We start from the raw sequence: 72,089 nt of genomic DNA on the forward strand, positions 1-72,089 counted from the left end.
TGGTACATAAAATAAACCGACATCACTATCAGACGGCATTTCATCGAGTTCTTTGCTAGAATCACGCAACCGCAACTAACGTCAGAGCTAACATAGAGGTCTGTTATATAGTATAGCAGTGGTGTTTTCACGGGAAATCTGTTTAGCTTTCCACCCATACCAACGATATTCTTCAGTTGGTGTTTCCACCCAGTTTCACAAAAAATACAAGAATTAACGACCAGGAGAGACGCGCATCTGAAGCCTGCTGCCTCAATCCAAACGGTGAGTGAATATCTTGTATTTAACGCTGAAAAAAAGAACAGAAATTATCGTTAAAGTTTAGTCTGAGTTAGGTTGCAAGGACTCCTAAGTTTCCGTACCTGCAGTGATTTGAGGGAGAATTCGCTGTATGTTTTATGTACACTTGCATTCATGTAATGAATAACAGGCCCAGTAGAGATGTGTACGTTTGAGAGGAAATCCACAGTTGTGTGTTGGTGCCGTTCCTATTCTAGGTCATCCTAGTCTAGATTTATTTGGAAATAGCTACTATTTTAACCGTAGGGGTAATTGTGGCCGCTTCACAAAGCGTGGTATTTTCAATTAGCTGGCTGAAAAAGCAGAATTGGAAATGCAATAAGCAAGCTACCATACTGGTTTAGGTATTCTTATGACCGCTCCACAGAAGCGTGGCATTTTCAATTGGCTGGTTGAAAAGCAGAAATTGATTATGAAATAATAAGTTGCCGTACGTAGGCTGTTTGTTTTGGTGCTTGAAGGCTTGGTAATAATTTAGCTGATGCTTGGTTGTCCTGTGAAATCGAATCGCATGATTTTAAATAGCCGATGAGCTAATTTTGCGTTGATGTGGGCATCTTGTTTAGCTTAGAGATTATTGATCAAAAACCAGACGTTTTAATTTAAGATTTAAAACTGATATCGCAAGCGACCGTTCGTTGGCACAGTGAAGCTCATCGGGAGTATTCGACCTCGAGATAACGTAGTAGGCGAGGCCTAAGTGGGAAGTCGTGTACATACGATTTAAGTTTTAACTTTGTGGAAGATAATGTATGTTTTGTAACATTATAAGTTATAAGTTTATTTTTGTCTATCTGTAAACAATTAAAGATGTTCAGGAGAAGTTTGAGCCAGACCAAAAACATCCCTACTATTGAGATGGGTGATTTGGCAGTGCGTGAGTTTGACGAGAATACCATGATTAAGACAATCAGAGGTTTTTTGAATAGTCATCTGAAGTTGAATGAGACCGAGAGGAAAATTGAGCTGCAGTCCAACATTCCGCCCGACAATGACTTTTGGCCACTTGATGACATCAGGCGCAGTTTTGAAAAGCTTTTGCACGAAAAAGATAAAATCAAACTTTCTCTCGTTACCTTAGATCAGATAATGCGCCGTCAGAGGGCACAAGAAAAAATGGAATCAGACAGAATTCTGAAGATTGAGAGAGATAAGGTATCGTCACTTGAAGGTGAATTGGTTAAAGTAAGACATGAAAAGACTGAGCTAGAATGGCGCCTGAATGTTGAGAACAGCACAGTTCGAGCAATTGCAGATGATGTGAAAACATTAAAAGCAGGACAGGCCAAGAACGAGGCAGAAATAGCAAGCCTGAAAGAACCCAGGGAGGGGGAGAGACGAGCGGCTTTTCAAACAATGCCGATGCTAATTGCTAATTGTGGGTCAAAGAACATGAATGTAGACTCAGGTGTTAATGATGGCCTGGTCCGTTTGAGAGCTTTGACATCTAGGTATACTGGTAGAAATGTAGTGCATTCTTATAAATCTGCAAAGCCGCAAGATATTGACCAGTGGTCAAAGGACCTGCAGCATCCGCGTAAAGCAGGGATGAATATCTGGTCTAAGATTACTCGTTTGCGAAAGATTTATCAGTTGCACCCATATGATGGCGTTTCACTGTTGTGCACTGTGCTAAACAACACGGAGGCTGACAAGGTGAAACTGGATGTTGATATTGGGTTAGGAGAGGATCAACAGAACCTAGATCATGGCTGGAAGGCAGTCCGTGAGTGGATTCAGGAGGCTACCAATGCAAGTACAGATTGGGGAAAAATATCTGGTTGTAGACAGAAGGCTAATGAAGCGGTGGATGAATTTGCCCAAAGATTTGCTGAAGCGTTCTTAAGACATTCAGGCATGAGCGGGATGACAGAGGAGAATGTTATGACCAATAACAACGGTGCCTTGAAGGCAAATTTCTTGCATAATACTGTCCCTGAGCTCAGAAGTATTGTTAAGTTGACTACACCCGGTTGGGAAGACACAACGTTCACCTTTGAGATGCTAATTAATGTAGCAAGGAGGATAGAACGCAATACAGAACAAAGGGTCAGAAATGTCAGCACACATGGCCTACACACAGATCCAGAGTTCATGCTTAGAAATGTGAAAGTGGGAAATCAAGGTGATCCTAGAAGCATCAGAACTAGGAAAATAGAGACATCTAGGAATGCATGTCATAAATGTGGAAAACAAGGACACTGGGCTGACAAATGTCGTCTCCTTGGTAAGAGGAAGCACAACCCTCACTCCAGATATGACAATGAAAGTATGTTCTGTAGGTTTATTAAATTAAACGATTATCAGAGACAGGCCCTTATGTCTGCGGTTCCGGGAAACTGAATCTGCCCTCCTTACATTCTCTTACGGCAGCTGAGAGTCAGCACCTTGACAAAGGTGATATGTGTGTAACCATTGAGAAAGATGGTCTACGTTCGGTGCCAGATGGAAAATCCCCAGTTGAGAGTGGGCTGTGCCATGTTGAGTGGGCAGTGCCAGGTTACTGTGATGGGATGATAGAGAAGGCACAGGAAACTGTGGCGCCGTTGGGGTCAGAGGTCAAAACACACATAGAACCAGAGTCAGTGGAAGCTATAGGCGATGCTTTAGCTGAGAAAGTTGTAAAGAGAATTGTAGGTTTGGAGGGCCGAGAGCATGACCTCCTGGAGCATGAACATAAGGTGAATGCTAGACCAGTTGAGAGTCACGTGATGGGGAACATACTTTGTGTAAGTGTAAGAGACCACACACAGTATTGTCACTTGCTTCTGCTACAGTCATGGTACAGGGAGAACTGACGTCACCCACAGCACACAATGCATGGCCCCAGAACAACCATCTCTGGTGGAGCGCAAGAGGGAAGCAACTTGACTACGGCTGAAATCAAGTCATGCTCTTTTGTGTTAATCATATCATTACTTTTAGCAATGATATGATGATTGGATGGGAATTTAGATGATGGACTTGATTAAAGACATGATTATGAGATATGGGTTGATGATATAGGCCAGAGCCCTAGTATTAAGGCAGTTTTAATGTTCAGTGTTATGTTTTTTTTTTTTTCAAAATAGTTTGTTCTGGTCCTATGAGTGAAATGCCTCATTCTTGGAATATGTGATACTGCCGCAGTTTTCTCTGTTTGTTTTTCAGAACAACAGTCTAAGGAGCAGCATGAGGGGAACTGGAACGCAGGAACCATTGACCCGCTGCATTGACCAAGCCATCACCGTTGTCCAGATTCACCTCACCCGCTGGACAGCAGTGACGACACAACATTCAAAGACTTGACCAACAGAAACTGATGAACCAGAAATGCATGGTCGCCATTCACAGCTCGCGGAAGGCGGGGGTTGCTGTGCAAAAAGGGCCGTGAAATAATTTTACCCAAGCAAATAATGGGATTTTCGATTTCACCTGTGAAGATAAAGGACATGGCATATTGGTTTCAAGAGACACCAGATCTTGAAGATTGATACACTATAGGAACATGTGTTCTGTTCTAAACCTTTTTACCACTACACTATGGGAACACATGGTGTTTGTTGAAATTTTGTAACAATGTTGGATTGTTTGATCACTATGTCTGATTATGTCCATTATGGTTTTGTTAGGTTTTATTGTGATCATGATGTATTTTGATTTATGATCAGATGGGGAGATTGTTAGATTTGGGCATTTTTCATATACTTTCAACTCATATGAGTTCCTCCCCCACAAGAATGTGTCACATTCTCGCTACCTTCATTAACACACAAATGGTCAGAAAGACCCTTCCTGTCTGCTGACATTCACACCTTTTCATATATAGGTAGCCCAGCATGCACACAACCAGACCACAGACACACCCATTATGCTAAGTTGTGTATTCTATTGACTATAACTGAAATGTAATTTGTATACTGAGGGTTTGTGTTGAAGAAAGAATGCCGTAGAGACACCAACCGCTACGACCGGTGAGAGAACGGAGCAAGGAGAATTGAGGAGACATCGCGGCCTGTGGAGTCAAAGGCCAACCAGAAGACAAACTACACTATGGACCATACCTCCTAATATCTCCTTCTCTCTCTCCATCGTAGCGTGTTGTGTGTGCTCGAGGTCTGGTACATAAAATAAACCGACATCACTATCAGACGGCATTTCATCGAGTTCTTTGCTAGAATCACGCAACCGCAACTAACGTCAGAGCTAACATAGAGGTCTGTTATATAGTATAGCAGTGGTGTTTTCACGGGAAATCTGTTTAGCTTTCCACCCATACCAACGATATTCTTCACTATATTCTGATCTTTATTCAGATGTATTTTATAACCGTATCTGAATACAGTTAATCATACTGTACTAAAAACACTATTTATTTATTACAGTTTTCCATCATTTTTAGTTAGCAAATACAACAGGTATTGGGTAAACAAATAAACCTACTACGTTGTGGCTTCGTGTGTAGGCTACTTGCACGATGTGTTTACGACCAACCGTTTGGCTGCTTCATCGATAGCCTATGAAACTAACCTAGTTCTGCAAAGTAGCCCGACAATGCGATAAACAATGCCATCTCGCGGCGAAAACGTGTCGCTGATCAATTTACCTGATTACCTGTCTACCTGTTTTTTCATTGATTTACGAGTCGCGCCTGAGACTTGCATCCCACGCAGGCAGTGTGCATGCTGTAACATGTGAACCTGGGCGCCGAAATGAAAGGAATACTAGCCTACTACGACTACAACAACGTCTCCTCCTCCTACTACTTCTACTACTACTACTAATAATAATAATAATAAATGTATTCACAGATCATCTCAAAGTTCTACACAGAAATATTTTTAATATTTAAATTTCATTAACATTTAAAGATCAATCTTGTAGATTAAACAAACCCATCATGTCCTTTGCTAATTGTATAGGTTGTGTTTTGAATTGCATATACATATACACACAGACACAGAGATTCATTTACCTGCCTGTCTATTTTTCCTGTCTTTCAGGGATTGCAGTGAACTGCACATAGTATATACCTGATGGCAAAAGTGTTACCTGCACTGTTAAGTACTCAGGCATAGAGGAACCTGAGAAATGTCGGGTTAGCGCAAGTTACCTGTGTGATATTCATGATAACATGACGAAGAACTACATCAATGGAACTGGAAGAGAAATACTCAGTTTTGATGTCAGAAATGTTCAAGAAGGAAAGTATAAAGTCTCTGTTCAGACAACATGTGGTGAAGCATGCGCCAATGTGACACTACAGGACCCAGGTACCATAAATGTGTCTTAGAGACTTAACACATGAAATATTTGACATTAATGCTTTTACATGAAGTACCAATATATGCATACATGGTTGTTTTATATTTTCATGAACAACATTAATAATTCAACTTTTTCATGATATAGGTAAAATAGGGGGTCTTTACAGTTCATGCTGTTCATTTACATTTACATTTACATTTAGTCATTTAATGTGTTTAGTAATTTTTATCCAAAGCGACTTACATATGTGCGACTTACAATGTATACACATTTTACATTTACACTGATGGCACACTGCACATCAGGAGCAATTAGGGGTTCAGTGCCTTGCTCAAGGACACTTCGACAGGGAATCGAACTAGCAACCTTCTGATTACTAAACGACTAAACGACTTCTTTACCTCCTGTACCACTGCCGCCCCGTGTTCATACACAAAGCATTCTATTTCCAAGCGTATGTACTGAAGAATGAAGTATGTACTGGGCCACCAACTCTGCATCACTGGCGAAGAAAGCCCAGCGGCGCCTCTACTTCCTCCGCAAGCTCAAGCGAGTGAAAGCTCCCATACCCATCCTGAACGCATTCTACCGGGGCACCATTGAAAGCATCCTGTCCAGCTGCATCACTGTGTGGGGCATTAGCTGTACTGAACACAGCAGGAAAGCACTGCAACGCATAGTGAACACAGCTGGTAAGATCATTGGTGCCCCAATCCCACTCCCTTCCTTGCAAGACATATACACCACCCGCCTCACCCGGAAAGCTACCTCGATTGCGAGTGACACCAGCCACCCCGCACACAGTCTGTTCAGCCTCTTACCCTCTGGAAGAAGGTATAGGAGCCTCCGTTGCCGCACCACCAGACTCAGAAATAGCTTCATACACCAAGCTGTCAGGAAGCTAAATTCTCTCCCCTCACTCCCCCCAGCCAATTCCGTCAATCTGACATGAGGCTGGAATCCCCCCCCCCCCCCCTAAAATCACTCAGGACTCTGCAACAAAGCTGTCTCTTGCACTTTTATCACTTACGTTTACCATAACCACTTACTGTTATACTTGCACTACTAATGTAACAAATACATCTTACAGGATGTCTTTTTTGCTGCCATTACCTAATTGCCTTTTTTGCACTACCATAACCTCACTTTAAAGAAAACGTATGCTGCTGTACGTGTATCTGTATGTTTATATCAATATGTATATCTATATATCAATATGTATATCTATATGTAGGACATATCTTGTCTTATCTGTTGTTGTGCCTGTGCACTTTATATGTTTCACCGTGGGAGAGTGGGAAACGTTTTATGGATTCCTTTGTATGTCTTGACATGCAAAGTAATTGACAATAAAGCTACTTTGACTTTGACTTTGACTTTGACTTTGACTTATGATTTTGTTGATGTTCTCTCGTTTCAGCTGATTCACCTAAAGAATCCTTGAGTCTTTGCAGTTGCAGTAGCAGCATTAATTATTTTTGGCATTTTAAAACCCAAGAGGCTTTGTTCAAGATTATTGAAGCTACCAGCGAGAGACACTGATGTAGAGAGTAATTGCAGTAGCGGTCATGAGGAACCAGTAATACTTCTGGACACCAACACTGATGGAGATAATTTCCAAACACTGTTAATGACTTAAGAATATAATAATCAAGTGCCTTGTATTATTAATTACCTTATATGAATCATGTACTTATGTAAGCAGGAACATGGCTTTTCTGTGTTTCTGCATGTGTGTAACTTAGAATATTAGGTGCCACTTAGTCTGCATATGTACAAGAGCATGTTTAGATCAGAAGTGATAAGAAGGGTCGAACTGTGCTTCTTCCGACCTTGCAAAACTTCCATCCTTGCCTCGGACATCAGAAATCCACCACGTGGTTATCTCTGCTGAACGCTAAACTTCTGTCTATATAAACCTTGTGCAATGTGTTTATCATTGCTTCACTTTCAGCCTTGTGCTGGGAGTGAGCCCGATTGCAATTGTTGTTTGTCTAATAAATATACTTATATGCAGCTCCGGAGTCCTGAGGTAACTAGGCTGAATTTTCACCTATCAAACACAGACGAAGCATCAAGCTGATTCTAGCTCCAGACTCTTCACTCCAGATCGATCGAAACACACCCATCTCAGCTTAAGTGCAACCATAACAAAGGCAGACAAGGCCTTGGATAGGTGTGTGTGTGGGAGGCCACTGGCAGCCTGCTATCTGCTGGAAGGAAGAGGATCAACACTTTCTGTAGTTTAAATTGTACAAACAATAAATGGCTGTTTCTGTAGTCTCTGTAGTTTAAGTTTCCATTTCTGTTTTATAGAAAATAACTGTTGAAATTCTACTGTTTCTCTACAGTTATTGAGGTACAACAGACTCAGGTTTGTCTCTGTAGGGTTCCTTTCCATGTAGCCAAAAATGTGGTGTGACTGCAGATCTGTGTGTGACATGCGGTAATCATTGAAAACCTACGTGTGACGTTCTTAGTACTGTCACCTGCAGAATTAACTGTGATGTGTATTCGGGTTGCATACGACCTGTAATGGCAAAGTAGTCAAACATCATTCCACTGTCACATTTCGGTTTGAAATGGAACTTTCCACTCAGTATTCTAATCGGCAGTAAACGTTTTGCTCCACGCACATGAGCCCAGGGCCTGAACCACTTTAGGGCACAATGGCGACAAGGGCACATAAGGGGGGCGGTTCAGTGGACATCTATGGTGTACTTTTGTGTCTGTAGCTGGATATCAGCTGCCTCCCCTGTGATTAGCTGGAGAAGACCAAGCTGTAGCAAGGTACATATAGACATCTATAGTTATGAAGTCACTGCATTACATCATAAAGACACTGAATCCAACCGGTCATACTTGTCCCCTGTGAGAACACTGTCGAATCAAACATGATATTTTTTTTATACACACATAGGAACATAAGGTAGATCATGCAAAATTTGTAACCACTTTTTTATTTGAAATTTGCCCCAAAACACCACAAACGCCATGAAAGGATGTATTTCAATCAGTAATACACCATGCTCAGCAAGAAAATAGTATACCTCTATAGTTTGTTTGGAAAATGGTTAATATTAAAGAAATATATTTGCAAGTGCAGATCATTTCAGATGTAGCTGGTATGGCTAGACGTTTTATCTGATATGAACACAGTTAATGTCTGTCTTTCCCAGACCCAGGTGATTGTCTAGGTATGTTCTCACAGCAATGAATATCAATCAGCAGGACACCCGGCTCTCCTGTATGTTACCACAGAAGGGAAATGGTGCAGCACTGTCAGATCATCTCAGAGATGACCGTCATTGAGGCAAATGGTTAATATTTAAAGAAATAGGCCATATTTGTAAGTATAGGTTCAGATGTAACCAGTATAGCTTGAAGTTTTTTTTTGCAGTGATTGTCTGGCTGTGTTCTTTGCTATGAATGCTTTGAATGTGGGTTTGTCAAAGCCAGGTGATTGTGTAGCTGTGTTCTATGAATGCTGTGAATGTTGGTTTGTCAGAGCCAGGTGATTGTGTAGCTGTGTTCTGTTCTAGATGAGAGGCGTGAGAGTGAGAGCAGAGAGGATGACTATCAGAGATGCAGTCAGACCGGAGGCTTCACAGGGTTCGGGCCAATCATGTCTCTCCCATCTGGAAAAAAAAAACACAAATGAGATGACAGAATTCATTTGGATTCAAGGGAACAATTTCAGACCACAATACGTGAATGTGGGATGGGCAGATCTCTAATCTAGGGTTAAATAGGTTATAACCGCAACAGCACTAAATATATACAAAGGATCAAAAAGCCTGCACACACACACACACACACACACACACACACACACACACACACACACACATTGACATTTGCTAACTAGCTGGGTGTAGTCAGTGTTGAATTATCCATGTTTACCTGCTCTGCCACTGGCCCAAACCAGAGGCCCCAGTGAGATGGAGGCGCTGTCATGGAAATCAACAGAGCGGCGCTGCCTCTCGGGGTAACCTGGGTAACAGTGCTGTAAACAGGAAGAGAAAAGGAACAAGATAGTTTTCTTTTTAACATTTGCTCCTAATCTGACAAACATTCAGCAAAGCCATATTTTATTAAAACATCTGTGACGAACATATTTGGCTAGAATTATAGCCAAACCTTGACATTACTCTGCTAGTCAGATTTCCTCCTGATGTGCTCTAGATGTGGTGAACTTACGGCTGTGCAGTCGTTGTTCGCCACCAAGCACAAGTGGATGCTGCAGTGCAGGTAAACCTTGGAGGTGTGTGCAGTGAAGTAGAACATCTTGAAGGAGAAGCCACCTGATGTGCTGTTGCTATTCTGAAGCAGCTCCACTGTGTTTTCATTGGGGTTGGGACACCTAGAGGGGGAATAACATATGGCAAAAGAGACAGTGAGGACAATAGGGACTTATGAAGAAGGGTATAAACCTAGCCTGGATGCCAGACGAACTTAGCCCCGGCCACAACATTTTCGGTCGGGAAGTTCGGTCTGGTGTCGCTCCGTTGGGGAGAAACTATCTCCTCACAAAAATCTGTGAGGAGATAGATAGACCAATCAAATTGTCAGGGCGGGCTTTATAGGATGATGGACAGATGATCAACCGTAACGTAATCAACCACGTCACCAAAAAGCTTTTGGGGTAAATTAGTTTTCAACAAACATGGCTGCCGTTGGAGAGCTGAAATGTGGAGATTCGAGTCTGTTTTAGAAGACATTGACAGCACATTCATTTTGAAAGAGGAACAGAGAAACGCGATCAAGGCATTTGTCGATCGAAAAGATGTTTTTGCCGTCCTTCCTACGGGATCCGGTAAAAGTTTAATGTATCAGCTGGCCCCATGGTCTACGTTATGGTCATACTACGTTGCTCTGATTGGTTCTAGATATATCCAATTGAGCGAAGAGGCATTTTTTTCCTGGTTCGGTTGAAACACGCCCCATAATCACAGCCCATTAGAGCGGTATCAGACTCATATTCTGAGTAGAATTATGAGTATGACATTGTCAGGCTAGTATAAACCCACATGATGAACAAAAGAAAAAAGGTTGGACAAATATGGACTCAAATTATGAGGATGATAAGCATCTGTGATAGTCTGGTAGTAAGGTATGTAAGAGGGAAGAGTGGGTGTATTGGTGCGTTGGTACAAATTACCCGTTTCTGATGAGGTCCCAACGGATGTGGTAGTCTGGCTGATTGACAGGAGTGGCCCAGCAGGAGTCCATCACCATGGCAATCTGGCGGCTGTCCACTCCGTCCAGGCGGACAGCCACGTACATCCGCTGGTTCACCGCCACAGTCACATTCCCAGAGAACGCATTAGAGAATCCTGCATCTTCATAGGGAATCATTCGGACACGGTAGGTTCCTTGACCTCCTGGTAACTTCTTAGTCACAACACTGTAGAAATAAACCCAAAATGTTTTTTCCAGTTCATTTTCAGACAGGCAGAAAGCTTAGGCTTTGATGATAGTGATAGTTCCTCTATAATGGGGTTTCATTTGTGGGAAGTAGTTGATGCACTGTGCTTGTGTTTTGTTTTTAATATTGTGAAAGACTACTATCTGGATGGGGGCACTGTGTTTTATGAGTGAGAAAAAGGAGCATACTATCTGGATGGGGGCACTGTGCTTTATGAGTGAGGAAAATGAGCCTACTATCTGGATGCAGGGGCGGAGATCCCATTTCGTTGTAGGGGGGGACAATACACGGTAACATTTCAGAGAGTAATTCCTGGGGGGGACACAGAAAAATTGCTGTCTGGCCCTATCGCCCTCTCTCTCTCTCTATGCTGTCCTCGTACTGCGTTTGCTACCTTGCAGGACTAGACAGCTAGCTAACACTTTTCTTTGCAAAATAAAGATGATGAATTTCCCCGCACCCTCCCCTGCGACGAAGTTTTGACATCTTTTTCACATGCAGATGACCCCTCCCCCCACAACAACGTTTTGACAACTTTTTCACATGCAGATGACCCCTCCCCCCGCAACAAATTTTTGCCATCTTTTTCACATGCGGGGGCCTAATAAATAGTTTGTGAAAGACCCAGGGAAACACAAATATCCGACGAGGCAAAATCCCGGACGATTTTTGAATCCCTGCCGGACGCATTTTTTAGGTCTCGAAAAGATGAGATGTCCGGGTAAAAGAGAACGTCTGGTCACCCTAATTACTGTATTATTCAAAATTATTTATTTGTGTTTACAATGACTGTTGGGAGGGACAACTTTATGGTAGGGGGGGACACGTCCCCCCTGTCCCCCCGGGATCTCCACCTATGTCTGTATGGGGGCACTGTGTTTTATGAGTAATGCACTGTGTTTGTGTTTTGTTTTTAATATTGTGAAAGACTCCTATCTGGATGGGGGCACTGTGTTTTATGAGTAGTTCATGGAGACTGAATTCTCCTATTCCTCAATCACTGGTTCTTTATGAAAACAATGTATTGTGTTTGGTCACTGGAGAAAGGCACTGCAAACTAACCAAGAAAAAGTGAGACAAAAGTGTGAACATAATGGCAAAGCCAACCTGTCCAGGGGGTTGATGTCCATGTCCATGGAGAGTGCCTGAGTGAGGGGGTAGACACAGCAGAAGAGCAGTTGTATCCGTCTCTCTCTGCTGATGGGGCCACCGGCTGAGTTGGCCTCCCCCTGGATTAAGTTCTCATAGATGAAGTGGGTGCTGTTGCTCTGTTGGGCAACAGACAGCACATACAGGGGTCAATGTCTTTGGTAGAAACCAACAATGGTTTCATCCATATTCTGCTGTGAATTCTGAGTAAACATATTTAAACTGTTGGGGGTTTTGCCATTTGGGCTTTGCTCAAAGATTAACACTTCAAGACAATACTTCTCTAAAGAATAGCTTATTTTGTAAATCTTTGGTGTAGAAGCAGTTGTACCCTCAGAGTGGTTCCACAAGTGTGATTCTCATTGTCGAAGAGGAACTCCACTCTGCCATCTTGGAGTGTGCCGTTGCAGCTGGGGTCGTTGAGGTGGAGGGTGTCAGCCGAGAAGCCTGCTTCAAACAGCTGGCAGCGAGACAGAGACATGGTGCCTGTGCTGCTGGAACAGAACTCCACAGAGTCTGAGAAACAGGGAATGAGAGAGAAAGGTGGAAAGAGTTGAATAAGGTGAGGGGAAGAGTGATATGGGAAAATAAAGGAGGGATATAATACACTTCTATCCAACATCTAGTAATAGTAATAGCAGTAGTACCATTAGTAGTAACAATGTCGGTAGTCATATTAGACCTTACCATAGGACTCAGCATGAGGTCTTGGGTGATCCTCATTGCAGAGGCAGCCGTAGACTCCATCTTTCTGGCCACACCACTCGTCCTCAGTACAGTTCAGCTCTTCACAGGGGTCAACAACAGCTGCTCAAAAACATGGCAAATCCAGATGTATTAGTAGAATTAATTCAAATAGGCATAGGCAGAAACAAACAGGGTAAAATATGATTGGTGAACAAACCTGGATGTATCAGTAGACCACTAATTGTAACACTAAAGTAGGAAAGTCATTCCAATAGGCAGAATAGGCCTAATGTGCACTAAGTACTGTACTGCAGGTCAAGTGTGTCACATGACTTCATCTGGGGAAACTTAATTTGACTATTTTGGAATTTGGTCATCAGTCAGGTTGTTATTCAGAGAGAGAGCCTTCATTATTTTAGCATACAGTATGTGGAATGGTAGAGGTACAAGTAGGTGAAAAGACCTGTCCCTGTAGCTGAGTGATTGGTGTATGGCCTGATTCATCAGTTTGTTTTTGTTTTTGTTTTTATGTTTATGTTATTTTCTTTGATCAGTTTTTTGGTGGATTGACAACTTTAGATGTATGAGATGAACAAAAAATATTTTAATAAGAAGACCAGTTAAGCAGTTGATGAAAAGTAGTTATTTCAACACTTATTAAAAGGACATGGAGCAGGGTTAGTTAAATCACTTACCTGGAGTGGTTGGAGCAGGGCTAGTTACAGCAGCAGTTGTTGGATCTGTGTGGCGTATGGAGATATGTTTTAGATAATAGATATGAGAGATGAATATCTACAATATGACATATGTTTACCATTTGTACGTAGCAGTGTATGGGCCAAGGGCCCCAAAATAGGGTTGTCACTACCACTGAGGGGGATGCTCACTATTTTTCTGAATGTATCCCTGGAGTACACAAATCACATGAAATGTGCCAAACTGACCAGAGCCTTGTAGACCACATACTGTATGTTACCCCCTAAGCAAAATGATAGGTATACAACATTTCTATGTAGCTTTATGTGTCTTTCCCTCTTGCTCTCTGGTAAAATACACCTGGAGGAGTTGGAAACTTAGAGATCCATAGTCCTACAGCACTACAGCAGTACAGACATACTCCAGAGATAAAGTACATCAACAAAATACAGTTAGCATTGCACCCCCTACTGTTGGTAGTGGTGACTCCTTCTGGATCATACACTATATCTTTATATAGGAAACCATTATTTCATCTTCAGATTGTATAATTAATTTTGATATTTTAAATTCATTCATTGACAGGGATCACTCTCATGAGCTGATGTGTCTTGAGGGGTGTGTAGAACTAATGTGGGATTCAGATAAGTACACACACACACACACAAATACACTACCAGTGGTGAGTTTGACAAAAACGCACTCCAATAGCAAAAAGAGGACAGTATTGCATTCCTAAGACCACATAAAGGATATTAAGCATCTCAGAAATGAATAACATCACAAAAACATCTGCACATGCACACACGCGCACACACACACACACACACACACACAAGGTATGAAGGAAAATCAAACAATACACAGCAATGTGATCTGACAAACTGGCCATAGACTGGTTGGAGCAGGGTTAGTTAAATCACTTACCTGGAGTTGTTGGAGCAGGGGTAGTTACAGCAGCAGGAGTTGTTGCAGGTGTTCCATCTGCGTGCCGTATGGAGATATGTTTTAGATAATAGATATGAGCGATGAAAATATTTTCCCAGGGGAAACTATGGTGAATGCAACATGGACACAAACACACTATAGTAAAAATATCAGAAAAGAGCATTTTACCTGTACAATATGCCAGCCAGCAGTTAATAGGTTTCACTAGTTTGTAAACAGTGTAGTTTCCTGGACACGCTTTCACCTGGATGGATGGTGGTGTGAAATAGCAGCAGTGACCCGAAAAGGATCCACACACCTGTCTGGTCACGATGCCATCTTCCAGGCGAGGGTGTGGACCGTTCAGCCAGAGAGGTGCATGGGTACCACAGCGATAGTCAGGCACACACACGTTAGGCATCAGAACACTCGTCCCCTGGTGGAACATGCGGTACCAACCCTGCCACTGGACGTTACGGTCGCACCTTATCACTGACTGGTTCAGGTTGGTGGTGGCCCTCCAGACGTCATTTAGCACAGTGTAGCTGTGACAAGGGTCAAACGCAGGGCTGGTAGTCACAGAATCTGTGTTTGAAATATTCATATCCAGTAATCAGATTAGTTGTATAAGCAAAAGAAATATTTGTTTGTAATATAAGGATAAAGCAGCAGTAAGAAGTAAACTAGCAAGCTAACATAAAAGGCATGCAAAACCCTTTAAAACACAAACAACACCACTGATGGCACTGAGAAGATCTTGCTAGCGCGCTAATTGGTGTCTTTTTACAATATAATTGGACATGTCGTGCTGTGAAAGCTTTTCTTACATTTTTGCAGGGTGGTCCATCCTGGACCGAAAAACTACAAAGAGTACAGCCTAGGTGACTAGTGGGAACGACAGGTGTGTCTCTGTCCCTCACTTGATCATAAACCAACAAAATGAAATCAAAGGTGATACCAAAATAAAGTGGCAAAATGTTGCATACCATTGCTTTCAAATGATAATTCTTTATCATATCTAAACAAATTTACACAATTTTAGTGTTTTATGAGCTTGGTGTGCTTCTGTACCGTAATATCGCAGTAGCCTACACTTCAACATGTGTCACCATTTTATGGCCATACACCTAACAGGTGTAATTTTATCTTCCATAACTTTGATCAAATGTATAATTATTCTAATTAATTGTTTGAATACATAAAAAAAAATTGAGGTATTAGTTGAAAGGCAGGAAAATGTCAGCTATGTTGAGTACAGAAATTCCTATGAAATGTGCCAAACTGACCAGAGCCATGTCTTGAAAAAGGCCCCCTCCCCCTCTGTAAAAGCGTCTGAAACTTCATAAATAATTCCCCCATAACATTTGGGATTTCTCCTTCATAGTGATTAATCTTCCACCAGAAAAAAAGGAAATCCACTTAATAGGAGGTCTACTTAAGAGGCTGTCAAATCTTCATCCATTAGATCCACGTTGCCCTCATAAGGAGACATACTCCAGAGATAAAGAACATAAAAAAAATATAGTTAGCATTGCACCCCCTACTGGTGGTAGTGGTGACTCTATCTTGCACATACACTATATCTTTATATAGGAAACCATTATTTCATCTTCAGATCGTAAAATTCATTTTGATGGCGTATGGCAGGGATGGAATTTAGCTCCTGCCAAATGCTGGTGAATTTGATCAATCTGCCAGCCAAGGTGGCAGGTAAACAAAGGGGGCATTTAAAGGTACAGTGTGTAGTTTTTTTGTTGTATCTATTAGTAGAAATGAAATCTAGTGTTCATAATTATGTTTTCATTAATGTATAAATACCTGTAACTATGAATCGTTGTGTTTTTGTTAGCTTAGAATGAGCCTATTGTGTATCCACATAGGGACCGGGTCCTCTTCCACAGAGTCTGCCATATTTCTACAGTAGCCCAGAACGGACAAACCAAAACACGGGCTCAAGATAGGGCTTTGTTCTGGCATTTGACGGCCATCGTAGGTACTCGCACATGCTTGTAAAGGATATTCAGCTAGTTGCAATTGAGCAACCTCACCACTAGATGCCACTTTAACAAACATAATTGAAGCGATTGAATCATCAACTCAGTCTTCAGGCAGCCTACCTAAATAGTGTTGTTGCTTACTATCTGTGAGGTAAAAGTAAGCTACATCTCCTCCTGCATCTCAATGAATCAGCGTAAGGTTCGGCCACTAACCACCAATTTGATTGGATATGAAATTCAAAGCCAGAGTGCACTTCCTTGTCAGTCAATCGTTCATTCATTTCCAAAGGTTAATAGCCTAATCGAACAGGCTATTTTAAAATCAATGTGGCTTTATCGTAGGTGTAAAGACAGAGGCTGATGTCAGTTGGCCTACGCAAGAGGAGACAACTCAAGTTCATGAACCAAAAGTTTAAAGGTGATTTTTCAATGAGAAGTGGGGAAGAGCGGAGGCTTCGCCAGCAGCAAGACAAACAGCTTTATTGTGGGCACTAAAAACTTAAACTTGGAGGCTATCAAGGACCACAAAGCCTCCAAATGCCAAAGGAGGTGATCTGGATCATACAAGGAGGCAATCTGCATCATACAAGGAAAGGAGGTCTTACCCAACCTTTAGGAGGTCTTACCCATCATCAGCATCGCTGCGGATAGCGCACACACAAAGATGACAAAGCCCATGGTGACTGGTGTACCTGGTCTCTCTCACAAGCAGGACAGGATCCACTCCTTTCAGCTGCTGATTTCTAAACAGCATGCAGCATCACATCCACAAACACAAAAGCATGCTTAGAGTAGCCATACACTACTTTAGGCTAGGAACGCTAACAAGGACCCACTCTTAGCTTGGAGGCATGTACATTAACATGTGGAATTGTCTAACAAACAAAGCATTTATCAAGGTGTTAAAATACACATGAACTACTCTACGGTTTGCTCACTAAAGGCTATATTGCCTTGTTTTATTTGCGTGTCATAGTTATGTTATTGTTATTTCATCTTTTAGGCAGTTGCCAATATAAAATGCTTTGCAAGTAAACAAGTGTCTTTTGAGATAATTCCACTTAACCAGGTAAGTATAAAGACTTTATTATAATTGTAAGCATCAATTATGTCTGCATTTCTGCTCTTTTTCAGTCTATATCTCTACTTTTATCTCCTCTGACTCCTATAAAAAGTCTTTATGAACCATTTGTTAAGTACTCGATGCTGACTTGCTACGGCATTCTTATCTATTCATAGTATTATTACCGTTGAATTAAAAAATGCACATTCAAATTGTGATATATTGTCACCAACAATTTCACCTCTATAGTTATCAGATGTATAATTAAAGAATTTGCTCAAATACACCTTACCAGTATTCAGGCTGAGGTTGTGCAGAATGTGACTGTAGCGCTCTGAGTTTCCTCTGGATCTCTGAGGTCCGATTCTCCCCGTCTCTTTTATAGATGGCTTGGTATCGAAAACAGGCTGGAGGTGGGGAATCGTTCAGGTATGTAATCTCCAAACCTGTTTACAAAAAAACATTGTATTGTATTATATTGGTTGTATCTTCCTTGATGCTTTGACCGGTGTTAAGAGTTGAGAATAACCATATTAAGCCCTGGAACCAGTGCACAGACAATAATAAAGGCCAGTTCAGCTATTACACTGCTGATTGATTAAACGGTTGATTATGCCATGGCATGCGGAAAGATGCAGACATATTGACACTTTGTCTTGCCTTCATAGGACAGATAAATTAATTTCATTATGATTAACCTCCATTATGCCAATGGCAGTGAGCATTGCAGAAATCTGTTAATGAGGGGTGCCATGAATTATGAAATCATAAAATCAGAAATCTGTTGATGAGGAGCATAATGAATTCTGAAATCATGAAATCAGAAATCTGTTGATGAGGAGGGCCATGAGGTGAAGCCTCACTGACGCAGGCACAAGTCTCTCCACTCAGAGAAAGACTGCTGCAGGGAGTGCTTAAGAGTTCATGTGTCACTGAAACTTACACGCGTTTCTCTAACTCATGTGCACTGTGCACCATGTAAACATAAGCTCTTAAGTAGTACTTAACTAACACTGTCCATGTACACACTGCTCTTAAGTAGTACTTAACTAATGCCGTCCATGTACACACTGCTCTTAAGTAGTACTTAACTAACGCTGTCCATGTACACACTGCTCTTAAGTAGTACTTAACTAACACTGTCCATGTACACACTGCTCTTAAGTAGTACTTAACTAACACTGTCCATGTACACACTGCTCTTAAGTAGTACTTAACTAACACTGTCCATGTACACACTGCTGAAACATCCCTTAATTTGGTGACATCAGGTGACATCACTGCTGCCTTTTAAACTTTATAGGACCTGCAATGTTAATTCACTTAAGAGCAAAAAAAACACACAAAATAACGATAAAAAAAAATCATAATATTACACCGCATTCAGATTTGTTTGTTTCACGATGTGTCAACATATTTAACCTGCTCTTCGCCACTTGTAAGTGTCCTACAGTGAGTGGCATGCTGCCCGAGCAAGAGAAGGACTTTGAGGGAGATGGTGAGGAAATAAGTTACAGTTTTTCTCCATTGCTTTGGCTCATTTCACGAAACAGAAATGACATTCTCAAAACAACACGTGCACACCTCCAAACCACTGTGCACTTGTTCACAACAGATTTGAATTTCTCATTCCTTTAATCAAATTGCAATTGTATTAGCACATCCTTGTAAATGACAAGTACAATTGCCTACATTTTGCACAAATTTCAAATGATTGAGCTCATCTTTGGAAATGGTTAGGTTCAATTGCCTTCAGTTAGCCCAATTACCAATTGAATATGTCTTGCTGGTCTAAACTGACTGTTGCTTCTCAGTCAAGTCATTGTTCTCTGCAAAACATGTTGGCATAATTTCCTTGTATACATCATCACCTGCACAATAGTTCACTCCACTGTCAAAATCTTTCAGGCACATAATACCATGAAAAACATCATGGTATATACTGTAATATGGATCTCTTGGATCATCGGCTTAATTTTCAGGTGCAACTAACTTTACTAATCAAGGGGGGGATTCACACATTCGATCACCAATCACACAGTAAGTTTAGTTAGCTGACAGGTCCTATCCAGGAGTATAAATGCTTCCATCAAGTATCTATACACTCTAAAAACAAAAGGTTCTATATTGAACCTTTTAGGGTTCTATAGCTTGGTACATATATGGCACCCTCAAAGGGTTCAATATAGAACCATTTCAGAGGGTTCAATTAAAAGAACCCTTGGGGGTTCTTTTCTTTTTTTTTAAAGGGTTCTAAACAGCACCTTTTAAAAGGTTTATTCATTCTCCCAAAACCTTTGATCGATTTCTTTTTTTGTATCATATTTTAACACTTAATCATCAATAATAATAATGAATGATAGTGAATAATACTGCAATAGTGCCTCTCAATAATTCTTGTATAACCATTTGGGAAAGAGCTGTAGGCTAAATGCAACTATTGGTTTAAATAAAATAACCAATAACTTGATAGCAAACCTTTGTTTACATGCTGTTGTTACTATAAAAGAAAGAGAGGAGAGGTGGATTCAAAAATGGACTGTATTTTTTTATTTATAAACTCAACAGTAACAGTGATGAACTAATCTGGTTATATAATTTCAGAACAGGGATGGACACTTTTTTTTAACTTTGTATTTTGAAAAGATAATGCTCTGAAAAGCTAAGGGTATGCTTGATCTGCCGGGGGTACTCCACACCAATGACGAAGTACATCTCCAGCAGACATTGAATGGCATGTGCCACATCCATCTCGCCGCTTATGATGGTGATGCCATCCATCATAATGGATGCTCTCCAGGCAAGGAGGCGAGTCTGCATCGTGGAGGCTGATGACCGGAAATTAGTTGGGTGGTTCCTATGTAAATGAGAAGTGTGTAAGGGAAAAAAATGTCAATTTGCACTGTTAAAAACCAACACATACCTTGTTTAAACAATAGAGAATATAATTCCGTATCTCATTCACAAAAATATTGCAAACCTCTTGTGTTGGATAATTCCCAGAAAGCATCTGGACTGCGTTTTCCAATCTGCACTTATTTTCTCTCTGAAATTAGCCATAAGAAATGTGTAAAATTAAGAATTAAGACCGGCAATCAATGACAACTGTGACTAGCAAGCAGATAGACATACAGACATAGGCACACAGTTGGGCTAAAGACAAGCAAGAATAAAAAAGGGTCTCCTGTGGGTATAGACATAAATTATGAGGCTGGCACAAAATCAAAGTAGTATAGAAATTGAACTGAGGAATAATGTTTTGCATAACAGTTGGGAAAGAACATACCAGAGGAGCTGTGTTCTCCAAGAAACGGAAATCTGGTGATGAGATCCCAGAACATCTGTATATTTTTTATGGTTTGGGTACCTGAAAGATCATTCATTGTAATTAGAACTTGCCTACTCAAATGGTTTTATTTTTAGTCTTTACACTGTAATTCACTTACTTTTTATGGGGGGAAGGTGGGCAGACTGAATACTGTTGGACATGGTTGGGTCAAAGAAGACGAGCATGGTCTTTGTCGAAGCATCATTCTCAACACTGGCACAGGACAGTCTAGACAGGACAGTCTTTTGCCTATGCCTATGGTAACATAATCTGAACATCACACACTTAAAACTTCACACACATAATAGTAATGAACATGAGTTAATGAAGACATGCTATACTTACTGTCAGCATGGTCCAGGGGCAATCCAACTTCATGTCTGGGTGAGAAGAGGAAAAGTTTTTAGTTTAATTAAATGCTTACTCACTTCCAAAATGCCTATTTACTACCATGTCTACTGAATGATTAACACATCTCACTTACTGTTCTAGGAGCTAGTTCAGTTCCTTCACAAACATCACCTGCAATTTCATAGACGGGGATAGTTCTTCAACCATCCGTTCAGTGAGGCCCAGTAGTCTCCATCAATTTCCTGTTCTTTAAAACGAAAAATAAAACAAAAAACTTGTGTTGACAATGATACAACTCAATTATATGTACTTGATGGCTGGTTTCCTGTAATTTAACTAGATAGCCTGGTAATGAAGTAGTTACTGCCATATCATTCTGATTTTGCATTGCTGGCTGACGTTTGTAGCTAGCTAGTTAATGGCAACTCGCCATGCTAGCTAGCACGCTAAATTTAGTTAGCTTAACTTATCGGGAGCCGGGAGGACAGTGAATATCATTGAACAACAATAGTGGATACAAACTCAAAATCATATATTCTATAGTTGATTTTATTGTCAGCCTGACAAGGATGTAGAAAACTAATCTTAATGATGGATCCAGTAGGGTGACAGGATAGGATAGCTAGCTGCTGCTAAAATCATTCAGAGACAACGAATTTACAGATTCTAGCTAACAGCTGACCGGTTAACGCCCACTGACGTTTACGAAGAACGCCCCTTGTTTTTTACTTAAGGGGCATAATTTCTGGCTTTGATTTGCAGAAAACACGGGTAATGATTATGATTGAAATGAAAGGGATTAGGGTTGTGTGTCACTTACCGTTAAATCCAGTGAAGAATGAACGCCTTCAGAAAGATTCCATAAACGGTCGTTGAAGTTCAAATAACCCTCAGGTGCATGAAATAGCACCCTTTTTAGGCAAAAGGTTCTATCTCCTTGGCTAAGACCCCCATGGTTCTATATAGCACCCCCATGAACCCTTTTTTCTAAGAGTGTAGCTTGACCAAGTTCAGTACAATGTATGAACATGGAAGCACCTGGCCAGGGAAACAACCAAGGGCAACTGTCTGATCAAGGAAGAGGAGGAAGAAGAAGAGGAGCAAGGGTGGGTGTCCCAGGCCAGCGCGGGGGCAACATCACCATGTGTGCTGCCATTTCAGAGAATGGTTTAGTCACCCACATTCCCAGTCTTGGCCCAGAAGCTCCTGGTGTTCTTGGACCGCCTGCACTCCGATCTTATTCCTCTACATGAGAGGGGTTTGGTAGGGCTTCACTTGCCTACATTTGTCATTGTGTGGGACAATGTAAGCTTCCACCGTGGCCCGCTCATCAGGGCGTGGTTCACTGCCCATCAAAGAATGCTGATGGTGCTCTTATCACCTTACTCCCCATTCCTCAATCCTATCGAGTAGTTTTTTTCTGCATGGAGGTGGAGGGTCTATGAGCATCGGGCTCAAAACCAGAGGTCCCTACTCCAGGCAATGGATGCTGCTTGTGATGATGTCACAGCAGATCAGTGTAGGGGATGGTTGCAGCATGCACGCCGATTTCCCCCCCGTTGCATAGCAAGGGAGAACATCAGATGTGATGTCGATGAAAATCTGTGGCCAGACAGACAGGAGCGCGAGGATGAGCAGGAGAGTGAGGACGACAACTAGTGAAACTCCAGCTTTGCTTTACTTTCTTACTGTACGTGTTGTTAGTGTAAGCTATACATCATTTTAGTTTTGATGTGCTTATTGTATGACAGTATATTGTACTGTATACATTTTCTGTTACTGTAACCACAATGTATGGCAATTACTGTAACAATTTCCATGGCAGTATGCGTGCAATATGTGATGTGAAACCTTGTAGGCTTCTCTTGAATTACAGTAATCTTTTTTCTGTTTGATACACATAGTATTCTGGAAAGAAAACATCTACTGCAGTAACCATTGAGTGTCAAAGGACTGAGCCAAGATTGAAATGTGCACATGAGGGATATTTCTATGGTCCACTGAGATACTGACAAAACATCTAAACATTTTGACCTGCAGTGTTTAAACAATGCCAAAGGGACTTTTCATTTTGGGGGCACTGACTATTTGTATGAGAAAAGGATTTAGTTTTGACTGATGAGTTGTCTGTTTTGGGAGAGATATGACCTTTTGCAGGTGTGCCATGGTGTTTTGCTCAACCATCTAGGTTATTTTGGCAAATGTATTTAAAGCTTTGAGAATGTCCTTTTTTTTCGAGAGATGAGCCACAGCAATCGAGAAGGAACTTTTCATTTTGGGGGCACTGACTATTTATATGAGAAAATGATTAGGTTTTGAAGCTTGAGTTAACTGTTTTGGGTGAGATATGACCTTTTGAAGGTGATCTATGTAGTTGTGCTGAACCATATAGGCTATTTTGCCAAACGACTTAGAGCTTTGAGAATGTAATTTCTGTTTCAAGAATTGAGCCAAAGCAATGGAGAAAAACTGTAATAGGCTAAATATAGGCCTATGGTTTATTTTGACAAAGCACAAATCTTGTGGGCTATATATTCCTTACTCCACTTTTATCGTTAATGTATTTAATATTTTTCTTTCTATTTAACATGATTTTTCTCTCTCTAATGGTACTGTGTTCCCCAATCTCTTCCACTTTCTGCACCAACTTGTGAGCTAGGCCTAGGCCCTCCTAAATGAGGGCCACGATACACGCCTCCACCCACCCCCTTCAAGGAAGAGAGGAAAAACAGGGAAGCTTAGATAAATTGAATTAGAAACGACTGCCATGGTAAAACGCTCCAATGATTCTAACTACTTAGGCTTACATGACGGGGCCCTGGTCTGCTTTAGTCCTTTAAAGGAAACAGTCACACTGATCACCTGCCATTGGTTTATACTAGGGGTTTTCAACCGGGGGTTCGCGACGGCATTGCAGGGGGTCCGCACCATGAGCCTATGTTGATCAGTTCGTCATTGACTTTTTTTATTTTCATAAATATAACTGGGCCTGTAGACATATTTATGTTAATCTAAATAGTCTGAATAGCCAAGTCGCATTCCCAAAAATACTGATGTAGACCCATATTCAGCAAAGAAATGACAGCCTCTGTCTTTACACCTACGATAAAGCCACATTGATTTTAAAATAGCCTGTTCGATTAGGCTATTAACCTTTGTAAATGAATGAAATCTGGAATCCTAATCTAGTTCATCATAATGAACTTTGGTTCATTGACAAAAGTAAAAGTGTAATTTTGGTTAATATACAACAATCCTGCTGCTTGAAATATCCCTTAGGACACCATTCTAGAGAAGGTTACAAGAAGAACAATAACAACATTAACAACAATAATAGTAATAATGAATGAAATTAAATGGTCTACATTTATTGTACCTTGCTTTGGGTTTAAGACTGGGAGTGTCACAGAGGTAAAGCTGTTATTGCATCATGAAAAAATGTGGTGTGACTGCAGATCTGTGTGTGACATGCGGTAATGATTGAAAACCTACGTGTGAAGTTCTTAGTACTGTCACCTGCAGAATGAACTGTATGTGTATCAGGTTGCATACGACCTGTAGTGGCAAAGTAGTCAAACATCATTTCACTGTCACATTTCTGTTTGAAATGGAACTCTCCACTCCGTATTCTAATCTGCACTAAACATTCTGTTCCACGCACATGAGCCCAGGGCCTGAACCCCCTTAGGGCACAATTGTGACAAGGGCACATAAGGCGGGCGGATTAGGCATTCAAACCGTAGTACCCGGTATGATTGTCCCCCCCCTCACATTTAAAACACAAATCCCCATGCTTGTCTGTAGATGTGTAATGTATGTCAGGCCTGTAAATCCAGGAAAATCCAATTGCCCAAAGTTAGTGACACGTGGAAATGAGATAAGGAATGGCCACAAGTTAATAAGGCGTGGCAGCTCCCTTCCTCATAGATCCCATTGGCGAAGGAGCGATATTAGTTAGATTCGCATTTCATAGGGAGATAGTTCTTAGCGCTCGCCAAGATCCGTTATTCCATCATGATGAGTTCTTGTATGAGAGCTAACGATTCAGCCGACAAGGAATAATGTATTTACAAGACCTTCTCGAGCCATTTATTGCAAACACCACAGCCGAGCATTGACTGTCTCACAGACTCTATGCATAACTTTCCGTATTTTTGCGAGTGGTACATTTTTGAAGTGTCGGCGATGTGGAGAACAAAGCACTCATAATTATATGACAGTGTTATTAGTACACCATAGCATATAATTATTGTAGAAAATAATTAAGGTGGACTCATGATAAGAATCGAGAGAAATACACACAATTTCTTTTCACTGCTTAAATGTATTGAATTTCTTATTAATACATTTACATTTAATCATTTAGCAGACGCTTTTATTCAAAGCGACTTACAAGGAAATGTAAAAGTACACTTGGTAAGGAGAATCGAACTAGCAACCTTGCTATTACTAAACAACTCAGCGGTGGCGGTGTTGGATTTTGCCATGATTATGGTCTTGTATTCTTCATAAGCTTTCATGATCATCTCCTGCTCGCCAGCGGGAAAAAAAAGAGGCTCTTACTTTGAGTTAAGTAGCCATTGTACCGTTAGAATCATGGTTTTGCCCCAAACCAGAGGCCCCTGTGAGATGGAGGCGCTGTCATGGAAATCAACAGAGCGGCGCTGCCTCTGGGGGTAACCTGGGTAACAGTGCTGTAAATAGGAAGAGAAAAGGATCAGTTGGTGGAGCAGCTCAGAATAGTTTTAATTTTAACTTTTGCTCCTATTGAAGCAATCTGATGTGTGAACAATCTGACAAACATTTTATTAAAACATCTGTGACAAACATATTAGGCTACAACTACAGCCAAACCTTGCCATTACTTCCATTCCAGACTATCTCAAATCTAGGGTTAGGTAGGTTACAACCCCTGACAGCACTAAATATATACAAAGGACTAAAAAGCCTGCACACACACACACACAGACACACGGACACACACATACACACACACATACACACACACATACACACACACATACAAACTGGAAGTCATGATATTATATTGTTATGTGCTCCTTAAATGTACTGCATATGTACAATTTGACCTTGACCCTTGGTCATTTTGTAATTACCTCAAAGTAGAAGCCGTCATAAAGACAGCCACACTGTTCCACAGGGACACAGCGCCCCCCGCTCCTCACAAATCCATCATCACAGAAACAGCCCTCAGCACAGGTCCTGTCACAGCTGGCATCAATGCTGCTGGCACAGGTGTGCCCACACTCTGTGCCACACAGGTCGTAGTGGCTATTTTCTGGACACTCCATTTCTGTTGATGTGTGTAATGGCTTTGTTACTTTTTAGACATAATAATCAACATTGCAGCTTTAAAGCTGAAAGGTGCAGTCCCTGATTCTAACCAACACTGATGGTTGGAGATAGACATTTACATTTAGCCATCTAGCAGACGCTTTATCCAAGCGACGTACAACAGTCAACAGTCAACAGTCAAGCTACGAGCAATAGAGACCTAGTGTAACAATAAATATTATTTTACATAAGAAATAAAAAAGTGCAGGAATGTAACTAACTACTGTAAGTGCGAGTTAAGTACTAGTTAGACATATTAGCATTTCAACTGGACCCCTCTGCCTGGTATTTCCTCTCAGGCGCCCACAATCACACCTTGACCCCCAGACACACATACCACCTCAAACTCCCCCCAAACAGACATGTCGTCCACATCCTCTAAAGAGAGACATCAAACACATACATACATCACATAACCCCCACATACTTAATTACCCCCCCCCCCCTTGCCAAAAGGTTCTGAGTAGCCCACACCCTAACATTTCCTCCAGACGGATATATTTACATTTAGTCATTTAGCAGACGCTTTTGTCCAAAGCGACGTACAAGGGAGAGAACAGTCAAGCTACGAGCAATAGAACCTGGTGTAACAATAAATACTACTTTACATAAGAAATATAGCAAAATGAAGTAAAAAAGAAAAAGAAGTGCAGAAATGTAACTGCTGTAATTGCAAGTTACGCACTAGTCGAAGTGCCTGTAGATAACTGAATTATGCCATTGTGTTGATATGTTAATTCTACCTTATAACCTACGTATTTCTGTAAGATGACTTTCTTTGTGACATTTGACCGTGCTGAATAAACTGGTTCTTTTGCTAAGCCGTCTTCCACAAATCTCTTACTCTGAACAAGCTAACTTGAACCAAGGAACCGACTTTGGCATTTTCATCAAGGAGTTTGCCAAGAACAGCATTCTGTTTTTAGATTGATAGGGGCTGACGCCATGTAGTCTGCATATGAGTAAGAGTTATATGCGTAAGGAGAGGAACCTTCTGCAGAGGTGATAAAAGGGTCGAACTGTGCTTGTTCGACCCTGCGAAAACTGATATCCTTGCATTTCAGAAAGCGTGGTAGTTAGGATGACACAAAAGGACTTTTAGTCGAGCGTGGCTTTTCTTGCTGACATTAGAAACATTTATGGCGTCAGAGTTACAAGTAGATAAATCTTAAGTATATAAACCCTGTGCAATGTTAGTGAAATTGCTTCACTTTCATCCTTGTGCTGTGAGTGAGCCAGATTGCAATTGTTACTGAATAAATATACTGATCTACAGCTCCGGGGTCCTGAGATAACTTGAGTGAATTTTCACCTAACCCTGGGTTAATACAGTCTCTCCAATTTCACGCAACCTCACATGTACACTACAATCACATACACACCACAGACTTCAAACACACTATCACACATTCACTTGCAACCTTGATCACCTCACAAACACACCCTTTTACCAGAGGCCCACAGTTTCATTATACACACAAACACACACCACCCAAAAGGGTCATGAACATATGAACTACCATTACGGAGGTCCGAGGTACACACTTCAAGAGTCCGTAGTGCTACAGTGGAGCATTGAAATGGGGTTGAGACCCCTTGTTGAGTTTATCACTATGAAGAGATGATCAAATTAAATAATTATTTGCAGGACACATTTGACAGTACTAATCCTTGTGCTCCACACACATGAGGCATACTGGTTTAAACACCTGACTGAGCACATCTTCACCTCATGAATAACGAACAGGAATGTGGTGTGGGCACATCACTCCTCTCCGCACCTCTCCCACTAATTACCTCATTAGATCTGTTGGCATTACCCTACAGATGTCAGTCACAGCTGTTAAAGGTATGAGAGGAACTGAGACATTCAGACCAAAGCAGATACCTCTGGCATCACTAAACAAGTTCTGAGGAAATCTATTGACTTCAGCTGAGGCTGTGTAGGAGATGTGAACAGTTGGAAGTTTTAACTCATCTTAGCCATATCCTTAGATAATGTCATGTATTCCTCTATGGCGCAAATGCTTGTATTGTCAATAGTAATTGACAATAGTGCAAGTATTGCTTTTATCTCTTCTACCAGGTTTGGGAATAAGGTTAGAGCTCATTGTCAACAGCATAGATACACAACAAAGTAGCTGAAACAATTGCTTTGAAGAAATATTTGTTTATTTGGGGATTGTAAAAGAAAGCTATATATAATTGCTTATTATATGCGCTTGCTCTAAGGGGATTCAGGCCCTGCGCTCTGTAAAGTGCCTTGAGACCATTTAATTGTTTTGGCGGTATATAAATAAAATTGATTTGGTAAATAAATATTTGTTTTATTTGGTGTTGGAAGGTTCCTGGAGGAGGCAAAGGATTTGGAAAGTAGGTAGGCTTTTTCCCGCTGGATTTGATTGGGATGTTAAGGCTGTAATTAAGAGTTCAGTTTTAGAACTTGCACCTTATAATATCCCTCAGTGCTTAGTTGTTACGCCTGCACAGATAAAAAGTACAAATTGTGTACGGTCTGGCTACAGTTTTCTGGCTTTGACGAAGAACACCCCAGTCACGTCATCCACGCCCACACTCATGTCAGTCGGCAGGGTGTAGATGCTGAGCTGCAGCAGCTGGTAGCCGCTCTCTCTCAGGCTGGCACACAACTGGACCTTGTCCAGGGGCACTACAGGGATCCGCAGCCCCGGGGCCCCCAGGTAGTAGCTCTCCCCCAGGGCGCCGATGAGCAGAAGGTGCCCCCCTGGACGCAGCAGCGAGGACATGTGCCCCAGAGCCCGCGTGAACGCCGCCAGGTCTGGACTCACGCTCTCCAGGCAGAAGCAGGACACCAGTGTCACGACTTGGGATCACCAGATACTCTGCCCTTGTTCGGCCGTCTGTGTGTCTCCGGCCACCTGACCCTTCGCTCCTGTCCAGCCTTCTGCCCGGCTCCTACCTGCCCGCCTTCCTTGCCCTGGACCCCCTCCACCCACCCTATGTGGACATTTTGGTTGACTTTGGGCCGTCTGGGATCCGGCCCTTAGAGAGGGGGTACTGTCACGAGTTGGGACCTCCGGGCCTCTAGAGGCCGCAACTAGAGGCTTTTGGTGTGGTTATGTCTGTACATGTGCTTTGGTTGACTACCTGTGTCTGTTTCCCTTCCATTGTTTCCACCTGTCTGCTTGTTAGTTAATTGGTCACATGACCAATTAAGAGTTGTATTTATACCCGGTTGTTTTTGGTGTTCTTTTCGGTGACTTACTCGTTTGTGTTCTGGTCAGTACTGGCGTCTAGCTTTCATGTTTCTTGTTTCAGGTGTCGAGTCTCTCAGGGCTCTGTAATCTCTCAAGGCTCTCAAGTCTCAAGTTTGCTAGTTCCAGTTTTATTGTCTAAGTCATAGTCTTTGTTAATCTCTTGTTTTTCCTAGTCTTGTTAGAATCAACTTCTCTGTTTTTGCTCTCTGTTTTTGACTGTCTTCTGAGCGTTTGGATTATTCCTTTTTGTGTTTTTGGATTTTCCCTGTTATGGAGAAGTGATTAAAAAGACAACAATTCCTGCAAGCATCTAGCACTTGGGTCCTACTTCCTGCATTAGCTCAGTGAGCTTCTCTCTGGACCAGTGGCCAGGGTTCGCTTCCTGAGCCCGGCCCTGACAACCAGGCAGTCGGCCCCGCAGGTCGGCACAGCGCCTGTGGTCAAAGGGCATTGGTGGTGCACATCAATGGGAAGGACGTCACTCACCACGGAGCGCAGACGTGCAGCCTTCTCACCGGACGCCACACACACACACACACCCACACACACACACACACAGCTTACTGTCATGGGTAAGATGCCACACACACACAGCGTACTGTCATGGGTAAGATGCCACACACACACACAGCTTACTGTCATGGGTAAGATGCCACACACACACAGACACACACACACACACACACACACACAGTGTACTTTCATGGGTAAGATGCCACACACACACACACACCCACACACACACACACACACAGCTTACTGTCATGGGTAAGATGCCACACACACACAGCGTACTGTCATGGGTAAGATGCCACACACACACACAGCTTACTGTCATGGGTAAGATGCCACACACACACAGCGTACTGTCATGGGTAAGATGACACACACACACACACACACACACACAGCGTACTGCCATGGGTAAGATGCCACCGAGTTCAGAGGAAGGGTGGGGATGAGGGCCTGAGGAAAAACAAATTGTCAACCTAGTGGAACAATACATCTCTGGAATGTTCCACTAGGTTGAGAAAAGAAAAGAAAAGTCAACCTAGTGGAATAATGCATCTCTGGAATGTTGAGACATAAATTGTAAACACCTGAACCACACCTAATTACTGCAGAGTAGTATCTGCCATCTAGGCCATCTGTGTTTTACAATCCAAAGATTCTCGGCCTGCAACGTTTTTTTGCTCGGCAACACACTGTCAGCAAAGGTGTGTGTTTGTGAACATGCCCTGGTGTAAGAACACAGTGAAGCAGTGTGGGTGTGTGGTCACAGAGTCAGCAGAGGGGGGGGGGGGGGAGAGAGAGGATGAGGGGGAGAGAGAGAGAGATGGACGGACAAGTACAGATGCAAACAGAGATGATTAGGTAGCAGAGGCAGGTTTAATCAGAGGAAAAAGAGACGGAGACTGAGAACACATTTAGCCCACAGGTAAAAGCAACAAATGGATTAGATAAGGAAGCTCTTAGCTTGACTGTTCTCTCCCTTGTACGTCGCTTTGGACAAAAGCGTCTGCTAAATGACTAAATGTAAATGTAAATGGAAGCACACACACACATGTAAACCTGTTCTTATTCTTTTTTGCCTCACCCACCAAAGACAGGTGAGTTTCAGTTTTTTTCCAGCAAGAGAAGTAAAAACGTAATGCTACCACTAAATGGCTTGAGACTGAAAGAGTGTTCTTGCTCTGAGACTGAAAGAGTGTTCATGCTCTGAGACTTGCCTAGAGTCATCAGACAGGCTGAAAGAGTGTTCATGTTGTCTTGTCAGACTTCTATGTGATGAGGGAATACAGCAGAGTTCACTGGCGCACAGTTTTTGCTGCTTTGCTATTGTAAGTGGGCCTTGTACGAAATTATTCAAATAAAGACTTGATTTCACACACGACTGATCCTGGAGAGTGTTTTTACATTTTAAATGACATTTATACATGAAAGGATGTTTGAAATTCTTTGATGGTTCCTCATCTTAGAAAGGTCCACTGGATTTCCTTCAGATCAGGACTGATCCAGTTCTGGTAGCAGAGAATAAACTGGATCTGTGTAGAACTATCCGTCACAGCAAGAGTTTATCTTCCTTCAATGTGGCTGTATCTTTGTATATTCATCAGTACCAGTGATGTTTCAGATCATCACAGACATGTCAAGTGGTTGGTTGAGAGATTGGCTTGCTGCATGTCAGGAACATTGACATTGACTGATCTGCAGTTTCACCATGAAAGATACAGTCATGATTATTGAGTGTTTTCTCTCTCTCTCTCTCTCTCTCTCTCTCTCTCACACACACACTTCTCTTTCTGCTTTCTCTTTTATAAAATGTTAAATTCGAGGTTATTCCTTAAATCAGTGTGATTGACTGCAGTGCCCTGATTAGAAACAGTTCTCTATATCTGTTTGCCTTAGGGCCTGTGGTAGAAACACACACGCACACACACACACACACACACACACACACACACACACACACACACACAACATTCAGATGACTAGCAGTGGTTTTGTCACGCTTCTTTTGACACGAAACAAGGCTGTCACCGCCTGAGGAAGAGAAAGCTATTATTTAACCTGAATTTCAAAGCCTCCATCTCCACCCTTAAGTGCAACCATAACAAAGGCAACCGAGCCCTATCATGCCGGATAGGTATGTGTGTGGGAGGCCACTGGCAGCCTGCAATCTGCTGGGAGGAAGAGGTTCAACAGTTTAACAGCAAATGGCTGTTTCTATAGTCTCCGTAGATGAAGTTTCCATTTCTGTTTCTATAGAAAATAACTGTTGAAATTCTACTGTTTATGTACACCTATTGAGGTAAACAGACTCAGGTCTATCTGTAGGGTTCCCTTCCATGTAGTCAGACACTTATAATTACATTACGAGCCTGTCAGTGGCGGAAAAAAAGCACCGACTTTGACACGGATGCATACCCCATAGGATGATATTGTTTAGTCTTTTTGTGGTTGCCGGTTATAGCGTATAACTCGACACTGGACTGATTGCGATTTTGTCCCCAGTTCAAATTTGGACCCAAAAAGATGGTGAAATAGGGCCCATGTTGATAAATCCCGTTTCCCTTTAGACGCTCTTTGAGGAAGTGAGGAGCATCCTTTGTGGAAGCGTTTGTCAAACCAATAAAACGCTTTCATGTGCTTGAACTGCCACCAAATATACCAACTTTAATGAAACATAGATGATTCTGTTGCCAACAGGATCATGTTTGAAAAAAACAATATTATTTATGAGAACAGCAAATTACCACACCTCGTAAGCAAGATTTGTTAATGGAGAATTCTCCGTACTTTAGTGAATTTGAACAGCCGTAGGCCTTCTATTGAGGTCAATATTGTCCGCAATTTCCACAGACTTAAAGTAGGCTTAATTCAATTCAGAGTTTGTTTAAAATAATGAATGCTTTTCCTTCTTAACATGCTGTTTTTAAAAGGTCAGTTTATATGAGTAATGATTGCTGGTGTACAGTCGTGTCCTTTCCGCTATAATAACTGGAGTTCATGTAATAATACATTAGGCCTAGTTTATGGATTTAAATGGAGACCTCAGCAATTGTGATGTGAGCATTTGGCATAATAGAATAAGGCATTTTCTTTGGCATGATAGAATAAGACATTTTTTTTGGCATAATAAGAAAATGATGATGATTAATAATGGAATTAAATGTAGACCTGCGTCAGTGTAAGAAAACATTGCAACAACTCAAATGTATATGTGTTGCCTGTCTCAATGACAGTTACATAGGCTACAGGTTTAATTAATGTTTTGATTGATATTAAAGTCCTTCATTTCTTAAATGCTGTATATAACGACAGGTCTGTTTAGTGGCAAGAGGTGATGCTGCTGTGTCATCAGTAATTAGCATCTTTGAAAAGTGATGCGTGAGTGAGCAACACATCTCATTTTTCATGTATGTCTGTCTTTGATTACTCAATCGTCACATTCAGTCACCTACAAAGACACACACACACACACACACACACACACACACACTCATTCAGTCACACACACTCACAGTCACACACACACACACACACACACCCACTCATTCAGTCACACTCACTCATTCAGTCACAGATGCATGCATGTCTGTCCTTGATTACTCTATCATCACACACAGTCACACACACACACACACACACTCATTCAGTCACACACACACACACACACACACTCATTCAGTCACAGACAGGGCCGGAGTGGGGCCACTTTTCAGCCCGGGAATTTCAGGCCCAAGACCGGGCCACTTTTTCCATGGTAGTGGAAATCGGAAAATGTAATTGTGGGTGCCGTCGGATATGTCTATTAATCACAAAACATTAAGGACGAACATAGTTGTTTGCTTGGTTTATTGCAGGTAAAATACAGGCAAGCTGATCTCAGGTAGCGAAGTATAATGCAAGATGCTCTGGGGTAAATCCAAAAAGAGCCCGGGTGACGTAATGCTAGCGTTGGTATAGCAACTGTCACTCAAGAGTCGTTCGAAAGCCAGTAATACATCACCCGGGCTCTTTTTTGCTCCCGGTCACTTTTTGCCATGACAGCACCAACAGCATAGCCTGGATACCAGACCAAACTTAGCCCCGCCCACAACATTTGAAGTCGGGAAGTTCGGTCTGGCATTACTCCATTGGGGAGAAATTATCTCCGGACAGAAATGGCCGGACCAATCAAATTGTCAAAGCGGGCTTTATATGATGATGGACAGATGATCAACAGTAACGTAATCAACCACGTCATCAACACACGGGTTGAATTCGTTTTCAACAAACATGGCTGCCGCTGGAGAGCTGAAATGTATAGATTCGAGTCCATTTAGACATTGACAGTGCATTCATTTTGAAAGAAGAACAGAGAAACGCGATCAAGGCATTTGTCAATCGAAAAGATGTTTTTGCCTTCCTTCCTGCGGGATCCGGTAAAAGTTTAATTTATCAGCTGGCCCTGGTCACATACTACGTTGTTCTGATTGGTTGTAGGTAACCAATTGAGCGAAGAGGCATTTTTTCTCCTGGTTCGGTTGAAACACGCCCCATAATCACAGCCCAATGGAGCGATATCAGACTCATATTCTGACTAGAATTATGAGTATGACATCGTCAGGCTACCAACAGCATCTACAGCATCAGTAACCGCCTAAGCAGTGCACTGGTTTCAGTCACTTTATCTATAACTGTCGTTGCTTATAGACATGAGGATTTCCTTCTCTGTGCACATTAACATGAAAGCCTCCAAGTTGTCCTGACTCAATGAGCTTCGTAGCCTATTCTTCACAAATGTTATGGTTGGAAGCTTCTCTTACATGCAACCTGTGTGAGGTGTGTGGAGGTTGTACTGTGAGAGTATTTAAATGAACACATGGCCTCCTCATTGCAAATTTCGGGCTCATCATTTTCAGCAGGAGACTGGCTTATCTGCTGCTCAGAAGCATCAAGAGCTCAAGAGTCATTTTACTGCATACACAGATCAAGTTTGAGTTTTGTTATCAATATTTGCATAATATTTGCGAAGTCTATGGATCGCCATATATTGGGTGGTATAAAAAGGCTAATATTTTTATTCAATTTAATATTTTGCTTCCTTATAGGTTGACAATGCTACAACGATATTAACCAATGCTACAACGTTAGCCGAATAGTTACGTTGCTAATCATTAGGCCTATGTCTCTCTTTACCAGTTGCCACTTGTGTTTGTCCTCTTGAAAATAAATCGGTAAGCTTGGCACATTTGGCAGCATCCTCCTCCAACGCCTTTCTTTTTTTCAACCTGGCTTTTTCAGCCCATCCTGGCCTCTTCCTCCCATCCATCCTCCCTGACGCGTATCTTTGCGGTAGGGCCGGCCCAGCCATCTGTTGCCTATCTGAGAAAACGTTTTGGAAAAGACGGGCTATGGACCCAACCAACTCTATTTGGGAGGGGAGAACTTCCTTGCATGGTACAACAAATGCAGAGGCTGCGGTGTCAGAATGCGTAACGTGTGTAGCGTACTTTAAGAGAAGATGGACTAACGTGACAAATGTCAAAAAATGTAATTCTCGACCAGCCCAGAAGTGAAGTGGCCCACCGGGAAATCTCCCGATTCTCCCGATTACCCACCCCGGGCCTGGTCACAGATGCATGCATGTCTGTCCTTGGTTCCTCTATCGTCACATTCAGTCACCTATACACACATACTCACACACACACATACAGCCACACACACACACTCATTCAGTCACACACACACACACACTCATTCAGTCACACACACACACTCATTCAGTCACTGATGCATGCATGTCTGTCCTTGATTACTCTATCATCACACACAGTCACACACACACACACACACACACACACACTCATTCAGTCACACACACACACACACACACTCATTCAGTCACACACACTCATTCAGTCACACACACACACTCATTCAGTCACAGATGCATGTATGTCTGTCCTTGATTCCTCTATCCTCTTTGCATTCCTTCCTCATTTCCTTCACGTTTGCATTAGAGGGAGGGGCTAGGAGGGGGGAGGGGCTAGGAGGAAAAAAAGGCTTGGAGGATTGAGGGAAATGAGAATCACCCCATGTTCTAAAAAGCCATGTGCAAGTCTGCCCAGCGGTAATTGTGATTGCTTATGTGTGGTTGTGCACCAATTCCTTCATGGTGGTTAAGGGGCACCCTCTGCTGGTGATTATTGGAACTACTTTATGTTGCTTTTAGGCCAGAGCACCTCCTGAGGGCAGTGCTCTTAACTATTGTGCCTGGCGTTGTGTGAAATTGTTCTTATACTGTGTGAAATGTTTCTGTGAGCATGTAAAGAACAATATCTATATGGTCTAGAACAAAAACATCTATCAGACTTTTAAGGCTTTTTTTGTACAGTCATTGTCAGGGCTGGAGTCAGGAATTGAACCCGGGCCGCTGGATTACTGGTCCAGTGAGCAAAGTCGGACCCAAGTGTAGATATGAAGTGCAAAATCTTTATCTTTTATTTTTCCAAAAACAAGAAGTAATCCTAAAATCCTAAAGATTAAGACAAAAACTAAAAAAATGTCCGAATAAAGTCAAACGCTCAGAAGATATGATCACGAAACAGAGAGCTACTCGGGGGACAGGACCAGGTATGAATACCGCTGATTGGTCATGTGGCTAACTAACGAGCAGGTGGAAACATAAAATGGTGGGAAAACAAACAAAAGACAGGAAGTAAACATAACAGGTGAAACACATGAGGCCAAATAATGTCCCAACTCGTGACGGTCATTGATCTATTCATCTATCATTACAGCAGGTGAAAACGTGTGATCAGCTGTCTGTCTGGATGATTTTAAAGGCTTTCATCCGTTCATCTATCATTACAGCAAGTGAAAAAGTGTGAAACGTGATTTTAAAGGACTTTATTGGTCATGCGTCATGAACACAAATAAAAATGTAGCCACTAATTTACGACTCACACAAAAAAAACACTTCTGTCACATCCACAGAGCACTGAACATAGACAATAAGATCTTAGAGGCAATAGAGCTCTAGAACAGTCCTTGTGTGCGTTTGTCAGAGCCAGGTGTTCTGGTGTAGCGTAGCTGTGTTCTATGAATGCTGTGATGTTGGTTTGTCAGAGATGTGTTCTATGAATGCTGTGATGTTGGTTTGTCAGAGATGTGTTCTATGAATGCTGTGATGTGGGTTTGTCAGAGCTGTGTTCTATGAATGCTGTGATGTGGGTTTGTCAGAGCTGTGTTCTATGAATGCTGTGTTGTGGGTTTGTCAGAGCTGTGTTCTATGAATGCTGTGATGTGGGTTTGTCGTAGCTGTGTTCTATGAATGCTGTGATGTGGGTTTGTCAGAGCCGTGTTCTATGAATGCTGTGATGTGGGTTTGTCGTAGCTGTGTTCTATGAATGCTGTGATGTTGGTTTGTCAGAGCCAGGTGATTGTGAAACTGTGTTCTATGAATGCTGTGATGTTGGTTTGTCAAAGCCAGATGATTGTGTAGCTGTGTTCTATGAATGCTGGGATGTTGGTTTGTCAAAGCCAGGTGATTGTGAAGCTGTGTTCTATGAATGCTGTGATATGGGTTTGTCAAAGCCAGGTGATTGTGTATCTGTGTTCTATTCTAGATGAGAGGGGTGAGGGTGAGAACAGAGAGGAACAGGACCATCAGAGATGCAGTCAGACCCGAGGCCTTAGACACCCTCACAGGATTCGGGACAATCATGTTTCTCCTATCTGGAAAAGAAAAAACACAAATAAATAAAAGAATCTAAAAAAAAAAAATTATGAAAACAGGCTGTTGCTAGTGTTCTAGAAGTGACCAGTTGAGGAGGGATGATCGACTCTAAGGACAGTCAGTCAGAGAGAGCAGTGAGATAATAATGATTCATTATTATTAATAACAAAAAAACTTGTTTGAGTTGAACGAACTAAAACAATTTAAACAAGACTACTGTCACAGTGATTTTAAAGTTGCTGTATTTGGTTATGTTTTCTCAGAAGTTATAGATACATTTATAGATTAATTTGGATTCAAGGGAACAATTTCAGACCACAATAAGTGAATGTGGGATGGACATATCTCTAATCTAGGGTCAGGTAGTTTACAACCCCTAACAGCACTAAATATATACAAAGGATCAAAAAGCCTGCACACACACACACACACACACACACACACACACACACATACACACACACACAAACACACACACACATACATAGACACACACACACACAGACATTTGACAACTAGCTGAGTGTAGTCAGTGTTGAATTATCCATGTTTACCTGCTCTGCCACTGGCCCAAACCAGAGGCCCCAGTGAGATGGAGGCGCTGTCATGGAAATCAACAGAGCGGCGCTGCCTCTGGGGGTAACCTGGGTAACAGTGCTGTAAACAGGAAGAGAAAAGGAACAGAATAGTTTTCTTTTTAACATTTGCTCCTAATCTGACAAACATTGAGCAAAGCCATATTTTATTAAAATATCTGTGACGAACATATTAGGCTACAATTACAGCCAAACCTTGACATTACTCTGCTAGTCAGATTCCCTCCTGATGTGCTCTAGATGTGGTGAACTTACGGCTGTGCAGTTGTTGCTCGCCACCAAGCACAGGTGGATGCTGCAGTGCAGGTAAACTTTGAAGGTGAACATCCTGAAGGAGAAGCGACCTGATGTGCTGACGCCATTCTGAAGCATCTCCACTGTGTTGCCATTGGGGTTGGGGCACCTAGAGGGGGAATAACATATGGCAAAAGAGACTGTGAGGACAATAGGTACTTATGAACAAGGGTATAACCCCACATGATGAGCAAAAGAAAAAAAGGTTGAACAAATAAGGACTCAAATTATGATGGTGTTAAGCATGTGTGATAGTCTGGTAGGGTAAATATCATGTGTTTTATATGTTGTAGGAGCTCTACGTCCCTTATTCATTTAGGCACGTGTGATAGTCTGGTAGTAAGGTATGTAAGAGGGAAGAGTGGGTGTATTGGTGCGTTGGTACAAATTACTCGTTTCTGATGAGGTCCCAACGAATGTGGTAGTCTGCCTGATTGACAGGAGTAGCCCAGCAGGAGTCCATCACGACGGCGATCTGGCGGCTGTCCACTCCGTCCACGCGGACAGCCACATAGATCCGCTGGTTCACCCCCACGTAAACCCTCCCAGAGAATGCATGGGAGAATCCTGCATCTTCATAGGGAATCATTCGGAGACGGTAGTTTCCTTTACCTCGTAACGTCACATTGCTGTAGAAATAAACATAAAATGTGTTTTCCAGTTCATTTTCAGACAGGCAGAAAGCTTAAGCTTTGATGATAGTGATAGTTCCTAAATTAGGGGCTTTAGTTTGGGGGGAGTAGTTGATGCACTGTGTTTGTGTTTTGTTTTTAATATTGTGAAAGACTACTATCTGGATAGGGGCACTGTGTTTTATGAGTGAGGAATAGTGGACTCCTATCTGGATGGGGGCACTGTGTTTAATGAGTGAGGAATAGTAGAATTCAGTCTCCATAAACTAATCACTGGTTCTTTATGAAAACTATTTATTTAGTTTGGTCACTGGAGAAAGGCACTGCAAACTAACCAAGAAAAAGTAAAACAAAAGGAGCACCGTGCCAATAGGGATTGTGGAATGGGGTTTGCTTGGTACTTAGAAGGCCGGTAAAGTTAACATCTTCTCAGAGCCTGTACCCTGTAGCTCTCTGATTGCAACCTGTTGTGACTGTATGCGTGTTAGCTTGGTGCTGCTATTTCTTTGGGACAGGTGTGCATGGTGTGTAGGCTTTATTTATTTCAAGCAAATGTTTGGTCATGGGGTTCCTATTGCTTGGGGAAAAACAAAAGCTTGCATGTATGTTTAAGGTCATTTTTGGTAAAGGGTTCAGTAAAACACAACACAGTCAGTACAGCAGAAAGTTTTTTTTAAAGTTACATATTGAAAGCATGAGTTGAAACATACTAACTTACTAGCAGCAATTCAATCAGGACACATCCCAGCAGGGACCACTAGGGGCTTATGTAGAGGGGGTTCCTGCTGCTGGAAGAGGGTTATTCCATTTCTGATCGAAGCCCAGGGGGGTATAATAGGAATGCCTGAGTTGTGTCTGTTTAGGATGTTGTTAAGGTTTCCCCGTGACTACAATTCATTTTTGGGCTTGGGGTGACAAATATTGTTTGTGTATTTTGAGGTTTTGTATGAATAATTTCTTTGTATGAGTTGATTGATTTTTGCAATTGGTGGGTACTGTCTCAGGGGAGGGGCTAAGCCTTTATACAATTTATTGTGTTTGATCACTGGAGAAAGGCACTGCAAACTAACCAAGAAAAAGTGAGACAAAAGTGCGGACATAATGGCAAAACCAACCTCTCCAGGGGGTTGATGTCTATGTTCATGGAGAGTGCCTGGGTGAGGGGGTAGACACAGCAGAAGAGCAGTTGTATCCGTCTCTCTCTGCTGATGGGGCCACCGGCTGAGTTGGGCTCCCCCTGGATTAAGTTCTCATAGATGAAGTGGGTGCTGTTGCTCTGTTGGACAACAGACAGCACATACAGGGGTCAATGTCTTTGGTAGAAACCAACAATGGTTTCATCCATCTTCTGATATGAATTCTGAGTAAACATATTTAAACTGTTGGGTGTTTTGCCATGTTTTGCCATTCAGGTATTTTAGAAGACATCCAGAGGTGTAAAGGTATTTTGGCTTTGCTCAAAGATTAACACTTGAAGGCAATACTCCTCTAAGGAATAGCTTCTTTTTTAATTATTTGGTGGATAAGCTGTTGTACCCTCAGAGTGGTTCCACAAATGTGATTCTCATTGTCAAAAAGGAACTCCACTCTGCCATCTTGGAGTGTGCCGTTGCAGCTGGGGTCGTTGAGGTGGAGGGTGTCAGCCGAGAAGCCTGCTTCAAACAGCTGGCAGCGAGACAGAGACATGGTGCCTGTGCTGCTGGAACAGTACTCCACAGAGTCTGAGAAAGAGGGGAGGAGAGAAAAAGGTGGAAAGAGTTGAATAAGGTGAGGGGAAGAGTGATATGGGAAAATAAAAAGAAGGAGGTATATAATACACTTCTATCCAACATCTAGTAATAGTAATAGCAGTAGTACCATTAGTAGTAACAATGTCCGTAGTCATATTAGACCTTACCAAAGGACTCAGCATGAGGTCTCGGGTGATCCTCATTGCAGAAGCAGCCGTAGACTCCATCTTTCTGGCCACACCACTCATCCTCAGTGCAGTCCAGCTCTTCACAGGGGTCAACAACATCTGCTCAAAAACATGGCAAATCCAGATGAATTAGTAGTATTAATTGAAATAGGAATAGGCAGAAACAGGTGGGGTGAAATATGATCGGTGAACAAACCTGGATGTATCAGTAAACCACTAATTGTAACACTAAAGTAGGAAAGTCAATCTAATAGGCAGAATAAACCTAATGTGCACTAAGTACTGTACTGCAGGTCATGCAGATATTGTTATGGCTCAGGCTAAACAAAAACAGTCGGTGCAGTAACTTTCTGTGGTAGATTTTGATTCATGACTGGTTGTCATCTCAATACAAAGCACTCCCTTCACTTGCTTTATTACAAAATAATATATATATTCCTATCTGCTACGTGGTTTACCTGCGAAGACTACCCATGAAATTAGGCATTAACAACATTTGCATCGTTATTTCCTGGCTGAACCACTGCAGACTAGCCTGACGATGTCATACTCATAATTCTAGTCAGAATATGAGTCTGATATCGCTCCATTGGGCTGTGATTATGGGGCGTGTTTCAACCGAACCAGGAGAAAAAATGCCTCCTCGCTCAATTGGTTACCTACAACCAATCAGAACAACGTAGTATGTGACCAGGGGCAGCTGATACATTACACTTTTACCGGATCCCGTAGGAAGGAAGGCAAAAACATCTTTTCGATTGACAAATGCCTTAATCGCGTTTCTCTGTTCCTCTTTCAAAATGAATGCACTGTCAATGTCTAAATGGACTCGAATCTATACATTTCAGCTCTCCAGCGGCAGCCATGTTTGTTGAAAACGAATTCAACTCGTGTGTTGGTGACGTGGTTGGTTACGTTACTGTTGATCATCTGTCCATCATCGTATAAAGCCCGCCTTAACAATTTGATTGGTACGGCCAATATCTGTCCGCAGATAATTTCTCCTCAATGGAGTAATGCCAGACCGAACTTCCCAACCAAAAAATGTGTGGGCGGGGCTAAGTTCGGTCTGGTATCCAGGCTAACTGCAGACATCTGATACCATGGAAGTTTTTCTGCATAGAAGTCTGACCGTCACAAATCAAAGAGGATTCCAAAGAACTTCGGAGGATTCCACAACTCGAGGTTATTGCGCCTGCGGGGTTTGGTAGGTTTGACCATTGATTCAAAATCTAACGGTATCATTTCTCTACTAAGGTAAGATATATTTGTACTATATTTCCTAAGCACAACAGTCAAATCATAAATAGCTGAATATGACAAACCTTGACTCTTTACATGCTAACATGGGTAGGTAGCCAGAAATATAGACTTTAAAAAAGGCTTGGATAGCTAGCTATCGTTACCCGTGATTATTTTAAAGTTTCGATGTAGGTAGCCTATATGCTAACTGCTGGAGTGGTCTTACAACGTCATAATGTGTGGTGTTTTGGCTGGGGCGAGTATGCTAAAGTTAGGTTTGTACCATATGGAAGTTTGTACTTTCCTGAGTAACGTTATGAATTCAGATTGTCTGTTGGCCATTAAGTTAACTTGTATTGAGTCTGTGACCTCATGAGAAACGTTGGGCTTGAATAGTTCTCTGCATATTTTTTGGAAAATGTCCTTATACTGGATGCTCGGGCTTTGTCGTTTGTTTTTTATTGTCTATTGTCTTGGATCATCTTGTTAGACCTCCTGGGGCTGATAATAATTTAATTGACTTTATATCTATATCTATTAAAGTCTATTGCTTTTAAAGTTCAAACAAAAATGTAGACAATTAAAATATCAATGAGGTAGGCAAGGAAGGCAATGAAAATGATGTCCACTAGATGTACTCACAGCAATGCAGTGCAGAACGCCATTCTGTTGTTTGGAGCCCCAGCACAGTGCAAGCTGTCTCATAGGCCTCCACCGCTGAGCATAGCATGCCATGGGCTGGTGTGTAGGCACAGAGATCATACACGCAGGAAGTGAGGTACGCCTGTGGGTCAACATGCAGGTGGCACTGCTGGAACGGGCCGCTGCTGTTGGTGAGGATGCTGCATTTATCTGTGTATTCTGCTTTGGACAGACACGGTTCGTCCGGTCCACTGGCTCCACATCTAGGGAAGATCAGGAGAACAGCATGATCCACAATGCAGTTTGGGAGATACTGAAAGGAATCAGTATCAAACATGTTGCGTGTTTGAATGCTAAAGGTGCAAATGGCAGCATTGCCAAAAGCACAATAACTTACATTACATAACTAGGACTTTTCACTTTTTAATTCTGAATAGTAAACTGGAAATCTGATTAATAGGCCGGTGTGCCTAAAGTTATTGAGGATATTTTAGAGCATGCAGTTATATTGTCTGCCATTTAATCCCCCAGTTATAAAGTCTTGCGCAATACATTTTTCAACTTCTCACATAAATCATACTGACCCAGTACTGTTTGCATTCGATTTCCAACTTTGACCAAATTGCCTGTCAGTCTGGGCCAGAGTGCCATTGGGCAGAACCTTGTCGTCTGCTGGGTTGTTATTGTGATTCCCACACATCCCACACACAGATTGATGATACTTTGGACTCAGTCTGACTAGAAGTGTACTACGACCATCAAACTGGACCACCAGCTCCCCTGAGGCATTCACAACCACAAATCCAGACCCCTGAGTCAACTGCGCCAGGGAGCCAACCTGAACGGTGTTTGCATTGTTGTCTTGACCATCAACCTGAAAACAAAACATGAGAGAGCTACAGTGAGGTGGGGCAGAAGTGTTTGCATTATGTACTGAACTACAAGAACATCTTCACCGAGGAGACCCTTCATGTGCACTTCTGTGAGCGGTACCTTGACTCTCCTGTTCTGCCCAATAGTGATGTGGCTTTGTACTCCTCCACGAGAGAGCCAAACATCCACAGTGGACACAAAAGACACAATTAAGTTGCCACGGTGACTATTTGCGGCTACAACGCGGAAGGTCAAGGCGTCATCACTCATGTTGCCACAGGTGTGGGTAATCTCATAAGCACAGGTGCCCTGGAGATGGGAATGGAAAAACATGAATATGTACGAAGTTCAAACACACTCATCTGGAAAAATTATCTTCAAATTAGGACCTCTCTTTCGGTTTGATTTTTAGATTTCTTTACTCTCTATCCTACCTGAAAGTGAGCCACAGCTCCATCGAAGGTGATGTAGTGAGGGTCTCCCCAGACTGTGCAGGTTGACAGGTGACCATAGCAACCCCGGCGGCCATCTCTGACAGAGCACTTCTGAGTTGGGGGGCAAAAGGACTGGGTGCAGCGGAGGTCATTTTGGGCAAAACACTCACAGCGCTGAGAGCAGGCTTGTGTCCAGAACCGTTCCCCGATCTGACAACACAAGAGAGCAATACTGACTAGAAGACATAATGTTGTATTGTATGTGCTCCTTAAAATGACTGCATATGTACAATTTGACCTTGACCTTTGGTCATTTTGTAATTACCTCAAAGTAGAAGCCGTCATAAAGACAGCCACACTGTTCCACAGGGACACAGCGCCCCCCGCTCCTCACAAATCCATCATCACAGAAACAGCCCTCAGCACAGGTCCTGTCACAGCTGGCATCAATGCTGCTGGCACAGGTGTGCCCACACTCTGTGCCACACAGGTCGTAGTGGCTATTTTCTGGACACTCCATTTCTGTTGACATGGGTAATGGCTTTGTTACTTTTTTGACATAATAATCAACATTGCAGCTGTAAAGCTGAAAGGTGAAGTACATGATTCTAACCAACACTGCAGCTGTAAAGCTGAAAGGTGCAGTCCCTGATTCATATCCAATTCACATTTAGTCAAATTCCACATATTGCTCCTCACGGCCCTCTACCAGGCCGTTCTGTGTGTCACTCAAAACAAATCTGGAGCTCACACACAGTCCTGGCTCTGTAAAGTAGGAACAAACCTAGTGGCTTAGACCAAGCAATAAACTATTTCAACCAATCAACGTGTGGCTTCAGGTACATGGAAGATAGGGGTGTAATATGATGCACACAAATATCAACAACCTTTTTGCCAGAATGACGGATTGTACCTTGAATAGATATTTGAAATACATCGTTTTGATTTCTTCTGGTAAAATGCAAAAGATTCAAAAAGCAAAGGTGGCATTGCGTTTGAGCCAGGTCCTGGAAACTTACGGCATGTGGTGTTTTGACGCCAGGGGTAGATGATGACATTTGCAGTTTGGCATGCGCTGACATATGCTCCCATCACGCGGCACAGGACTTCGTTTCTGCCCCCAGACAGGCACATGTCAAAGACACAGTCGTGAAAGAATGGCTGGGGGTCCACGTGGATATGGCAGAAACTCAGTGGTCCATTTCTAGATCTGAGTAGCTCACACTGGACACGGGCTCTTGAGTCATCTGGGCACACTGGGCAGGAGTTTCCACATCCTCCAGTACAGGGCATGCCATCATCAACCTTCCAGTAGTCTCCAAAATCAGAAGCAGAGAGGGCCACAGAGCCAGAACTCCCTTCCTGGACAGTAAAGTCATCACCCTGGATGCCGTTGAAGTTTCCACACAGGCCACATGTGGCACCACTGTAGTTGGATGGCACTGTGATGTCCAACACCCACCGGCCATCATAACCGACAGTCAGACCAAAGTCTGCTTTCACAAATGTGTGCAGTCCGTTGGCATAGACAGACACTCTGCCCCCATCAAGAAGGACTGGCAGGTTTCTTGTTTCCCCGTTCACCTGAGGTCAGAGTTGTGAGAGGTTTTTATGTGTTTGTGTATAATTGCATTAGAATAGGATTATATGACAAGCAGAGACTAATCTCATCTAATAACTAACTAATGTTACTTCAGCATTAATAACTAATGTTATCACCACAAATAAAAGAAAGCATGGGGAAATGTAATTACTTTTATTTTGATTGCTTAAAAAACTGGTTCTTGACAGATCTTTTGAAAGTGACCTCAAGCATGATAAGCAGTCACTCGAGAAAAGATGACAGGTTGAGAAACTGGTTCCACCATGATGGAATGAGAATGAAGATGACCTAAACACTAATTTGAACTTAACCCTTACCTGCACAGTCCCCCGATTCTCTTTTGAAATGTACACCAGATGTCCAGACACATTGACGTAAACTGCCACAGTTATGGAGACGTGCAGACCATTCCATGCCTCATTCCTGGCCTCCACCTGAAAGTGAGGTAGGCCTCGTGTTCCATTGCAAACTGATGCCAGGACATAACGACATGTACCCTGGAAGTCAAAGGTGCGTCTGTCAAAGGAGGTGTAGTGTGGGTCTCCAGAGGCCGAGCAGGTGGCTTCAGGTTTAGGATGGCAACCGTACTGTCCATCCACGACTCGACAAGAGTCCTGAGCACCACAATAAGTGGCCATGCAATGCGACTGTCCGGTGATGCCATTACACTGGCACAGGAACTGGCACTCCTCACCATACCAGTAGCGCTCTCCACTCTGTCTATAGCGCCCGCCATGGTGGCAGCCACAACCCGTGGGTGGCACACAACGATCCCCACTCAGGAGGAACCCGTCATTACACTGGCACCCCTCCTGACACTGCTGAGTACACAGGAAGGGGAAAGACAGGCTTGGGCAGGAAGCTGGGCAGGATGTTCCACATGGCTCATAATGGCTGTTGGGTGGGCAGGTTACGTCTATAAAGAGGAATCAAAGGTCAGTTCAATTTCAAAAGATTCCTTTTGCTATTTACATATTCTCATTTACAAAGTCAGGATTAACAGAGGTGATTGAAAAGAACTGTCGTTCTCTTACCACAGTTAGTGATGTTCCTCCATTCCCCTACTGTGATGCCACTCTGTTGGCAAAGAAGGGTGTAGCCACGCAGTGCCTCGCACAGGGCCTCTCGAGTACCACGTGTTCTCACTAAAGCCTGGACACAGTCTTCAATCCGTCCCCAGGGGTCCAGCCTTGCTTGGCACTGGCTAAAAGGCCCGTGTGCCCATCCCATGATGCCACAGAGCTCCCTGAACTGACTTGTGTTCTGGTAGTGTCCTGGTTCCAAGACCGGAGGTTCCACACAGAATGCTGACAGGGAGCCATCTCTCCAGCTGTCCCCAAACTGCTGTAAGTCGTAGATGGGAACTCCAGTGGGGGAGAGGAAGTCGTCGCGAAGGTCTCCATTCAGATCTCCACACAGGCCTCCTAGAGTGCCGTTGTAGTTGCCAGGAGCGGTAATGCGGATGATATGTGGCCAGTCAGCTCTCACCATCACTCCGAAGTTGGTCTCTATGACAACACCTTTTACACTGCTGTGGTAGATGTGAATATGACCTGAGCTGACACTGAAAGGAATGCCCACTGTTTGCCCATCCACCTAATGAGAGAACATTAGGTTCATGCTTAGAGATCTGTATCAAGGTATTGCAAATGAGAACTGTTTTCTCTGTCTGGCTATCTAGTTAAAAATGTCTGTGTCTAAGTATGTAAACAACTTACCTTTGTTGTGGCTCCCTCCCCCATCTCCACAGAAAGTTGTGTTCCTTCTGCTTCAAACTTCAGGTGTCTGGCAAAATCTCTAAGGCCTGTGGGAACTTTCTCGACACTTACTTGAAAATGAGGTAATTGTGATTGTCCCCTGACCCTCGCCAATGTCAGACTACAGGCACCTGGGTAATGGAAGGTCTTTCCATCAAAGGTACGATACGACCCGTAACCCTCCACCCAGCAGGTGGCGTAGCTGAGAGGTCTGCAGCTCCGCACACCACCGTGGGCCCCACACACCTCCAGCTCACTGCAGCTGTGTGTCTGGCAGCTCATTGTCCCTTGAGTACAGTGGCAGCGCCTCCCACAGTCCTGGTCTAGCACCACTCTCTCCCCAGCTGTATAGTACCGCCCCTCGAAGGTGCAGCCACAGTCACTATGCAGAGCACACTCCCCACCGCTTAGGACATAGCCAGCATTACAGATGCAGCTCTCCAGGTTGGGCAGTGGGCAAATCTGGGTAGCATTGGGGTTGATGCAGGTTGCAGGGCATCCAGTTCCTTGAGACTCAAAGTGGCTGTTGGTTGGGCAGGGGATTTCTATGGAAGGCAAAAATGGCTGTGTTCAATGCCTGTGTCAGACAACGCTTCCAACATGACTTGGTTACTGGATTCATCATATTGTACCTGAGAGAAGCAGTACTCACCACAGAATCGCTCTCTCCTCCACTGGCCCAACTGAATGCCCTCTTGTTGACACTGGGCAGCATACACGTTTAGTGCTTGGCAGAGGATGGGCTGGTAGCCGTCACTCACACACAGATCATACACACAGTTTTCTACAAAGCTCTGTGGAGATAGCATTGAGTGACAGGAAACAAACGGGCCTACATTATTGCTGAGGATTCCACAGTGGGCAGTGTTTCCGTAAAGAGCCCTTTGGTTATCGGTGCAAGCAGGACAAGCCAGCCCTGCACATTCTACGTCCTGGCAGCTAGGGTCAGTGTCCCCTGGGGCCTTCCAGCTGTTGGCAAACTCCACGTCTGAACTCACAAGCTGCCCACTACGGGTTCGGAAGTCATCAAGAGGGTGGTGGTTGAAGTTGCCACACAGGCCACAGGTAGCGTTCTGGTACTCGTAGGGTACTGAGATTCTGACATAGTGATTGGCATCGTAGGTGACCAGCAGGCCAAAGTCTGTACTGACAGCCACAGAGAAACCTGATTGGTAGACCTGGATGGCCCCATTCCGTAGGGTAAATGGGGTCGTCACAAAACTACCGTTCACCTGAAGGAGAATGCTACCATTAACACTGGGCTAAATGGAGAAGAACAGTTTGAGCTTAAATTTGTTTATTTGGTGTCTGGGCAAATTTGGTATGTATTCATGTTATCTGGTATGCATACTGTACTTACCAATGCTTGGTAGTGATGGCCTTTGACCAGCTCAATTTCCTCACCGTAAACCCACACTCTTACAAGACGGGTCCACGACACACGTGTGCTGCCCCGATGCTCATTCTTCCCTTCAATACGATAGTATGGCAGTCCATTGCCACAAGCCTGGTAGACGTTTGAGTGAAAATGATTTAAAGCATCCAAACTAAGACCCAATTATCCCATCTTTTTAGAGGCATTGACTGAATAATACCTCAGAGAGTATGTACGTGCAGGTTCCCTGGAAATGAAAGACTTTCCCGTCAAAGGTGTAGTAGTGGGGGTCACCAGAGATGGTGCAGGTGCGTCGCTGAATATTCTGGCAGGAGTACTGGAAGGCTGCTGGACGACACACCTGGGAAAAGGTGCAGGGCTGTCGCTGGCACTGGAGGAGGCCTCCACTGACGCAGGTGCATCTTTGCTGACAGGTGGCATCTGTCCAGAAAGAGTGTCCAACCTGCAGAGCCCCATCGAAGGTGATGAGGCGAGGGTCTCCCCAGATTGTGCAGGTCGGCGGGTGACCATAGCAACCCCGGCGGCCATCTCTGACAGAGCACTCCTGAGTTGGGGGGCAAAAGGACTGGGTGCAGCGGAGGTCATTTTGGGCAAAACACTCACAGCGCTGAGAGCAGGCTTGTGTCCAGAACTGTTCCCCGATCTGAAAACACAAGAGAGCAACACTGACATGAAAAATACTTGCTAGACGTCATAATGTTATATTGTATGTGCTCCTTAAAATGACTGTATATGTACAATTTGACCTTGACCTTTGGTCATTTTGTAACTACCTCAAAGTAGAAGCCGTCATAAAGACAGCCACACTGTTCCACAGGGACACAGCGCCCCCCGCTCCTCACAAATCCATCATCACAGAAACAGCCCTCAGCACAGGTCCTGTCACAGCTGGCATCAATGCTGCTGGCACAGGTGTGCCCACACTCTGTGCCACACAGGTCGTAGTGGCTATTCTCTGGACACTCCATTTCTGTTGCCGTGGGTAATGGCTTTGTTACTTTCTTGACATAATAATTAACATTGCAGCTGTAAAGCTGAAAGGTAAAGTACATGATTCTAACCAACACTGCAGCTGTAAAGCTGAAGGGTGCAGTCCCTGATTCATATCCAATTCACATTTAGTCAAATTCCACATATTGCTCCTCACGGCCCTCTACCAGGCCGTTCTGTGTGTCACTCAAAACAAATCTGGAGCTCACACACAGTCCTAGCTCTGTAAAGTAGGAACAAACCTAGTGGCTTAGACCAAGCAATAAACTATTTCAACCAATCAACGTGTGGCTTCAGGTACATGGAAGATAGGGGTGTAATATGATGCACACAAATATCAACAACCTTTTTGCCAGAATGACGGATTGTACCTTGAATAGATATTTGAAATACATCGTTTTGATTTCTTCTGGTAAAATGCAAAAGATTCAAAAAGCAAAGGTGGCATTGCGTTTGAGCCAGGTCCTGGAAACTTACGGCATGTGGTGTTTTGACGCCAGGGGTAGATGATGACATTTGCAGTTTGGCATGCGCTGACATATGCTCCCATCACGCGGCACAGGACTTCGTTTCTGCCCCCAGACAGGCACATGTCAAAGACACAGTCGTGAAAGAATGGCTGGGGGTCCACGTGGATATGGCAGAAACTCAGTGGTCCATTTCTAGATCTGAGTAGCTCACACTGGACACGGGCTCTTGAGTCATCTGGGCACACTGGGCAGGAGTTTCCACATCCTCCAGTACAGGGCATGCCGTCATCAACCTTCCAGTAGTCTCCAAAATCAGAAGCAGAGAGGGCCACAGAGCCAGAACTCCCTTCCTGGACAGTAAAGTCATCACCCTGGATGCCGTTGAAGTTTCCACACAGGCCACATGTGGCACCACTGTAGTTGGATGGCACTGTGATGTCCAACACCCACCGGCCATCATAACCGACAGTCAGACCAAAGTCTGCTTTCACAAATGTGTGCAGTCCGTTGGCATAGACAGACACTCTGCCCCCATCAAGAAGGACTGGCAGGTTTCTTGTTTCCCCGTTCACCTGAGGTCAGAATTGTGAGAGGTTTTTATGTGTTTGTGTATAATTGCATTAGAATAGGATTATATGACAAGCAGAGACTAATCTCATCTAATAACTAACTAATGTTACTTCAGCATTAATAACTAATGTTATCACCACAAATAAAAGAAAGCATGGGGAAATGTAATTACTTTTATTTTGATTGCTTAAAAAACTGGTTCTTGACAGATCTTTTGAAAGTGACCTCAAGCATGATAAGCAGTCACTCGAGAAAAGATGACAGGTTGAGAAACTGGTTCCACCATGATGGAATGAGAATGAAGATGACCTAAACACTAATTTGAACTTAACCCTTACCTGCACAGTCCCCCGATTCTCTTTTGAAATGTACACCAGATGTCCAGACACATTGACGTAAACTGCCACAGTTATGGAGACGTGCAGACCATTCCATGCCTCATTCCTGGCCTCCACCTGAAAGTGAGGTAGGCCTCGTGTTCCATTGCAAACTGATGCCAGGACATAACGACATGTACCCTGGAAGTCAAAGGTGCGTCTGTCAAAGGAGGTGTAGTGTGGGTCTCCAGAGGCCGAGCAGGTGGCTTCAGGTTTAGGATGGCAACCGTACTGTCCATCCACGACTCGACAAGAGTCCTGAGCACCACAATAAGTGGCCATGCAATGCGACTGTCCGGTGATGCCATTACACTGGCACAGGAACTGGCACTCCTCACCATACCAGTAGCGCTCTCCACTCTGTCTATAGCGCCCGCCATGGTGGCAGCCACAACCCGTGGGTGGCACACAACGATCCCCACTCAGGAGGAACCCGTCATTACACTGGCACCCCTCCTGACACTGCTGAGTACACAGGAAGGGGAAAGACAGGCTTGGGCAGGAAGCTGGGCAGGATGTTCCACATGGCTCATAATGGCTGTTGGGTGGGCAGGTTACGTCTATAAAGAGGAATCAAAGGTCAGTTCAATTTCAAAAGATTCCTTTTGCTATTTACATATTCTCATTTACAAAGTCAGGATTAACAGAGGTGATTGAAAAGAACTGTCGTTCTCTTACCACAGTTAGTGATGTTCCTCCATTCCCCTACTGTGATGCCACTCTGTTGGCAAAGAAGGGTGTAGCCACGCAATGCCTCGCACAGGGCCTCTCGAGTACCACGTGTTCTCACTAAAGCCTGGACACAGTCTTCAATCCGTCCCCAGGGGTCCAGCCTTGCTTGGCACTGGCTAAAAGGCCCGTGTGCCCATCCCATGATGCCACAGAGCTCCCTGAACTGACTTGTGTTCTGGTAGTGTCCTGGTTCCAAGACCGGAGGTTCCACACAGAATGCTGACAGGGAGCCATCTCTCCAGCTGTCCCCAAACTGCTGTAAGTCGTAGATGGGAACTCCAGTGGGGGAGAGGAAGTCGTCGCGAAGGTCTCCATTCAGATCTCCACACAGGCCTCCTAGAGTGCCGTTGTAGTTGCCAGGAGCGGTAATGCGGATGATATGTGGCCAGTCAGCTCTCACCATCACTCCGAAGTTGGTCTCTATGACAACACCTTTTACACTGCTGTGGTAGATGTGAATATGACCTGAGCTGACACTGAAAGGAATGCCCACTGTTTGCCCATCCACCTAATGAGAGAACATTAGGTTCATGCTTAGAGATCTGTATCAAGGTATTGCAAATGAGAACTGTTTTCTGTGTCAGGCTCGGTAGTTAGACATGTCTGTGTATAAGTATGTAAAAAACTTACCTTTGTTGTGGCTCCTTCCCCCATCTCCACAGAAACTTGTGTTCCTTCTGTTTCAAACTTCAGGTGTCTGGCAAAATCTCTAAGGCCTGTGGGAACTTTCTCGACACTTACTTGAAAATGAGGTAATTGTGATTGTCCCCTGACCCTCGCCAATGTCAGACTACAGGCACCTGGGTAATGGAAGGTCTTTCCATCAAAGGTGCGATACGACCCGTAACCCTCCACCCAGCAGGTGGCGTAGCTGAGAGGTCTGCAGTTCCGCACACCACCGTGGGCCCCACACACCTCCAGCTCACTGCAGCTGTGTGTCTGGCAGCTCATTGTCCCTTGAGTACAGTGGCAGTGCCTCCCACAGTCCTGGTCTAGCACCACTTTCTCCCCAGCTGTATAATACCGCCCCTCAAAGGTGCAGCCACAGTCACTCTCCAGAACACACTGCCCGCCGCTTAGGACATAGCCAGCATTACAGATGCAGCTCTCCAGGTTGGGCAGTGGGCAATTCTGGGTAGCATTGGGGTTGCTGCAGGTTACAGGGCATCCAGTTCCTTGAGACTCAAAGTGGCTGTTGGCTGGACAGGGGATTTCTACGGAAGGAAAAAATGGGTGTGTTCAATGCTTGTGACAGACAACTTTTCCAAACTGACCTGGTTACTGGATTCATCATATTGTACCTGAGAGAAGCAGTACTCACCACAGAATCCCTCTTTCCTCCACTGGCCCAACTGAATGCCCTCTTGTTGACACTGGGCAGCATACACGTTGAGTGCTTGGCAGAGGATGGGCTGGTAGCCGTCACTCACACACAGGTCATACACACAATTTTCTACAAAGCTCTGTGGAAACAGCATTGAGTGACAGGAAACAAACGGGCCAACATTATTGCTGAGGATTCCACAGTGGGCAGTGTTTCCGTAAAGAGTCCTTTGGTTATCGGTACAGGCAGGACAAGCCAGTCCCGCAAATTGCACGTCCTGGCAGCCTGGGTCAGTGTCCCCTGGGGCCTTCCAGCTGTTGGCAAACTCCACGTCTGAGCTCACAAGCTGCCCACCACGGGTTCGGAAGTCATCATGAGGGTGTTGGTTGAAGTTGCCACACAGGCCACAGGTGGCGTTTTGGTACTCGTAGGGCACTGAGATTCTGACATAGTCATAGTTATCATAGGCGACCAGCAGGCCAAAGTCTGTACTGACAGCCACAGAGAAACCTGATTGGTAGACCTGGATGGCCCCATTCCGTAGGGTAAATGGGGTCGTCACAAAACTACCGTTCACCTGAAGGAGAATGCTACCATTAACACTGGGCTAAATTGAGAAGAACAGTTTGAGCTTAAATTTGTATATTTGGTGTCTGGAAAAGTTTGATATGTATTCATGTTATCTGGTATGTATACTGTACTTACCAATGCTTGGTAATGATGGCCTTTGACCAGCTCAATTTCCTCACCGTAAACCCACACTCTTACAAGACGGGTCCACGACACACATGTGCTGCCCCGATGCTCATTCTTCCCTTCAATACGATAGTATGGCAGTCCATTGCCACAAGTCTGGTAGACGTATAAGTGAAAATAATTAAAGCTCCCAAACTAAGACCCAATTATCCCATCTTTTTAAAAGCAATAACTTAATCATACCTCGGAGAGTATGTACGTGCAGGTTCCCTGGAAATGAAAGACTTTCCCATCAAAGGTGTTGTAGTGGGGGTCACCAGAGATGGTGCAGGTGCGTCGATGAATATTCTGGCAGGAGTACTGGAAGGTCGCTGGACGACACACCTGGGAAAAGGTGCAGGGCTGTCGCTGGCACTGGAGGAGGCCTCCACTGACGCAGGTGCATCTTTGCTGACAGGTGGCATCTGTCCAGAAAGAGTCTCCAACCTGCACAGGTAAACCTAAGCGTGGTTTCTGTATTAGTTTTGTTTAGTTATAGCTGTTGGTGTAATTTTTTGCAGTAAGGTATGACTGTTACATAGTAAGTTTCTGTATGGAATGGGTGAATTCTCACACTGGTCGAATAAAGAATGTAAAGTGTAATGTAATGTAAATGTAATGTATAATCGATTTTTAAATTACCATTATATTGGCAGTCCTGCTGTTCATCATCAACCTGGAAGGCCCAGCGACCTGGCCTGTTGACGTTGCTTGTGTTCCTTAAATTGCCGATGTTGCTCATGAAGGAGTCGGGGATTGAGAAATGATGTGTTGAGTTGATAGTATCATAGCCAGCCTAACCACCAAGAAAGTGAGAGTTGAAACAAAAAGTACATCCATTTCTTTCTATACTATAATGTTATAGGTCTTGCCCATTCTTGTTGGGGGGGGGGGGGGGGGGGAGCCCCTCATGACATGTTGGCCTGTATGGTCTGCTTACCTGCACCTGATAGCGTGTCGCACCAATGGCACCATAATTCATCAGTGCAAATGAGCCTCGAGCCCCTGAGATCAGGACCACTTGGAATGATGTTACCTCAGATAATGAGACAAGAGTAGGATGTTGAAGTAGGGATTGGAGTCGAATTGAGTAGTTTTATATATTATATTATATATATATATATTATATTATTATTTATTATTTACTGTTTCTGTTAATGGGAAATATTCCACTTTGTCCCATGTTGCAACAAAGACCCAGGAGGCTGAGAAGCTTATTCCAGGGAAGTACTGGTTAATGTCTGTTGTAGCTTGCTGGAGGACACTGCCATTGGTGTACTGGCGGTAGGATATGTTGCCTCTGAATCGGTTGTCAAGGTCTGTCCAGAACGGGGCAATGAGGTTGCGGTGTGCATAAGCAGGAAATTGGTATGGATCATATTCGAACCACCCACTGTCAAAGGTGAGAAATCCGTTGTTGTTAACCTGCAATAACAATTGATTCATCAGAAAATGGAAATGCCATTGAAAGTGAAATGACCTACTATATAGAAAAGTTGTAAATGGTCTGTGAATGATAAATGTTTGTTAGCCTTTTCCATAGCCTTTTCTGGGATTCTATCGTCAGATATTGACACCTTAATTGTCACATACAGACTTGGCTTGCTAATCTGAGTTGTAATAAGTGAACACATTTACTTACGTATATCCGGGTTAATGCCTGCCTGAAATAGCGAAATGGTTGTGATATGCTAATGGACGACCAGCCATCATCGACACGACTGGAATATGAATCCCCTGGTCCGAAGGGGTAAAATACACCTGGGGGAGTTGGAAAGTTATTGATCCATAGTCCTACAGCACATCATCTTGTACAGCTATGCATGATGACTTGCATAACCTTTGCAGTAGTGTGGAACTTTAATTCTGTAATTCAGCAGAAGTAAAAGTAAATTAATAGACTTGTCCCTGTCACTGAGTGATTGATGTATGGCCTATTTTTAATACTTTATCATCTTTATTATTAACAGACTTTTCCAATGGAATTTATACTTTGTTTAATGTGAAGAGGTCCCATGTGATTTTCTTTGATCTGTTTTTTGGTGGAATGAAGCAGTCGATGAAAAGCAATCATTGCAACAATTATTAAAAGGACATGATTGGCACATCCATTTACTCAACTGTGTAGGCTAAAGCAGCAGTAAGGACTATTCAAGGACAGTATTAGTATTCTATTGTAACTATTCAAGGACAGTATTAGTATTCTATTGTAACTATTTAAGGACATTATTCGTGTCCAAAGGTGCAACTTCTTCCATTTATTTCCAACCAAAAAGGAAGGGATCAAATCCAGATAGATTGTTCTTGCGTAATCAGATTTGAACATGGGTCATGCTCCCTGTGTCCCTCTCTATGGCTTCATAGTGAACGTAGTCACAGCAGGTAAAATGAGATGAGGGTCAAATCTGGATCTGTGCCAGCAGGTGAGCATTTCTGTTGTTGTGTTCGTCCTCAGAGAACAAAGGAGGAGCAGCTAACAGTGACTTCATGCATTTCAATGCTGAATAATTGTAAATTCTTTGCCTACCTTGTGCCATTGTGAATTCACCTGTCAAAGAAAAATAATAGAATATTAGTTCCAGTAGAATGGCACAAAGCAGTGAAAGTGATATTACATCCAGTGTGTGTGCAGGAATCTGCCTGAACCGGCTTTAGGAGGTCTTACCCATCACCAGCATCGCTGCAGATAGCGCACACACAGAGATGGCAAAGCCCATGGTGACTGGTGCACCCGGTCTCTCTCACAAGCAGGACAGGACCCACTCCTCTCAGCTGCTGATTTCTAAACAGCATCACATCCACAAACACAAAAGCATGCTTAGAGTAGCCATACATTACTTTAGGCTAGGACCGCTAACAAGGACCCACTCTTAAAGTAGCCATACATTACTTTAGGCTAGGACCGCTAACAAGGACCCACTCTTAAAGTAGCCATACATTACTTTAGGTTAGGACCGCTAACAAGGACCCACTCTTAGATACATTACTTTAGGCTAAAACCGCTAACAAGGACCCACTCTTCTAGAGCAGCCATACATTACTTTAGGCTAGAACCGCTAACAAGGACCCACAGAATTCCCTTACGGATGGACAGGCTCACCCATATGGGAAAAGTCTGCAACATTCATGTGTTTGGTTTTTACAGACCTTTTTTCATAAGAGCAGATACATTTAGAGATTTTATAATAACTGTAAGCATCAATGATAACTGTATTTCTGCTCTTTTGTCTGTGTCTAGGCCTACTTTTATCTCCTTCAACTCTTGTGAAACTCCTTATGAACCATTTCTTAAGTACTCGATGCCAACCAGCGAAACAGTTTTTATTATTGCTCTCAATCGATAATGATTTGCGGTGATCAATTGCAATTAATTGCTTTTTCTCTTAAAGACTGAAGTTTGTAATAATGGGTTATTAAATGTAAAATCACAGAATGAATACAGAATCGACACAAAAAAGTATATTTAAATTCCAATATTATTGTTTAATAGCATATTTTCAGATTCTCTCCTGTGAACTACATATTTCCAATAAAACCATCAAGACCATCAAAATTGACTGTCAGCTTGAAAGGCATATTTGTAATATATATGTAGCACATAAGTGTCTTGAAACAGGGATTGAGATGAAGAAGAAGAAGAGCAGGGATTGAGATGAAGAAGCAGAGAAGAAGAAAGAAAGACTTTTGGGGAGGGTGATACTTTGCAGGAAGCTAGCGACTAGGTCAGCCGGTCGGTAGTTAGAACATGGTGTGCATTCCGTTGGGTTAGTTGTATGTTGAAGTGCTCACTAAACTGGCAAGCTCGTGAATTCAACTAAGCTCTGTGTCAGGTGTATGTCGGATGCCCCTCAGATATTACCCTTACATATCCACTAACAGATATTACCCTTACATATCCACTAACAGATATTACCCTTACATATTAACTAACAGATATTACCCTTACATATCCACTAACAGATATTACCCTTACATATCAACTAACAGATATTAGCCTTACATATCCACTAACAGATATTACCCTTACATATCCACTAACAGATATTACCCTTACATATCAACTAACAGATATTACCCTTACATATCCACTAACAGGAATAATAGCAAACCCTAGGCTGCTGCGTTAAATGCATTCATTATTTAACAAGTTAAATATTCAAATATTCATTTCAAGTTAATCACAAAAATTAACACGTGAATTTTGACAGCCCAAATTTGTATCTATCTGTAGCATTATAGGCATTGAATCAAAAATGCACATTCAAATTGTGAGATATTTTCACCTCTGTAGTCATCAGATGTATAATTAAAAAATGTACTCAAATACCACGTACACCTTACCAGTATTCAGGCTGAGGTTGAGCAGAATGTGACTGTAGCGCTCTGAGTTTCCTCTGGATCTCTGAGGTCTAATCGTGTCCATCTCTTTTATAGATTGTTTGGTACCGAATACAGGCTGTGGCTGGAGGTGGAGCATCACTTGGCCTAGATGCTTTAGTCTCCAAAAGTATTGCTCTTCTTTACACAAAAGAATTATTTGTGTATCTCATATCAAATATTCACACCCCCTTCTTGAGGCTTTGACTGGTGTCAAGTGTTGAGCCAAGAAACCAGTGCACAGACAAAAATAAAGGCCAGTTCAGCTATTAAACAGCTGATTGATTAAAGGGCTGACTATGAACTGTGCCCTGAACATGCGGAAGAGGTGTGGAAATGCTGACACTGTGGGCCCTAGTATCATTGATGGGCAGAAAGCAAAGTCTGCCCTGCATGAACTAAAGCTAATGAAATAACTTGGCAAAATACGTTACGTTACAGTTAAGTTGAACAATTGAAAAGCAACATGGAAATTTCATCATATGAATATGTGTCACTTATATTGTAACTATTTAAGGACAGTATAAGTATTCTATTGTAACCATTGGACAGTATTAGTGTGAATATTTGTAACTCCTATTGTAACTATTCAAGGACAGTATTAATATTCTATTGTAACTATTGAAGGACAGTATTCGTGTCCAAAGGTGCAACTTCTTCCATTAATTCCCAACCATAAAGGAAAGGATAAAATCCAGAGAGGTGATAGATTGTTCTTGCATAATCAAAATTTGAAAATGGGTCAAGCTTCCTGTCTCCCTCTGTATGGCTTTATAGTGAAGCAAGTAAACAGCAGGTAAAATGAGATGAGGGTCAAATCTTGATCTGTGCCAGCAGGTGAGCATTTCTGTTCTGTGTTTGTTCTCAGAGAACAAAGGAGGCGACACACAGTGCAAGATCATTTTACAGCAAACAGTGACTTACGATTAACACTTTCTAGGGCAGTTTACTGTTTGGACTGCATCTATCCCATAATACAAGTTCATCTAGAAAGAAATATTGATAGGTAGATCATTTACTTTATTTAAAACCACCTTTCCTGATAGAGAGGACTGGATTCTCTGGTATTACAATGAAGTCTGTCAGGAGAAAATGACCCCTGAAATGCCAATAGAGTATGCACACTCAGTCAGGGAGAGAAAGTAGTGAGGTGAGTGTGTCTTCCCCTTTCAGATTGTTCTTTCAAATTACTTTCTAGTTTTAAGAATAACATTATCTGTGTAGAGTGATGACAAGACTTGTCTGATTACTTACTGTATTATTATTTGTTATAAAATGCATGGTTCATGGTTCATGTCTTAGGATGATCTTAAGAAGACTTACAACTTCGCACACGTATTGTGTTTATTGTATTGTGAAAAAAACGCAAAGCTGGGGCCTAAGGCCTAAGTCAGAAAACAGTAAAAAGTTGAAGGTGTGGCTTCATTCCATTAATTGCTGAATAATTCTGAATTCATTGCCTACCTCGTGCCATTGTGTATTCACCTGTCAAAGAAAAGGAAGGTGCTTAGGAGGTCAAGCATCACTGAAACCCTTCTGAGGTGTCTACTAGAGTACTCAAGTACTCAACAGCTAGACTTCATTTCCCTCGGGATAAATAAAGTAAAGTATCCTTCGCACATCAAGTCAGTGTAAAAGAAAACCTGTGGGAAATTTAACACTGCCATCAAAAATCTTTTTTTCTGACGAATTCAAAGAGATTATTCCGTAGATACAGTATCATCTTTCAGAGATATTATTCAGTAGATACAATGTCATCTTTCAGAGGAATTTCTCACTAACAAACAGGCGTGGTGAGAGAGAGAGAGAGACAAATGGAGATGTAACCTCCTGAGAACCAACCCATAGACTCTCCTCTCCTCTGTATTTGACATTTGTTTTTCGTGCATACACTCTTAGTCTTTTGAGCTATTCTGTACATTTTTCTTGGTTCCCAGGAGGATATTCACAGGTATCAACTGATACACACTGGTGGTGTCGCTGCACAAGGAGACAGATACGTGACACATTCACACTGATATCAGCATTTCACCTGCGTATGTGTGCCTCAAAATAATATTATAAGTGTCTGACAATATGGAAAGGATCCCTGCAGAGACAGACCTGCTATTAGCATCAGGTCACCACAGACAGCACCTGACTCTGAATCGGACTCGGGCCAGTCCTGGGTTGGCTTGGTTCGGTTGTAGTCCTCCACTATCTGGGTAGCGCTCTACTCTGACACAAACATGACCTGTAATGACGCCAGTACAGTCCTCACTGACCATTTAAAATGCCTGTAGCATGATAGTCTTTTAATGCCATGGCAACTAGACAGCCGTTCTGTGTGTGTTTCTTTATGTTACTCTGAAGGGTGAGGGAGAGAGGGGCAGAGAGGATGAGGGAGAGAGGGACAGAGAGGATGAGGGAGAGAGAGAGAGAGGCAGAGAGGAGGAGGGGGAGAGAGGATGAGGGAGAGAGAGAGAGAGGCAGTGAGGATGAGGGAGAGAGAGAGGGGCAGAGAGGATGAGGGAGAGAGAGGATGAGGGGGGGAGAGAGTGGACAAGTACAAATATAATAAGATGATTAGATAGCAGAGGCAGGTTTAGTCAGAGAAAAAGAGACTGAGACTGAGATAACACATTTAGCCCACAGGTAAAAGCAACAAATGGATTAGATAAGGAAGCACTCATATGCACTCACACACACTCACACCCACACACACCCACACACACTCACATATACACTCACACACACACACACACATATATACACACACACACACATATGCACACACACACACACTTTCACACACACATATACACTCACACACACACATATGCACTCACACACACAACGCCAAGCACCGGGGTCCATTTTAAGGGCTCCAGTTTTTGCTGCTTGGCTAGTGTAAGTGGGCCTTGTAAGAAATTCTCAAAATAAAGACACACCTTAACAGGACTGCTGCAGAATCTGCAATCTGATAAGTACTCAACACCTCTCTCACACACACACACACACACACACACACACACACACACACACACTTCTCTTTGTGCTTTCTCTTTTATAAAACGTTGAATTCGAGGTTATCCCTTAAATCAGTGTGATTGATTGTAGTGCCCAGATGAGAAACAGTTCTCTCCATCTGTTAGCATGAGGGCCTAGTGGTAGAAACACACACACACACGCACACACACACACGGACACACACACACACGGACGGACACACACACACGGACATACACACACACGGACACACACACACGGACACACACACACGGACACACACACGGACGGACACACACACACACACGGACATACACACACACGGACACACACACACACGGACACATAATATCCAGATGACGAGCAGCGGTTCGGTGACGCTTCTTTTGACACAAAACAAGGCCGTCACCGCCCTGGTAAACCATAACAAAGGCAACCAAGGCCTTGGATAGGTGTGTGTGTGTGTGTGTGTCACCGCCCCAGTAAACCATAACAAAGGCAACCAAGGCCTTGGATAGGTGTGTGTGTGTGTGTGTGTCACCGCCCTGGTAAACCATAACAAAGGCAACCAAGGCCTTGGATAGGTGTGTGTGTGTGTGTCACTGACCTATTAAACCATAACAAAGGCAACCAAGGCCTTGGATAGGTGTGTGTGTGTGTGTGTCACTGACCTATTAAACCATAACAAAGGCAACCAAGGCCTTGGATAGGTGTGTGTGTGTGTGTCACTGACCTATTAAACCATAACGAAGGCAACCAAGGCCTTGGATAGGTGTGTGTGTGTGTGTGTGTGTGTGTGTGTGTGTGTGTGTGTGTGTGTGTGTGTGTGTGTGTGTGCAGTGCCGCCGCTCCCATAACGCGCACTACGCGCTGTGCGTAGGGCACCAACTCCTGTGGGGGCACCATAAAATAGGCAACTGAAAAATCATCATAGTTATAATAATTATAATGCCGATATTATTTCATATAGAAATATTAGGCACCGTTTAGGCATGTATATCACAAAACAGGCTGAACAAGAGATATATTTAATTGCTCAAAAAAAGTTACGTTGGTGCCCCCCCCCCCCCAAAAAAAAAACACACTCAACTTCCCAAGCTGTGGGTGCCATATATATGGTGCCCTTTCCTATCTCAGTGGCCTGACGAACTTTGACAGTAGGCTAGGTCAACTTTTCGAAAATGGCCTCAGAAAGACAACCGGTGTCAGGGGCAGACAAAAGAAAGAGAAAGAAACTGCGAGATGATGCCCGGGCCGTGCATCACTTCCGGGTAAGTCCATGTGTAATTATTGTTAAATACGGGAAATGTGCTGCTAATTTAATGGTTAGCCTATGCATACACCTCGAACTAGCTGACGTTATTGCTAATGTTAGCACACTCAAATATGGTATAACTTAGGTGCAAGTAGGGTTGCCAACCGTCCCGAATTGTCCGGGACATCCCGAAATATTATGGGTGATTTTGATTTGTCCCGTCAGGGACAGCTCCAGTCCCGTATTCCAATCACAGCCTTTTTATTTGTATCCGTGAAAAGAGAAAAATATAACAGTTAAGTGTAATCTGTGCCCTGGAGACAAGCGCCTCTCAACTGCACTTGACTCCACAAGCATTTGTTACGCCAACACGAACAGGTGAAACTTGTAGCGAGAGATCATCATGCCTCGACTGAAGGACAGACTTCCCCAACTAAAATAGAGTATCTTAAATCACGATTAAATTGGAAGCTTGCACATTGACTACTGGTTGTTTTCATATTTCATATCAGCATTCTTTACACATAATGAACTGGTGTTAATATGTGTGAATATGAACTCATGAATATGAACTCGTTCATACGAAGTGTCACAGGCACCAATTATAATTGTAGAAGTTAAATCGAGGAGACTATAACATTAGCTAGATAACTAGCTATCATTTCATGCAAACGGAAATCTTCCATTTAAATCGTTTGTTATTAAAAGTTTCCTTAGCTAGCTAACCATAGCCTTAGCTAGATAACCATAGCAACAAGGAATCGCAACTTTAGCTGCAAAGTTATGGATCTGACAAGAGGTAAATAGCGCCCCCCCTTGACCCATCTAAAACAATGTTAAAACTGTGGCCAGGCAGTGAACTGCAACCAGTCTGAGTTACATAGGACGTTGAGGCCCTGTTTGAAATGGGTTAAAATGCTACGAATGATGTTCTGACTCTGATTCTGATCGGAGCGCGGGCCAAAAAAAATCGAGCGTGGGCCCCAAATTGGGCAGCCTTGGTCTAATGCTATTTCAAGAAAACAACATGAAATTTGAGAGAAACTTGTAATAATTGTCATGACTATTACTATGAACAATACATCCAAGCAAGTACAGTAGTGGTTTGCCAAAATTACACTGAAATGAATCTGTTTATGGTATGGCTAATGAAACCTTGCGATTTCCATTATTGTTGGTCAGCTGTTGGCGTGTGCGCACACCTGGAAGACATTTTTTTTCTCTGAGGGGGGGGGGCATCATAAAGGAGTTATGCTTAGGGCACCAAAATGGCTAGTAGCGGCACTGTGTGTGTGTGTGTGTGTGTGTGTGTGTGTGTGTGTGTGTGTGTGTGTGTGTGTGTGTGTGTGTGTGTGTGTGTCACTGACCTATTAAACCATAACGAAGGCAACCAAGGCCTTGGATAGGTGTGTGTGTGTGTGTGTGTGTGTGTGTGTGTGTGTGTGTGTGTGTGTGTGTGTGTGTGTGTGTGTGTGTGTGTGTGTGTCTCACTGACCTATTAAACCATAACAAAGGCAACCAAGGCCTTGGATAGGTGTGTGTGTGTGTGTGTCACTGACCTATTAAACCATAACAAAGGCAACCAAGGCCTTGGATAGGTGTGTGTGTGTGTGTGTGTGTGTGTGTGTGTCACTGACCTATTAAACCATAACGAAGGCAACCAAGGCCTTGGATAAGTGTGTGTGTGTGTGTGTGTGTGTGTGTGTGTGTGTCACTGACCTATTAAACCATAACGAAGGCAACCAAGGCCTTGGATAGGTGTGTGTGTGTGTGTGTGTGTGTGTGTGTGTGTGTGTGTGTGTGTGTGTGTGTGTGTGTGTCACTGACCTATTAAACCATAACGAAGGCAACCAAGGCCTTGGATAGGTGTGTGTGTGTGTGTGTGTCACTGACCTATTAAACCATAACGAAGGCAACCAAGGCCTTGGATAGGTGTGTGTGTGTGTGTGTGTCACTGACCTATTAAACCATAACAAAGGCAATCAAGGCCTTGGATAGGTATGTGTGTGGGAGGCCACTGGCAGCCTGCCATCTGCTGTGAGGAAGAGGTTCAACAGTTTCTGTAGTTTAAATTGTAGTAACAAAAAATGGCTGTTTCTGTCATCTTTGTAGTTTAAGAGAGAGAGAGAGAGTGTTTTATAGAAAACAACTGTTGAAACAGTAATTTTCTACTGTTTATTTACAGTTATTGAGGTAAACAGACTCAGTTCTATCTCTGTAGGGTTCCTTTCCATGTAGCCAGACACTTATAATAACATTACGAGCCTGAGACCAAAGTGGAGCTTTTTGGCAGTCAGACATGACGCAATGTTTGGCGGAAACCAAACACTGTGCAATGTTTGGCGGAAACCAAACACTGCACATCACCACAAACGCACCATCCCCACTGTGAAGCATGGTGGTGGCAGAATCATGCTGTGGGGATGCTTCTCGGCAGCTGGCCCTGGAAGGCTTGTAAAGATATAAGGTGAAATGAATGCAGCAAAATATAGGAAAATCCTGGAGGAAAATCCGATTCTGTCTGCAAGAGAACGACGACTTGGGAGAAGATTTATTTTCCAGCAAGACAATGACCATGACAATGATGATACAGCAAAAGCTCGGAGAAAATGGTTCAGTGGTGGAGTGGTCGAGTCAAAGTCCAGACCTAAATCCAATAGAGCATTTGTGGCTGGACTTGAAAAGGGCTGTTCACGCCCGATCCCCGCGCAACCTGACAGGGCTTGAGCAGTTTTGCAAAGAAGAATGGAGTAAAATTGCTGTGTCCAGATGTGCAAGCCTGATTGAGACTTATCCACACAGACTCAGTGCTGTGATTGCAGCCAAATGTGCATCTACTAAATACTGACTTGAAGGGGGTGCAATACTTATGCAATCACTTATTTTACATTACATATTTTTATTTAATTGACATTACTGTGTAGAAATCTGTGTTCACTTTGACATTAAAGAGGGTTTTTTTGTCATTTTTTTTGTCAAAATATTGACCATGATTGATTTATAAAAGCAAAAAAAGGGTAAAACATCCAAGGGGGTGAATACTTATGCAAGGCACTGTAAATGCTCTTTGAGGAACTGAGGATCATACTTTGTGGAAGCGTTTTGAATTGCAATGCGTGATGTAGATTGGAAGGCGTGAGGTAAATTGGAATGCATGATGTGTGGCCCAATGTGGAAATTCCCCTCCCCTTTCTTCACATCTGTCAGTGCATAATTTAAAATAAGACGTAGCGGTTTATCAGTCAAACCATGAAAACATTTGCAAGCACTGCCGAGGGGTCTTGTTTTGTCCTGAAGGGATTTATTTTTACGATAATGACCGGCGGACTATACATTACCCCGCTTATTATACGGTTACTTGCCAAAGCGATTGAAGACATTCCACCAAAATACCTATTTTTAATGATTTAGATGCCGTTTCGTGATTTCCGCTAAGAAAAAATTGTTCTTCACGCAAATAGAACTTTAAAGTTTCAGGTGTTGCTTAGCATCCCATTACTTGCTGACTTCAAGTTACAACGACTTTCCTTTAAGTTAAATGACCAGGCTACTTGCGGAATGATATGATAGATGTCAATTAGAAGCACAAAACCCGTTGCCAATGTCAGCGGTCATACATTTTTCGCAATGATCAATATAAAGAAATATCAGACCCCCGACCGTTGGGGTTTCTCATTTTGGAACTTTTTGGAACATTCTGAGGAGCCGTATAATAATGCACTATTATTATTATACACAATTCTGTTCGTCCCGTCGGGATTTATTTTCCGATAATGACCGCCAGACTATACATGGTCCCTTACATTACTTCTATTCTACTGTACTTTATTTAGGTTGGAATTCATTGTAATAATACATTTAGCCTAGTTCATGGATTTAAATGGAGACCTCAGCAATTGTGATGTGAGCATTTGGCGTAATAGACGAAGAAAATGATGAATGAAATTAAAACACACACACTCACACTCACACACACACATACTCACAGTCACACACTCATTCAGTCACACTCACTCATTCAGTCACAGATGCATGCATGTCTGTCCTTGATTACTCTATCATCAGACACAGTCACACACACACACACACTCATTCAGTCACACACACACACACACACACACTCATTCAGTCACAGATGCATGCATGTCTGTCCTTGATTCCTCTATCCTCTTTGCATTCTTTCCTTATTTGAGTGTGATTGTAATATGTGTGGTTGTGCACCAATTCCTTCATGGTGGTTAAGGGGCACCCTCTGCTGGTGATCATTGGAACTACTTTATGTTGCTTTTAGGCCAGAGCACCTCCTGGAGGCAGTGCTCTTAAATATTGTGCCTGGTGTTGTGTGAAATCGTTCTTATACTATGAAATGTTTCTGTGAGCATGTAAAGAATAATATCTATATGGTCTAGAACAAAAACATCTATAGGACTTTTAAGACTTTTCTTTGTACTGTCATTCATTCATTAATTTGTTCATCTATCATTACAGCAAGTGAAAACGTGTGATCAGCTGTCTGTTTTGCTGATTTTAAAGGTTTTCATCCGTCCATCTATCATTACAGCAAGTGAAAACGTGTGATCAGCTGTCTGTTTTGCTGATTTTAAAGGCTTTCATCCGTCCATCTATCATTACAGCAAGTGAAAACATGTGAAACTTGATTTTAGAGGACTTTATTGGTCATGTGTCATGAACACAAATAAAAATGTAGCCACTTATTTACGACAAAAAACACACACACTTACTCAGACTCGATATATAGCAATATTAACAACAAATAAGAGAAAAAAAAAGAACATAAAAAATCAATAGAAGATAACTGTGAATGTGTGAATAACACACACACTCACACACACCCTCACACACATTCAGGGTCACTCCTCTGGAGCTGGCTGCTCTCCTCCACCTGTTTCTTGTCCGGCCGTCTCAATCAACTCTCTGTACTGGCTCTTAAAAAAGCCCGCCTGCAATCAAAAACAACAACAACAACAACAACAAACCCATAAATAATGAACCAACTGTATCAGCAGCTCATAGATCTCCCATGACACATGACTCCAGCCCAGCCCAGGGTCGGTGCTGACCCGGGGGCAGGATAGATCTCCCATGACACATGACTCCAGACCAGCCCAGGGTCGATGCTGACCCGGGGGGCAGGAGCTCTGTGGGCCGTTTGGCTCTCTCACCTTCACAAGGCCAGCAGTGATGAGAGCGAGCAGGACCAGCCCGCCCACGGTTCCCCCGATTATCTCCTTGGTGAAGTTGGGGACGTCATACACCTCCACCACAGTCTTGATCTGCAGTAAACAAACACCAGCCAATGTATTGTGTGTACACATTGTGAACAAACAGGAAAGAAATCACCAGAAATACAAACATTCATTTTGTGATGTGTGACAGTATCCTGAGCTGGTTTATAAGGGCCCTGATGTGTGACAGTACCCCGAGCTGGTTTGTAAGGGTCCTGATGGGAGGGTTGATGTGTTACCTTGGAGACGGGAGGCTGCTTCCTGGAGTCAGAGAAGTAGATGTATTTGTTTTGGTCGTACTCCATAGTCGCCTCGGTGACCAGATCGAACTGAGCTTCTTTGAGTCCAGTCTATGAGGGAGAAGAGGAGGAAAAACAAGAAAACACTGAAGTTGTTTCAGTAATATGTAGTCTTGCCTTGCCAAACGGGGGTGGACATCTCTAAACCAATCCAAATGCCTCCTGAAGGCAGAGCCAAAGTCACACCTGGCTTCATCCGACTAATTTACTTGAGCTGGAGTCTCTCTCCAGCTGGACTGGACACACCTGACAATCATCATTGGATACATTCATTGAGAAGAATCATATGGAAATATGGAAATCAAATTAAATACCAGTTTTGAATCCTCCAGAGCTCACGATTCCTGAGATGTTGAAAAAATGCGCTATACACATGGCTATAGAACAGTTCTGATAAAGGATGGAGAGGAGAGGATGAAGGAGATAGAGAAGGAAGGAGAGAGGAGGAAGAAGATAGAGAAGGAAGGAGAGAGGAGGGAGGAGGGTTTCATACCAACCTTTTCAATCCAAGCAGAGCTCAAGTTTCCTGAGATGTTGAGGAAGCGATGACTGTTCTCACTCAGGAAGACAAGACATGTAAACACTCTACACGTGGCTACAGAACAGTCCTGATAATGGAGAGAGAGAGAGAGCAGGAGGGAGAGGAGAGAGAAGAGAGAGAGAGAGAGCAGGAGGGAGAAGAGAGAGAGAGAGAATAGGAGAGAGAGGAGAGAAGATAGAGAGAGAGAGCAGGAGGGAGAGGAGAGAAGATAGAGAGAGACAGAGCAGGAGAGAGAGTACAGAGAAGATATAGAGAGAGAGCAGATATAGAGAGAGAGATTAGGAGGGAGAGAGAGAAGATAGAGAGAGACAGAGCAGGAGGGAGAGTACAATGTATGATATATAGAGAGAGAGCAGGGGGAGAGGAGAGAGAACAGAGAGAGAGCAGGAGGGAGAGAGAGAGGGAAAAAGAGAAGAGATCAAGAATGAGGAAGAGACATGAACACCTAGTCATTCCACACACACTAACACTCTACACGGTCACCTAGACATTCCACACACACACACACACACATTAACACTATACACTGGTGGGGCGAGATGGAGGTGTGCACAGGTACACTCTAACCCCATGGTCACTCAAGTGAGAGGGAGATGTGCACAGGTAGACTCTAACCCTATGGTCACGGCGGCTGGTGGCTTTGTCTCTACTCTGTCGCTTGTCTGACCATGGGGCAGGAGGGAGATGTGCACGGGTACTCTAGACCATGGGGCAGGGGGAGATGTGCACGGGTACTCTAGAGTCTAGACCATGGGGTTATGGGGCAGGAGGTGCACGGGTACTCTAGACCATGGGGTTATGGGGCAGGATGTGCACGGGTACTCTAGACCATGGGGTTATGGGGCAGGGGGGAGGTGTGCACAGGTACTCTTAAACCACATGTGGTCCGAACCACTCCAGAGACATAAACACAGTTTCACCGATATAAGGAAGATACACTAGCCTGACGATGTCATACTCATAATTCTAGTCAGAATATGAGTCTGATATCGCTCCATTGGGCTGTGATTATGGGGCGTGTTTCAACCGAACCAGGAGAAAAAATGCCTCTTCGCTCAATTGGTTACCTACAACCAATCAGAACAACGTAGTATGTGAACAGGGGCAGCTGATACATTACACTTTTACCGGATCCCGTAGGAAGGAAGGCAAAAACATCTTTTCGATTGACAAATGCCTTAATCGCGTTTCTCTGTTCCTCTTTCAAAATGAATGCACTGTCAATGTCTAAATGGACTCGAATCTATACATTTCAGCTCTCCAGCGGCAGCCATGTTTGTTGAAAACGAATTCAACTCGCGTGTTGGTGACGTGGTTGGTTACTTTATTGTTGATCATCTGTCCATCATCGTATAAAGCCCGCCTTAACAATTTGATTGGTACGGCCGATATCGAGCCGCAGATAATTTCTCCTCAATGGAGTAATGCCAGACCGAACTTCCCAACCAAAAAATGTGTGGGCGGGGCTAAGTTCGGTCTGGTATCCAGGCTAAAGATACACGTGAACGTATGAAAGTAAAAACAATGGGAAACTCACCAAGGTGAGATCCTTTTGCAGTTTCTTTATGACATCTCCTGCAGGCTTGACGTCATTGTAAGTATTACATCCAGCAATCTGGAATAAAACATACATTTTAACAAATGCACGAATGAGGTCAATGTGAAGTAAAACACAAATTCTCCTAATGCAGATAATAGGTCAGTAACATGTTTGTTCAAGTCTCTATAATCTTGGACTTGGACTAATTTGATCATACAGGTTGACCTAGGTGCATGTTTCAAATGACTAACTTTCAACAAAGAGGCCTACTGCTGATGCTGAGTTTGAAATGGGCAGCCATTTCTTCTCGTTTATTTATCCTGCATCAGAAATCAGAGCCTATCATATTCCTGGTATATTCAGCAGCCACACTGAAACCTTCCCAATGTCCTTGTTACCATATGTAACCTTCCCAGTGTCCTTCAGTTACAGTATGTAACCTTCCCGGTGTCCTCCAGTCAGTACCATATGTAACCTTCCCAGTGTCCTTCAGTTACAGTATGTGACCTTCACAGTGTCCTTCAGTTACAGTATGTGACCTTCACAGTGTCCATCAGTTACAGTATGTGACCTTCACAGTGTCCTTCAGTTACTGTATGTAACCTTCACAGTGTCCTTCAGTTACAGTATGTGACCTTCTCAGTGTCCTTCAGTTACAGTATGTAACCTTCACACTGTCCTTCGGTTACAGTATATTACATAGCGCCAATACAATACAATAGTTTCAAGGTGCCATACAGAGACCAGGGCCTGAAAACCCCCTTAGAGCAAGCACAATGGTGACAGGGGCAAGAAAAAAAACTCCCTGTTAATCAGGAAGAAACAGAACCACTGCACATAAGTGTGTGTGTGGGGGGGGGCACATCTGCTTGAGGTTGGCTCCTCCTGATAGCTGATGAGACAAGAGGCAAGGATCTGGCTGTGAACCGACTCAGTTTTGGCCTAGAGATTTGGCCCAGGCGTCTGTTGCTCTGTTGCTGTTCTCTCATGTTAGCTTGCTCTCTCTGGAACAGATGTGAGAGAGGCACCCTTACCCTAACTCTATCTAAGATTGTTTACCCTAATCCTATCTAAGATTGTTTACCCTAACTCTATCTAAGATTGTTTACCCTAATCCTATCTAAGATTGTTTACCCTAACCCTATCTAAGATTGTTTACCCTAACCCTCTCTAAGATTGTTTACCCTAACCCTATCTAAGATTGCTTACCCTAACCCTATCTAAGATTGTTTACCCTAACCCTATCTAAGATTGTTTACCCTAACAC

General features: G+C 43.1%; 4 protein-coding genes and 1 long non-coding RNA gene across 7 annotated transcripts in view; all 5 read right to left on the bottom strand.

Annotated features, from left to right (window-relative positions):
- Positions 1-9,419: 9,419 nt before the first annotated feature.
- On the bottom strand, positions 9,420-20,275 carry LOC116219973 (uromodulin-like). The gene is made up of 8 exons (XM_031564512.2): positions 20,187-20,275; positions 14,822-14,979; positions 12,812-12,931; positions 12,456-12,640; positions 12,083-12,243; positions 10,709-10,954; positions 9,744-9,910; positions 9,420-9,540 (listed from the first exon to the last, which is right to left on the bottom strand). Exons 1-8 carry the CDS (start codon positions 20,273-20,275, stop codon positions 9,437-9,439), a joined length of 1,230 nt encoding a protein of 409 aa, XP_031420372.2. The 3' UTR covers positions 9,420-9,436.
- A 711-nt stretch (positions 20,276-20,986) lies between these two features.
- LOC116220573 lies at positions 20,987-21,875 on the bottom strand. Its single transcript, XR_004163759.2, has 3 exons — positions 21,307-21,875; positions 21,168-21,202; positions 20,987-21,077 (listed from the first exon to the last, which is right to left on the bottom strand). It is a non-coding gene; the product is annotated as an uncharacterized LOC116220573 (long non-coding RNA).
- Positions 21,876-29,047: 7,172 nt separating this feature from the next.
- LOC116219978 (phenylethanolamine N-methyltransferase-like) lies at positions 29,048-30,406 on the bottom strand. Its single transcript, XM_031564594.1, has 3 exons — positions 30,401-30,406; positions 30,170-30,271; positions 29,048-29,362 (listed from the first exon to the last, which is right to left on the bottom strand). The coding sequence occupies exons 1-3, from the start codon at positions 30,404-30,406 to the stop codon at positions 29,048-29,050; spliced, it is 423 nt and encodes a 140-aa protein (XP_031420454.1).
- An 8,386-nt stretch (positions 30,407-38,792) lies between these two features.
- LOC105909092 (alpha-tectorin-like) lies at positions 38,793-57,113 on the bottom strand. Its single transcript, XM_031564678.2, has 31 exons — positions 57,104-57,113; positions 56,219-56,337; positions 55,723-56,001; positions 55,517-55,612; positions 55,219-55,372; positions 54,781-55,037; positions 54,547-54,693; positions 53,839-54,418; positions 53,148-53,731; positions 52,464-53,025; positions 51,747-52,345; positions 50,846-51,410; positions 50,152-50,348; positions 49,578-50,021; positions 49,343-49,489; positions 48,635-49,214; positions 47,944-48,527; positions 47,260-47,821; positions 46,543-47,141; positions 45,642-46,206; positions 44,948-45,144; positions 44,623-44,832; positions 44,309-44,497; positions 43,900-44,189; positions 43,316-43,578; positions 41,411-41,530; positions 41,050-41,234; positions 40,612-40,789; positions 40,269-40,277; positions 39,274-39,493; positions 38,793-38,990 (listed from the first exon to the last, which is right to left on the bottom strand). The coding sequence occupies exons 1-31, from the start codon at positions 57,111-57,113 to the stop codon at positions 38,798-38,800; spliced, it is 9,684 nt and encodes a 3,227-aa protein (XP_031420538.2). The 3' UTR covers positions 38,793-38,797.
- Positions 57,114-67,850: 10,737 nt separating this feature from the next.
- The window catches only part of LOC105909093 (integrin alpha-X-like), a 31,841-nt gene continuing 27,602 nt past the window's right edge, over positions 67,851-72,089 (bottom strand). For all 3 annotated transcript variants that reach the window (XM_031568100.2, XM_031568108.2, XM_031568114.2), the window contains 5 exons: positions 70,820-70,897; positions 69,239-69,349; positions 68,682-68,792; positions 68,380-68,490; positions 67,851-68,157 (listed from right to left, as the gene is read on the bottom strand). In XM_031568100.2, the coding sequence (XP_031423960.1) occupies positions 68,068-68,157; positions 68,380-68,490; positions 68,682-68,792; positions 69,239-69,349; positions 70,820-70,897 (501 nt within the window). In that variant the 3' untranslated portion in view covers positions 67,851-68,067. The remainder of the gene's footprint in view (positions 68,158-68,379; positions 68,491-68,681; positions 68,793-69,238; positions 69,350-70,819; positions 70,898-72,089) is intronic.

The sequence above is a fragment of the Clupea harengus genome, chromosome 1 (genome assembly GCF_900700415.2).
Source record: "Clupea harengus chromosome 1, Ch_v2.0.2, whole genome shotgun sequence".
NCBI classification, from domain to species: Eukaryota; Metazoa; Chordata; class Actinopteri; order Clupeiformes; family Clupeidae; genus Clupea; species Clupea harengus.

Excerpts from the sequence above, each read along its gene's own strand:
- LOC116219978 (XM_031564594.1), bottom strand. Across the intron at positions 29,363-30,169 it reads CGACCTGCGGGGCCGACTGC|CTGGTGTCCTGCTTCTGCCT; the intron begins CTGGTTGTCAGG and ends CAAGTCGTGACA.
- LOC105909092 (XM_031564678.2), bottom strand. Across the intron at positions 55,038-55,218 it reads GCAGGACTGCCAATATAATG|GTTTACCTGTGCAGGTTGGA; the intron begins GTAATTTAAAAA and ends AACCACGCTTAG. Across the intron at positions 44,833-44,947 it reads ATGACGGCTTCTACTTTGAG|ATCGGGGAACGGTTCTGGAC; the intron begins GTAATTACAAAA and ends TTGTGTTGTCAG.
- LOC116219973 (XM_031564512.2), bottom strand. The coding sequence starts at position 20,275 with ATGGATGGCATCACCATCATAAGCGGCGAGATGGATGTGGCACATGCC. Across the intron at positions 12,244-12,455 it reads CTTGTGGAACCACTCTGAGG|AGCAACAGCACCCACTTCAT; the intron begins GTACAACTGCTT and ends GTTGCCCAACAG. Across the intron at positions 10,955-12,082 it reads GACATCAACCCCCTGGACAG|TGTTGTGACTAAGAAGTTAC; the intron begins GTTGGCTTTGCC and ends TTATTTCTACAG.